The sequence below is a fragment of the Dendrobates tinctorius genome, unplaced genomic scaffold (assembly GCF_039654945.1).
Source record: "Dendrobates tinctorius isolate UK_male_01 unplaced genomic scaffold, ASM3965494v1 ptg000315l, whole genome shotgun sequence".
In the NCBI taxonomy this organism is placed as follows: domain Eukaryota; kingdom Metazoa; phylum Chordata; class Amphibia; order Anura; family Dendrobatidae; genus Dendrobates; species Dendrobates tinctorius.
Genome location: NW_027361982.1, coordinates 6,306,750 through 6,376,068, shown reverse-complemented (window position 1 = coordinate 6,376,068; position 69,319 = coordinate 6,306,750). Strand labels below are relative to the sequence as shown.

The 69,319-nt window shown below is 47.7% G+C and overlaps 1 protein-coding gene across 6 annotated transcripts; it reads right to left on the bottom strand.

The window, feature by feature from the left end:
• Positions 1-38,452: 38,452 nt before the first annotated feature.
• RXRB (retinoid X receptor beta) lies at positions 38,453-54,796 on the bottom strand. 6 transcript variants are annotated; one of them, XM_073561371.1, is made up of 11 exons: positions 54,602-54,796; positions 47,796-48,043; positions 46,371-46,445; positions 46,138-46,291; positions 44,348-44,527; positions 42,509-42,678; positions 42,151-42,280; positions 41,756-41,888; positions 41,587-41,678; positions 41,356-41,461; positions 38,453-40,470 (listed from the first exon to the last, which is right to left on the bottom strand). In XM_073561371.1, exons 1-11 carry the CDS (start codon positions 54,657-54,659, stop codon positions 40,323-40,325), a joined length of 1,494 nt encoding a protein of 497 aa, XP_073417472.1. In that variant the 5' UTR covers positions 54,660-54,796; the 3' UTR covers positions 38,453-40,322. The 6 variants fall into 6 exon arrangements, with proteins under 6 accessions (XP_073417472.1, XP_073417473.1, XP_073417474.1 ...); XM_073561372.1 differs by having other exon boundaries at positions 47,808-48,043; positions 54,602-54,795; XM_073561373.1 differs by having other exon boundaries at positions 42,509-42,660; positions 54,602-54,791.
• Between the last annotated feature and the right edge of the window lie 14,523 nt (positions 54,797-69,319).

Genomic DNA, 69,319 nt, shown 5'->3' with positions numbered 1-69,319 from the left:
TCCTAGTAGACGACTGCACTGATTTTGGACTTGATAAAACACAGTGGACCTACACCAGCAGATGACATGGCTCTCCAAACCATCACTGATTGTGGAAACTTCACACTAGACCTCCAGCAGCTGGGATTGTGGCCTCTCCACTCTTCCTCCAGACTCTGGGACCTTGATTTCCAAATGAAATGCAAAATTTACTTTCATCTGAATACAACACCTTGGACCACTGACAACAGTCCAGTTCTTTTTCTCCTAGACCCAGGTAAGACGCTTCTGGCGTTGTCTATTGGTCATGAGTGGCTTGACACAAGGAATGCAACACTTATAGCCCATGTCCTGGATATGTCTGTGTGTGGTGGCTCTTGAAGCAATGACTCCTGCAGCAGTCCACTCCTTGTGAATCTCCCCCAAATGTTTGAATGGCCTTTTCTTAACAATCCTTTCAAGGCTGCGGTTATCCCAGTTGCTTGTGCACCTTTTTCTACCACACTTTTTCATTCTACTCTCCATTAATATGCTTGGATACAGCACTGTGTGAACAGCCAGCTTCTTTAGCAATGAACTTTTGTGGCTTATCCTCCTTGTGGAGTGTGTCAGTGACCGCCTTCTGGACATCTGTCAAGTCAGCAGTCTTCCCCATGATTGTGGAGCTACTGAAACAGACTACAGGACCTTATTAAACACTTAGGAAGCCTTTGCAGGTGTTTTTTGTTAATTATTCTAATTTACTGAGATAATTACTTTTGGGTTTTCATTGGCTGTAAGCCATAATCATCAACATTAACAGAAATAAACACGTGAAATAGATCACTCTGTGTGTAATGACTTTATATACAGTTGTGGCCAAAAGTATTTTCACCCCTGCAATTCTGTCAGATAATACTCAGTTTCTTCCTGAAAATGATTGCAAACACAAATTCTTTGGTATTATTATCTTCATTTAATTTGTCTTAAATGAAAAAACACAAAAAGAATTGTCCTAAAGCCAAATTGGATATAATTCCACACCAAACATAAAAAAGAGGGTGGACAAAAGTATTGGCACTGTTTGAAAAATCATGTGAGGCTTCTCTAATTTGTGTAATTAACAGCACCTGTAACTTACCTGTGGCACCTAACAGGTGTTGGCAATAACTAAATCACACTTGCAGCCAGTTGACATGGATTAAAGTTGACTCAACCTCTGTCCTGTGTCCTTGTGTGTACCACATTGAGCATGGAGAAAATAAAGAAGACCAAAGAACTGTCTGAGGACTTGAGAAACCAAATTGTGAGGAAGCATGAGCAATCTCAAGGCTACAAGTCCATCTCCAAAGACCTGAATGTTCCTGTGTCTACCGTGCGCAGTGTCATCAAGAAGTTTAAAGCCCATGGCACTGTGGCTAACCTCCCTAGATGTGGACGGAAAAGAAAAATTGACAAGAGATTTCAACGCAAGATTGTGCGGATGTTGGATAAAGAACCTCGACTAACATCCAAACAAGTTCAAGCTCCCTGCAGTCCGAGGGTACAACAGTGTCAACCCGTACGATCCGTCGGCGTCTGAATGAAAAGGGACTGTATGGTAGGAGACTCAGGAAGACCCCACTTCTTACCCCGAGACATAAAAAAGCCAGGCTGGAGTTTGCCAAAACTTACCTGAAAAAGCCTAAAACATTTTGGAAGAATGTTCTCTGGTCAGATGAGACAAAAGTAGAGCTTTTTGGGCAAAGGCATCAACATAGAGTTTACAGGAGAAAAAAAGAGGCATTCAAAGAAAAGAACACGGTCCCTACAGTCAAACATGGCGGAGGTTCCCTGATGTTTTGGGTTGCTTTGCTGCCTCTGGCACTGGACTGCTTGACCGTGTGCATGGCATTATGAAGTCTGAAGACTACCAACAAATTTTGCAGCATAATGTAGGGCCCAGTGTGAGAAAGCTGAGCCTCCCTCAGAGGTCATGGGTCTGCCAGCAGGACAATGACCCAAAACACGCTTCAAAAAGCACTAGAAAATGGTTTGAGAGAAAGCACTGGAGACTTCTAAGGTGGCGAGTAATGAGTCCAGACCTGAATCCCATAGAACACCTGTGGAGAGATCTAAAAATGGCAGTTTGGAGAAGGCACCCTTCTAATATCAGGCACCTGGAGCAGTTTGCCAAAGAAGAATGGTCTAAAATTCCAGCAGAGCATTGTAAGAAACTCATTGATGGTTACCGGAAGCGGTTGGTCGCAGTTATTTTGGCTAAAGGTTGTGCAACCAAGTATTAAGGGGGTTTTACCTAACGTCATAACGTCAATGATTTTGTGACGTTATAGCGATATCGCTAGTGATATCGCTATGTGTGATACTTACCTCCGACCGGCTCCCCCGCTGGTTATCGCTGATCGCGCGAGAATGTCCGGCTCCATTTCTCGTCGTGCGCTTTCCTGCTGGGCTTCCTGCTGGCGCCGACGAGCGACACGTGGAGGCGGGCGGGAGGACGTCAGGATCGCTGTGTGTGAAAGGTAAGTATCGTCCGCTGTATCGCTGCTGCATCGCTGTGAGATCTGCCTGTGTGGTAGCTCACTAGCGATCATTTAGCGATGCACCAGCGATTCTGACCGGGTCATATCGCTGGTCGGATCGCTGGTGCATCGCTAAATGTAAAGGGGCCTTTAGGCTGACGGTGCCAATACTTTTGTCTGGCCCAATTTTGGAGTTTTGTGTGAAATGATCAATGTTTTGCTTTTTGCTTCATTCTCTTTTGTGTTTTTTCATTTAAGACAAATTAAATGAAGATAATAATACCAAAGAATTTGTGTTTGCAATCATTTTCAAGAAGAAACTGAGTATTATCTGACAGAATTGCAGGGGTGTCAATACTTTTGGCCACAACTGTAATATGAGTTTCACTTTTTGCATTTAAGAGCTGAAATAAATTAGCTTTTTGATGATATTCTAATTTTGCGAGAAGCACCTGTGTGTTGGTAAATCATTGCTTGCTGCCTTGCCTCCTGAATCGTCCACTGATTATTTCTCTTCTTCTCCTGTGTATATTGCTCTGTGCACACAACGCTGTTTATTTTTGCTGCAGTAGGATATGATGCAGCTGCGATCCCTTCGCTGGACACGACCACAGCAACAAAGCTGCTTATCCCAAGACGACAAGAATAAACATTGCCGTCTGATGAATCCGTGGCTTCAGGGACCAGAACAAGAGGATCCGGGGTGAATATAGCAATGTGCAGAGGAAGACCTGCAAAAGTAGCTTTTTGTATGGAAATATCAATCTTGGTGATTAATTATGGCGGACTCCTCTTCACTGACACAAGTTAAGACAGTGTGTGATTCCCAAGCCCCATGCACAATGTGTACTAGACGGATCCTGGTCCTTTCCAAGAGGAAGCGCGATATCAAGTATCAAAGACAACACTGAAAGTAATGATGTCCCTCCTGTCGTGAATCTTCATGTGTATCTATGGGCCACTGTGGGGTACACTACGTGCTTCTCAGCCTCCTCTGCTTATTTATGCTTGGGGCCATAGAAGGATGGACAGTTTCCAAAAATATTCCAAAATGTAGCATTAATATGGTGGAAATCCAACAGTCCTGATCATATCCGCATACTGCCTAACCGTGCCGGATCCTGTGGGACAGTCCTGGGTTTTATACCCTGTTTCACTGTTCTTGGAAGCCACATATCCCAAGGTCACACATTAGACCCGTCTCCTCCTGGGACCCCTGTGCTGGATTCCCATGTCAAACAGCACCAGGGCATGACATGTGCTAGCACACAACACCAAGACGGCAGTGGCGCTCGGAGGAGCAGAAAAATTCTACGACCACAATTCATGTGGGTTAGAAAACTCTTTGGGTGATCCGTTATCGTGTTATATTTATTTTCCAAATCTTACTGCCAATATTAGATAATACTTTGCTCAGATGGTGCATATGTTGCTCGGACAACCGATGTGATCAGCCACTAAATGCACACTCTTGTACGAGTGACCTCAGGACATGGCTGGTGCTTACTCTCCAGTTTTGTTTCCCAGAAATCTTATTATCTCAAGATAAAGGTTTTGTGTATGTAGAAACCATAGGGTAAGATATAGATTGGGATCTGGACATAAGGTAGTAACTGTAGTTAGCTGGGGACATAGGATAAGGTGCAGTTAAAGTTTGGGACTAGCCCACAATGGGATAGGGATAATGCTAGTATAAAGCAGACACTTCCTGATAATTGGTCAGATCGGAAAGTGCAGTAATGAGGTCAAGTTCAGTGCAGTGGGCTGTTAGTGCCAGCAGGGATCTATTGTTCATGGCATTACTAGAATCCCTTGAGGACATTCCTGCAATGTCCAGAGCTCAAGGCCCAGTACCAGTACTACAAAAGGCGCCTTATCCACTGGTGTACAGAGAACGATGGATGCAGAACGGCAAGAAAGGAAGGTAGCGGACTGGACAGGAAATCCCTGTGGAAATCCCTGTGGCAGAGAGGAATAGCCCAGATAGGGATAGTCCTGGAGGAACGGATAGTAATGCTGGAAATGTACTGTGCTAAGGAAACCAAGAATGAGAAGTGTTGTGCCTGGTACTGCGTGTACAATCTAATGAATTGTGCAGTAAACTTTTGTTAGCTAATGCGAACTACATGCGACTCTGGAAGATGGAGGCCTGGAAGCAGCAGAGGCCTGTGGCCTATGTAGGGGGTATGCAATATTACAGTTAAACCTTTGTCTTTCTTGTTCGTCCTGGTGCCATATATTATCAGTGTATGTATATTTGTTAGTATATAATAGTACTGCTACACGATCATGTGTATTACCATATCCATACAATGGTACTGCTACACTGTTAAGTGTATTACCGTTTCTTGCTAAATGTATATATGTGCATAATGTTATACTGTTGTAATGCTGCTATGTTTAATAGGGTAAGTGCAGTTATAGGATTGGCCACAAGATGGGGCTCATCATAGTTTTAGATAGAGTACTGTTTATAGGATAAAAGGAATAAAAAATCAGCATGTGAATAGTTAAACGGTAGGAGGGGCTGCTGTGTTGTAAGCAAGGAGAGATATTAGGTTTAGTCAGAAGGGCCTGGGCACCCGAACCGTCCACATGGGTTATAGGCCCAGGACGCCACACCAGGCCCGCAACGTTAAAGAAGCAGTGAAGCCCAGCCACCTGGGGATCCTTAGGACAGAAGCACAGTATTGAGTATCAGTGTTGCAGCAGTTTAGAAGAGAAGAAAGAAAGGCGTCCGGGAAGAGTACAAGATGTCCAAGATGTGGCAGGTCATTGCGTGGGCTGATGCCCTTCGATCCAGGGTGAAATGGACGAGGGGATCTGATGCGCCCCAGGGGCCGTGGGATACTCGGTACCAGGCCAGTCGTCTTGAAGGGATGTGTCACAGTGGCAGTGACCTGGTCCGTGGCCCCAGGCGGTCATGTAAAAGGGGAGTATTGGTTAGGGATAAAGTTTATGTAGTGATTCGTGATGCCAGTTGGAGTGTTCGACTGTAGTATAGCCGGCACTGCAGATGATCCCTGGGGGAGTAGATGGTGATGGCAGTGCAGATGTTTAACCCTCTCCAACCAGGGCTGATCCCCAGAGATTGTGATGGAAGTAGAAGGCACGGAGTAATAAGGCAGGAGACAAGGAAAGTCACTTTATCATTTACTGTAGTTCAGATGCAGTTCAGAGGAGATATTACAACTCTCACCAGGTTACAGTCTGCTCTGCAGAATGGGAGTTATCCTTCCCCCTGCTGTGACTCAGTGTAAGCTTCCTGCTATTCTAATCCCTTCAGAGACCAAGGCTTCCTGGAGTTTGGAACTTCTAGTATAGCCTCTACTCACTGTGTTTTCCTCCTCGGGCAACTTGCGGCTTGGATCCTGTGTGAAGCTCAAATTTCTTCTTTCACAGTCCTCACCGATCCTGGTTTGCGGCAGTCTACCCGGGGAAAACACTCCACTGTTGGTTGTATAAACTCACACAGTCTCTCAGCTTACCACCCTGCTCTGAAAGCATGGATGACCTAGGGGCTGATTCCCTGATTCTTATTAGCTTTACTCCTGGATGGAGCTCATTTCATCATGGCTGCCAGGAGCGTTCTTCTCCTTCTTCACTGAAACAACTCTCGACTCCTCCCCCTCCCAGTTAGGGTATGTCTGCAAAGCTCTAAGCTTCAGACAATTAAGGGAGTGAGGTAAATTGTATGTGTGTGTTTTGTGATCTCTAGCAGAGAAAGCATAACTCCCATTGCTTACAAAACACATGCAAAACAGTACATATTTAACCCTTTTGTGGCGGTAAAGATGTAGGGTGTCACAGATTCCCAAATACAGTGAGCCTGGACAAGGAGGATGCTGCGGTACCCCCAAAGGCACTATTACCCCGTAATGTACTGGAGGACATGACAAGTAGTGCAGGGAAAGATGAAGGAACATGTGATGTGCAACCTGTGGTTAATGTCTCTGCAAGAAGCATTGGGCAGTGTGCAGATTAGGCCAGTGGCTCCGCCATGCCGCCAGCCTAAACTGTCAATCATCAGGAGTGCCACGCCCCGGCAAACCGGAATAAGGGAGGCTGGGCAGAACAAATATGAGAGAATGCCTCTAATCTTCTTTGCTCGTCATACATTCAGGTTTTTTAGCATTTTTTTTCCCACTTCAGGCTTTGAAAAATCCCTGCTGGAAAAAAATGCATTGCATGTCACTTCAATGAAGCAACTTCTGATGAAATCTGTTCCGGACTCGGCACTGTCCAATTAAAAGGCTTCAAAAACTCTTAAAAAATGCTGATATCAATGAAAAACTCCCCAAAACCAGAACATGTCTTGAAGCGATTTCCGCACCTTGAAAAAACTCACTAACGATCTCTTTTCCTTCTCTCTTCGCCTTTTGCAGAGGAGCAGCTCAGCCTGTGCTCACAATTACGTGGATTTTGCCCCTGATTGCAGCTGTTACCTAGATGGAGGAATTCTTCATCTGTTATGGAAATATCCAAAATATTGGGGCTGCTGCAGATTTCAGGGGATGTCTCTAATCCAGAGATCCCCAACTCCAGTCTGAAAACATGATCTGTTGTTGCCTTGAGGACTGGAGTTGGGACTCTGCTCTAATCCATATGTGAGGCGACAGTCACACGAAAAGTGGATCAATGAAGACTGCCGGCACATGGATAGCTCCCACATACGGTGCCCGTTTTTCATACCTGCTTAGACGTGAATGGTCGAGTCTTATCTGCAAACACGGATTAGACTAGGACAAGTACTGAGTTTTTCACTGTCATGTGAATAAGACCCTATGTGAGGTCTCCGTCATATATATGGCGGCCTGAAGAGGGAAATCCATCTGAGGGTCGGATTCATAGTGAGTGAGTACCTGGTACCCCCGACTTATGGTACGAAGGGCAGCAGATAAAAGAGTGCAACTCTCAGCATACAGGCTGTCAGGGCATGCTGGTGGTTGTAGTCTTGCAACAGCTGGATAACCACACACTATCCTAACACTGATGCTTCCTGTGGATTATTGGTCTCTGCAGTTTCTGTCTGCTCTTATAACGCTGCTCTTCCCGGTAAAGATATCTATAAACCTTTAAAGGGTCATATTTAACAGTTCTCCTCTCATTAAAGGGATTTTATAAAACTAATGCTAAATAATTTTATAATGAAAAGCAAATAAAATAACTTTAATATCACTCTCAAGTCCTCTGCTTGCTGTCCATGAATAGAAACATTCTGTTTTACCTCCAAAGGCTGATTGCGCAGGATAAAGGCTATGCTCACACTATGGCCCCTGTACAGACAGACAAAGCTATCACCGGTTTTAGACATACAAAGTTCAAAATTTGGCGCCAAAGGTCACATGTTACAGGGAAAAGAAGTCAAAGTTCATCAGTATGAAAATGTGAAAAAATGTATAAAAATGTATAAAAATATATTGTTTGAAAGGCAATTGATTCTTTTAATTCTTTTCCGAGCAGAAAAAAACACAAATTCAAAGAAAAAGGAAGAAATGGAGAAAAAGGGGAACTTGTATCGAACCAAAAAAAAGAAGGGGGAGGTGGAGCAAGAAACCAGAGCTCAAACCACCACACCAAACGAGCAGGCTGTAAAGAAAAAAGAACGAAAAAAAGAAAAAAGCACGAAGACTTCCTTGTACAAAAATTTAATAAAAAACTTTTTTAAGCATGTATATTTTTTATGTATTTTTATGGATTTATATTTATATATATGTATATATTTTATACGCACATGTATTTATATATATTTTTTTATTGTTTTAAAAAGCAATATACAGAAATATTAATTTTACTTCTTTCTCTGTTTCGCAGATTCCTGGCGACTGGAGAGACCCTATCTTCACTACACTTCCAATACCGGATTGGAATCTCCACCTTGTCGGGAATTGTTGCGGACACCTGCCGAGCTTTGTGGAATGTTCTCTGTCCAGAATTTATGCCCCTGCCCACCATAGAAAAGTGGATGGAAATTGCTGACAAATTCTGGACAGTCTGCAATTTCCCCAACTGTTTGGGAGCTGTTGATGGTAAACATATCCGGATTATAAAACCCAAAAAGAACAGGCTCTGACTTCTAGAATTCCAAAAAGTACTTTTCTACAGTACTCATGGCCATTGCAGATGCTGGATGTATGTTTGTAGCAGTGGACATTGGGGCATTTGGCCGTGGGAGTGACTCCCAGGCTTTTAAAAACTCGGACATGGGCCGGAGGTTGTATGGCAACCAATTTAATTTCCCCATTCCACGGCCTCTTCCCCACACCGAAGCTCCGCCACAGCCCTTTGTAATGGTTGGGGATGAGGCTTTTCAAATGTGCGCAAACCTACTGAAACCATACTCCAGCCGTGACTTGGACCACACCAAAAAAAATTTTAATTACAGGCTGACCAGGGCCAGAAGAACTGTAGAGTGTGCTTTTGGGATTCTTGTCTCCAGATGGTGCAGTCTCAGCACAGCCGTTAATCTGAAACTGGAAACAGTGGATGAGGTGGTGAAGGCCTGTGTGGTTCTACATAATTTTGTAATGGCTAAAGAGCACCCGACCTTTGAACTCGATGATGCTGCTCCTAGCCCATTGCATGAATTCACTCAGCACCCTCTCAGGTCATCCGTTGAAGTTGGCCAAATGAGGGACCAATTTGCGGCCTACTTCATCTCAGATGTAGGACGGGTGGAATGGCAAGAGCAAATGGTGTAAAAATATTTTCTTGTGTGTATGGTAATAAAAAAAGTTGATAAAAAACCTATTTTGATACCTGTACCAAGTGCTCTGTGTCTTTTTACACTCCAATACAATAATCAACTGCCCAGGTATACCTGTGAATTCATGATGCTGTGTTTTGTGCATCATGAATTTACTAGCACTCCTGAATAGGTGACTATACATACACACAATTTGTATGATCTTTATCATCTCTACAGTTTGCAGCGACGGTGGATAATACAAATAATATTTGTGTCACATGACCTGAATTTAAAATTTGTGCGTTGGTTATGCAGTAGCATCCGTCATTCGTTATGACACCTGACCATGTGACTCTAAATATCATTTGTTGGATCAACACTGTGGTTTAAGTTTGAACTGAGACTGTAGAGATAATAAAGTTTATAAAACCTAGTGTCATGCTGAAGTGAGGACGCCAAAAGTAACGCATCCTGACTTCAGGATGTTATCACACCTGGGCAGTTAAATACACATATGAGTTAAACTACAGCATCGCTACAGTCTGCGTGAAATATATTCAGACTGAAGCGACGCTGCAGGTGAAAAACCATATGTGTATTCACCAGCCCAGTTTTGATATATAGTTGTGATACTAGGAATGGGTATTGTACATATGACCTGCATTTTACCCATCATTTCCTCAGTTTATTCAACACTCACTGAATAGAGGATGTCGTTAATTACAAGGTATATTTAGAATCCCCCGGGCTGGTCTCACAATAACTGAATTGAGGATGGTAGAAAACAGACCATCCTCAATTCAATTATTATGATACCTGCCAAGGTGACAATAGATACGCCTTGCACTCAACACCATCTTCTATTCAGTCTGTGCAATTTTAGCAAAGAGAATAGACTGGTGGTGAAAATATAAGTCATATATTTGTGTTTTTGACAACATATATCTCCTTGACAGACACAAGAAACATGTGTCAGTAGTGGAGTTATGAGTTGTTAAATACACAAAGTGTGCGGCGCAGTGTGTGTACGGCACAGTATGTGTAGGCGACGGAAAACACATTAATCAAACTTTATTATGGTAAACCAGAAATGAAAATTTATTTTTTTTAAATAAATATGAAAAAATAACTTTATTTTTTACCCCGTTTGGGGGAAGATGAGAGCAAGTTTGGGGTGTGCAGTGACGATGAACGGCTTACAGTGGATGAAGGTGTTCTAGGCGAAGGGGCCACAAAAGTTGTGGGGGAAGGGAGGTCGGTGATGGAAATGGAGGTAGACTCACTACTAGGAGAGGGGGGAGGTACAGTTAAAGTTCTGCAACCTTTTTTGTTTCTCCTGAGACTGTCCTGCCTGGACCTCCTTGTGCCCAATGACCGCCTTGATTCTTGGCTCCGGCTGGAACTTGGGGCAAATAAGGAATGGAGGTCCCCCATCTGCTGCTGCTGCTGTGGCTGCTGCTGCTGTGGGTTGTGCTGCTGCTCAGTGGTGGCGGCGGTGGATCGCCCACCCAGGGCTGTGGGGTACTCGGTACCTGGCCCGATGAGCTCCAATGGGAGATGTCACGGCAGCTGGGACCCGGCCCGTGGCCCTGGGCGCCCATTGTAAAAAGGGGAAAGTTTATAAGTGATTCGTGACGCCACCTGTGGTGTTCGGCAATGTAGATGTAAGCCGACGCTGCAGACAGATCCTCTGGGACAGAAGGTGTGGTGCAGCAGTGATGGTATAGCCCTCCACAGGCAGGGCTGTAGTCCCAGGGCAGTGTAGGTGAAGTGACACTTAGATGGTGTAGTGTCAGGCGCAAGGGATGCAGCAGTGCTGGGCAGGTTGGCGCAGGAATAAGTGGAGTAAACCAGGGCATGTAGTTCCAAAGCTTTACTCACAGTCTGTTGCAGGTACAGGTGCCCGCATCCGTGCCGTGTCCTCCGGGTCAGGAGCTCAGCCAACTTCCAGGCAAGATGAAGTACTCCTTTCCAACACTCCGCCAAGATATGTGCCTTTTCTGAACGTCTCTTCTTATAGCGCCTTTGAGTGAAGTACTCCTAGTACTGAGTTACACTGGAGTTCCTCCTGTCAGATGTTCCTATGAACTCTACTTGTACGGCAGACAGTTGTAGCCTGCTTCGGGGACTCCTTACTACTAAATCCCGGCTCACTAATATGTTGCTGTTGCGCCCCCAAGTCTTGTGTGGGAATAAAGTGGTCACTACTTCTATTCCTCCGGTGTCTGCTGCAGGACCATTAGTATCCGTACAACCTCGGGGACCGGACCCCGGCCTTGCGCTTAGAACTTGAAAAGGGTTCTCCTCTAACCCTGGTCCTTGTTCTCTTATTCTCCACACGTTCCGTGCTAATCCTTCTTCCCAATGGAGAATCAAGCTTCCTTTCTCTGCCTCTTTCCTGTGCCAGCAGACCCAGATCACTGTGGCCTGCTGCAGCACTTTCTTCTTCCATCCCTCTCCCGGGGATCTTCTCTGTCTCACACTCTGTCCGTCTATATCCTCATTCACTGACTGAACGAAAGACTGACTGACTGACTCAACTCTTCCAGCTCTTTTATGTGAACTAAACTTCACCCGCCCCCAGCACGTTTCGTGTTTCAAGCAGGGAGCCACCAATGGGTGCTTTGCTATACTCCAAGTAGGGAGCCGCCAAAGGTGCTTTGCTACACTACTTTGTGGTGTGGGGTGTAGGTGTTGGAGCGTGGTCAGGTGTCTCCATCTTACCTGGATAGTGGGGTACCACACCTCAGGAGGAGGTGCAGTACCTCTGTGGCGACTGAACCTTCAGGGGCGCCACAGTGGCAGTGCTCGTCCTTGCATGTGGACTGGTGGCGGCAGTGCTGGTCCATGTTTGCGGAGTGGTGGTGGCAGGGCAACTAAATGTAGGAGTGGTGGCGGCAGGGCTGTTCCATGCTTGAGGAGTGGTCACGGTGGCTGTGCTCCAAGCAGGCATGGGGATGGCGGTGGTGCTCCAGACAGGAGCAGCGCTTGCCATGGTGGTGGCGGTGAAGTGACCAGCTGCACTCCGACTTGTGGTGGTGTAATGTTGGCTGTCAAGGCTTTGAATAGAGGTGGCCGTGCAGTGATATGCAGCAGAAGTCGGTAGTTCGGTGTGGCGAGTCAGTGAAATGACACCACTGACTACTGCACGTACCGATTCTGCTGCATAGCCTGCAAGTAAGCAGTGTTGCAGGCCTGCAACACACTCAGCTATTGATCAGGACTAAGGTGTTCTGCCATGCCCCGTTCAATTTTACTAAAAAAAATGGTGCGCTGGTCTGTTGAGGTCGGCCTCCAGACGGTCAAGGTGCTGTTCGACAGAGTGGAAGCAGTGTTCCATGTGGTTAAAACCTCGTTCCATGAGTGAAAAACCGCTTTCCACTCTGACAGCGACTTGAGGCTGGCATGAAAGGCCTCGCTCAAGTGCATGAACTCGGGCAAGACAGGCCTGTCCGAGGCCCTCTGCCGCTGGCGGGTAGTGCCCGCATAACCAGTGGCAGAGACCTGGGATAGGGGAACACCTGATTGACCAGCTTCCTGGTCACCAGCTGTCCATGTTGCTGACGTGCAAGATGCTTCCTGGCTGTCGGATGGCTGGGACGGGTCCGAGGTCGTCCGATGAAGGACCACTCCAGGGACAGGTTGCAGGGTGCTGCCCCAGGTGCTGTGGAAATAAAAGAAAAACATCACTATCATGCATTTACAAGAAGCATCAGCTGTGGAATAGAAAAGCATAGATTTAAGAAAAAATAAAAATAAAATACATACGCTCTGGTGGCAAGGACCGGTCTTAGGAACTCCAAATTGCGATGGTACCGGTATTTGGTTCTGGTCCTTGCCACTGACCCACTGCGAACTTGTCCCTCAGCACGAACATCAGTGTTGAAGCGGTCCTTCATCGAGCGCCAACGTGTTCGGACTTTGCTCACTGTTGGAAAAACAAAGAAAATACATTTATGTGTATGATGCAAGATATATTCTCTCAGTAAATACAACAGTGCCATCAGGAAAAACAGTGAAAGCAGCACAATTCAGCAATACAATACCCAAAGCAGTCACTGTTGATCCTGATATTACTGTTGTGTTTACTGATAGATATATTCTATCAGTAAACACAACAGTGCCATCAGGAAAAACAGTGAAAGCAGCACAATTCAGCAATACAATACCCAAATCAGTCACTGTTGATTCTGATATTACTGTTGTGTTTACTGATAGATATATTCTATCAGTAAACACAACAGTGCCATCAGGAAAAACAGTAAAGGCAGCACAATTCAGCAATACAAAACCCAAACAGTCACTGTTGATCCAGATAGAATATATCTAGCTGGAAACACAACAGTGTCATGAAGGACAATAATCACTGCGGCATCACAGAGCAGGGAAATACTGCCTCTGTTAGGGGCACCTGTCAGTCTCCTTTTGTGAGATCAAGGGTTGAAAAATACCATGCCTGCCCAAACCGCTCTATCAGTTCATCCACCCGGGGCATGGGGTAGGTGTCAAATTTCGAAACTTCATTAAGATTTCTGAAGTCATTACAGAACCTTAGCATCCCATCAGGCTTAGGTATTATGACTATTGGGCTGGTCCACTCTCTTTGGGACTCTTCAATGACCCCTAACTGCAGCATAGTTTTCACCTACTCCGAGATGGCTTGTCGCCGAGCCTCAGGCATCCGATACGGCTTTAGTCGGATTTTGGCCTGAGGCTCCGTGACAATGTCATGTTGGATTATGAAGGTACGTCCAGGGAGCTCAGAGAAAACATCTGTATTTCGGCTAACAAACTCCCGGATCTCCTGAACCTGTTTAGGAGACAGAGTATCTTCTATCTTAACTACAGAGAAGGTAATGGAGCCTTCTCCACAGAAAATGCAGGCAGTGGACTGTCCCCACCAAGGTGGTCTCTATCTTTCCATGGTTTAAGCAAATTAACATGGTAAACATGCTCTGGCTTTCTCCATCCTGGTTGGTTTACCTTGTAGTCTACCGGCCCCACTTTCTTATTATATCGTAGGGCCCCTGCCACCTTGCAAGAAATTTGCTATCTACTGTAGGCACAAGTACCAACACCCTATCCCCAGGACTAAAGGTTCTTACCCGAGCCTCCCGGTTATAGACCAGACTCTGAGACCGTTGTGCTGCCTCCATATGTTCCCAGACCAGTGCTAGGACTGTCTCCATTCTTTCCTGCATTTTTGCAACCTGTTCTATCACACTCTTGTGAGGTTTTGTTTGGTTCTCCCAAGCCTCTTTGGCTATATCGAGTATGCCCCTGGATGTCTGTCATACAATAGTTCAGAGGGTGAGAAGCCTGTAGATGCCTGGGGCACCTCCCGCACTGCAAACAATAAATATGGCAGTAAGAGATCCCAGTCCTTCCCATCTTCGGAGACTGCTTTTTTTTAACATGCTCTTTAACATCTTATTGAACCTTTCTACCAGACCATCTGTTTGGGGGATGATAGACTGATGTGCGCAACTGTTTAACATTTAACAAGCTGCAGAGTTCTTTCATAATTGTTGACATAAAAGGGGTTCCCTGGTCTGTTAAAATCTCTTGAGGAATCCCCTCCCGAGAAAACATATCCATGAATTCTTTTGCCATGAGTTTAGCTGACGTGTGGCACAGCGGAATGGCCTCAGGATACTGAGTGGCATAATCTAGAGCTACCAAGATGTGTTGGTGTCCACTTGCTGACTTATTGACAGGACCGACCAGATCCATTGCTACTCTTTCAAAAGGTACCTCTATAATTGGTAGAGGGCGGCACCAAAGGACTCCGAAAGTGTGGCTGGGGACTGGTTACCTGGCACAGTGGACAGGAATTACAATACCGTTTAACTTCTTCATGGACACTTAGCCAGTAAAACCGCTGCAAAATTCGGTCTAGGTTTTTCTTTTGGCCCAAATGCCCACCAAGTACATGCGTATGCGCTAGGTCCATTACCAGCCTACGATGCGACACGTATTTTCTCGACTCGATACAACAGGTCTCGGTTCAGCTCAAAGCGTGGTAACACTGTGGCTGCCCCTTGTTGGAGTTCCCCATTAATAAACAGTACATTTCCCCTGGGTTGAGCTAAAGTAGGGCATCGGAGTTGCACCGTACCAAAATTGTCGCATGATACATTTAAGTCTGACAATTCCACATCTCCGGCCAAAACTTTTATGGGAGAATTTTCCCCCTCCTTCACCGAAGGGGAGGTTACCAGCCAGCACTTCTTCCTCTGGGCCACCAGGTTCATGCCCCACTTCTGGAGAATGTAATCTGGTTGCCCCCTGGTGCCGGCAGTGGTTCACTGGGTGGGACAACTGTTGGTCAAAGTACAGAAAATAAAGTAAAGTCTCTTCCAAGTATCAGTTCATAATGTAAATTAATCACAACCCCCACCTCATGGCACCGCCTCCCCGCTGGCGTGTTTATCACCACTAGGGTGGTAGGATAGTCTTTTAAGTCCTCATGTATGTACAACACCCCAATTTTCCATTGTCCGGCCTGGGTGCCTTCCACATCAACCTTACATAAATGTCCCTTACTGGGACCCTCCGAGGTGCCCGTTGCACAAATCTGTTCAGCATAATGGGATTGGCGGTACCCAAAGTTTGTGTCCATGGGCTCAGCCTGGTGGGGACAATCAACTCATATGGCCTGGCTCCTGGCACCAACAGCAGACTATGGGGCCCATTTCTTCCCTAGACAAGTCTTGAGCATTCTGTTTCACGTCACTTGACTTATCAGTGCAGCTGCGCGGAGTCCCCTGGCTGATCTGAGGTGAACTGTTGAGCGTGGGAAAAAATTCAGAAACTTTCCCATGCTCATTAGTTCATCTCCGGTCAGCCAGGGAGGCTGCGCAGAGATAAACTAATTCATTCTGGCAGTGGTTTAGAGCGGGCTGGTCGCATTAGCACCGGCAGGCCCGGATTGGTAATATAACCAACCGGGCATTTTCCCGCTGGGCCGCTGTCATGTGGGCCGCGGGCGGCAGCGCCCGATCATCTGGCCTGGCTGTTGCTCCTGCCGCCGACCCTCTGCGGGCACGGCGGTTATAGTTTCCAACCCTCCCGCACTGCAGGGAGATAAGTCGCCACGCACCCCCCCATGCACCCCATCCTCGCCGAAGCATGAGACCTCCCCCCCGCAGCCACTCACAGCGTCGCTTGCATGCTCTCTTCTCTGTTCACAGGACCTGTGATGAGGTCATGGGTTGCCCTCCATCCCAGGGCTGTGGGGTACTCGGTACTGAGCCGGTGTCAGGGGGAAAGTATCACGGCAGCTGTGACCCGGTCCGTGGCCCTGGGCGCCCAATGTCAATGGTGGTTTGTAGTTAATGGAATGGAATAGTTTGTGACGCCACCCGTGGTGTTTGGCAAGCAAGATGTTAAGCCAACGCTGCGTGCAGATCCTCTGGGGCTGATGGTGTGTTGCAGCATAGATGGTATAGCTCCCCACAGGTGAAGCTGTAACCCCAGGGCAGTGTACAGGCGCAGGTGGTGTAAAGGAGGATACCCAGATGTAGCGGTGCTGACGGTGTTGGCGCACAATGACTGGAAGACACCAGGGCTTGTAGTTCCAAAGCTTTACTCACAGTTCGTGGTACACACTGGTGCCTGCCTCTGCGCTGTGTCCTCCGGGGTAGAGACTCAATCAACTTCCCGGGCAAGTCAGGCTTCTCCCCTCCAACACTCCGCCAACATGTACCTTTCCTGAACGACTCCTCTATTGCGCCTTTTAGTGTGAAGAGCTCCAGTACCGTGGTGCTCTGAAGTTCCTCCTGTCAGATGTTCCTAACAACTCTACTTGTACGACAGACAGCTGTAGCCTGATCAGGGACCTCCTGGATCCCGGCTCTCTATCCGTGTTGCTGTTGTGTCCCAAGTCTTGGATGGGAGTAGTGCATTTACAGCCAACTACTCCACCGGTGTCTGCTGCAGAACCATAAGTGTCCATACAACCTCGGGGACCGGGCCCTGACCTTGCGCTGAGAACCTATAGGCAGGGTTACTCTTCCAACCCACAACTCCTCTCTGTTCTCCTACTCCTTTGTTCCGCGCTATTCCTCTCTTATGGAAGTTTAGGTTGCAGTTCTACGTCTTTCTCCTTCTGTTCCTTTCCCGTGCCAGCTGGCTCAGATCACTGAAGCAGCTGCAGCACTCCTTCCACTCTCTCTCTCGGACCCATCCTCAGTCTCTCCTGACTGACTGTCCTCCCGCCTGACCTCCCGTCAGACTGACCTGTAATTCTAAACCTTCCCAATCTTTTATATGAATCTCAACTCCACCCACCTCCCAGCACATCTCATGATACGAAGCAAGGAACCACCAGAGGTGCTCTGCTACACTCTAAGCATGAGCCGCAATGTGATCAAATGTGCTGAACTAGCCTGTGTGTGGGATGCAGGTGTTGGAGTGTGGAAAGGAGTTCCCAACCTACCGAGTTGGTGGGGCACTACACCTTAGGAGAAGGTGCAGTACCTCTGTGGCGACTGAGTCTCAGGGGTGCCACAGTCACATGAGGGGAGGAGTCACGGGTCACATGATCAGGAGCCTTTGTCCAGACCCCTGATCATGTGACCCCTGACTCCACCCCTCCTGTGACCTCATCACAGGTCCTGTGCGCTCAGCCTTGCCTCTTGGTGTCTGCAAGACTCTGCTGTGCTGTTGTCATGGTACTGGATGAGGTAAGTATGTGTGGGGTCAGGAGGGGTTTACAGGGTAGATGTAGCAGAGCTGTGTGTGTACGAGGTGTATGGAGTGGAGCCGTGTGTGTACGAGGTGTACGGAGCGGAGCCATGTGTACACGAGGTGTACGGAGCGGAGCCGTGTGTACGAGGTGTACGGAGTGGAGCCGTATGTGTGCGAAGTGGAGCCGCGCGTGTACGAGGTGTACGGAGTGGAGCCACGCGTGTACGAGGTGTACGGAGCGGAGCCGCGCGCGTACGAGGTGTACGGAGCGGAGCTGCGCGTGTACGAGGTGTACGGAGCGGAGCCGCGCGTGTACGAGTTGTACGGAGCAGAGCCGCGCGTGTACGAGGTGTACGGAGCGGAGCCACACGTGTACGAGGTGTACGGAGCGGAGCCGCGCGTGTACGAGGTGTACGAAGCGGAGCCGCGCGTGTACGAAGTGTACGGAGCGGAGCCGTGCGTGTACGAGGTGTACAGAGCGGAGCCGCGCGTGTACGAGGTGTACGGAGCGGAGCCGTGTGTGTACTTGGTGTATGGAGCGGAGCCACATGTGTATGGGGTATACGGAGCGGAGCCGTGTGTGTACGGAGTGGAGCCATATGTGTACGGGATGTATGGAGCGGAGCCAAGTGTGTACGAAGCATACAAAGCAGGCTTTTCCCACGGACACAGGAGTACATGGCGGAGCCCCGAAGAGCATTTTAAAACACACACATGACGTTCCACCTGAAGTGATGTGCTGGAAGCTGACCGGAAATGAGATAATTTCATGAGGAGATTGTGACGGAACCAGGAATGCTTCAGATCCATCATCGTGTCCTCTTCCGACAGCGCAGACAGCAGGATCGCCTTGGAATCGGGGATGCCGGCCATGTGAGCGGATCATGATATGTCCTGCACCGGGAGGCTCAGGTGGGCACTACAATGGGAGCCGGGCTGCTATAGTATCTTTATAGAATCTTTCTTTGTTTCTTTCTCTCTTTTTCTTTCTTTCTCTGTTCTTTCTTTCTCATTCTCTGTTCTGTCTTTCCCTCATTTTCTTTCTCTCTCTCTGTTCTTTCTTTCTCTAATCTTTCTTTTTTCTTTCTCTCTCTCTCTGTTCTTTCTTTCCCCTCTTTCTTTCTTTTTCTTTCCTCTCTTTCTTTCTCTCTGTTCTTTCTTTCTTTTCTTTCTTTCTTTCTTTCTCTCTGTTCTTTCTCTGTCTCTCTCTGTTCTTTCTTTCCCCTCTTTCTTTCTCTCTCGCTCTCCTTTCTTTCTCTCTCGCTCTCCTTTCTTTCTCTCTCTTTTTTCTTTTTTTCCTCTCTCTGTTTTCTCTCTTCCTTAGTGCCAGTCAGTGTGCCCATAATGCCAGCCACTGTGCCGTCAGTACCAGTCAGCGTGATCAGCAGTGCTAAATGGGTGCAATTAGGCGTGGACATGGGTGTGACTAGTTGCGAAATGGGTGTGGCCAGGTGTGGCCTAAAATTTGCAGCTGCGCGTGCCGCAGTCTTTGTCCCTCTTTCCCTTCTTCAAAAGTTCGGAGGTATGATAGGGGCAGCTATGACCAGGGGGTCTGGTTGCCCAATGGATAGCAGTTCTGCCAGGAATTCTGTCACTGTGCGTACAAAAGGGGACAGAGCTTTAGGAGGAGTACTGTACCTAAAAGCAATAAATAGGACTGAGCTGAAATCCTGGGCACAGCGGTGACTACATGTTATATAGTCGTGTTAATCTCCTCTCAATTCTTGTAACCTACAACTGTACAAAAATATTATATAGTCACCATGTGACTGGTGGGCCTGTGTAACTTCAAATGCCAGGGCTGAATTTTAGTCCCAGTCCGGCCCTGAGCACCGGTCCAGTTCTAAACAACTTAACCCTTTCTGTTGGATTGCGGCGGGGGACATGACTGACCAGCGGAGAGGTAAGGATATTTTTGCTTTTTTGTTTTATTTTGTTACAGGTCGATGGTTTATTTATGGATTAGCAGAGAAATAAATCTTGTCAAAAACTTGGTGTCTTTATTTCTTTAAAAGAATTTTGAATTAATGTCTGTGTGTTTTTTTTAACCCTTTTATAGTCTAGGGTTAATAATGGATCGGTGTCTTATTGACACCTCTCCATTATTAATTGGCTTAATGTCACCTTCCAATAGCAAGGTGACATTAACCCATTAATATTAACCCATTAGCCACTGCTACAGGGCAATGGGAATAGAGAGGCTAAGTGCCAGAAATGGTGCATCTTATAGATGTGCCTTTTCTGGAGTGTCTGGGGGCAAATTTTTGTAGCTGGGGGGGGGGGCAAAACAATGGTCCCTCTCAAGGCTATTAAAATATGCCCTCACTCACTGGCTTCCCTCTCTGGTTGCACTTTTACCGCGGGAGCCCACGCAATTTTTTTCAACGAATTAACCCCTTTAGTTAACACCTACATTTCCCAAATTTTACACACAAGCCCTAATCTAATTATTAATCAGAGACATATAAAAAAAATACATGAAATGGTCTACTGTATGTAAACCATGTGTCATTTCATGTCGTGTTTTGGAATAATTTTACAGAAGACGGCAATTGATTTAGCGGCTATTCTGCTATGTAGAACTCTATGAAATGTAAATATATATATATATGTCTCAATGACATGTGTGTATATGTATATATATATATATATATATATATATATATATATACACACAGTGCCTTGCGAAGGTATTCGGCCCCCTGGTACTTTTCAACCTTTTCCCACATATCATGCTTCAAATATAAAGATACCAAATGTAAATTTTTGGGGAAGAATCAACAACAAGTGGGACACAATTGTGAAGTTGAACGAAATGTATTGGTTATTTTAAATTTTTGTGGAAGTTCAAAAACTGAAAAGTGGGGCATGCAATATTATTCAGCCCCTTTAACTTACTACTTTGTTGTGCCACCTTTTGCTGCGATTACAGCTGTAAGTCGCTTGGGGTATGTCTCTATCAGTTTTCTACATCGAGAGACTGAAATTCATGCCCATTCTTCCTTGGCAAACAGCTCGAGCTCAGTGAGGTTTGATGGAGATCGTTTGTGAACAGCAGTGTTCAGCTCTTTCTACAGATTCTCGATTGGATTCAGGTCTATTCTATGGATTGTATTCTATGTGTCTATATCTATTCTTTCGTTTCTTTATTAAACATGTCACTGTGAATTTACTGTGTTGCAAAAACGAATTGCCGGCTTTTGGTAAAGGACACCAGGTGCGATTTTCTCGCAAGTCACACTTGTGGTCCGTTTGGAATCTGATTTTTTCTCGCACTCATAGATTGCATTGGCGAGTACGATCCGATAATCGGTGAAAATTCGCAGCATGCTGCGATTGTCTTGGCCCGAGGAAAATGGTCGAGGAAAAAATTGGATGATGGGAACTGCCCCATATATTAACATTGGGACGAGTGCAATGCGAATTTTTACCGCATTGCACACGTCCGTTTTTGTTGCCAGCGTGACTCCGGCCTTAGTCATTAAAAGGTATCAACCACTGAGGACTCTCGATTCTGAATATTTTTCTGGTTTACATGAACACTGAAGATCAGTGCTGCTATATAATAAGGCTGCACTTGGTGCACAGCTGACTAAACCCCATCAAATACCAGTTTGCGCCATATAACCCCAGTCACAAGATCCAAAAGATCACTTTACAAGTTTATTGAGGCTGCACTACTGTATGGTGAGTGTATAGGGCCATGGATAAAGGAGGTTGCGTACTAATATATAATAATATGTAGATTGTTTAGTGCATGATTGATTACAACAGATTAACAATTGGTGCAGAATATGACTTTTGTTCATTGCTCCAGTGTCCATCTACTTTACCAATTGCACCATTTTTTTGTTGTCACATCAGTTGAAAGGGTTTCTCTATGAAGTAAAGTAACTTTGCCTATACTCTTAGCTCAGACCCATTAGGGCATCAAACTTGTATTTATGTAAATCTGGTTAAAGGAAATGTGTCACCAGGTTTTTGCCATCTGAGTGTAGGATAATGTATGGACAGGGACCCTGATTCCAGCGATGTATCACTTGCTGGGCTGCTTAGTGTAGTTTTGATAATTTCCTGCTGATAAAACAGTAATTTTATCGTTAGAGGACTAGTAAACCTGCTGCCATGTAGTCCTCCATGTAACCTAGCCCCTCACCAGTGATTGGCATCTTTCTGTGTGCACTGTGCGTGAGCAGAAAGCTGAAATTCAGTGGTGTGAGCGGGGCTATACAGGGCTCAGCATTCAAGAGAACTGCTAGATCTGCAGCAAATAAAGAACTGACTTTCTCCAAATGACACCAAGCAGCCCAGTAAATCAGTGACACATTGCTGGAGTCAGGGTCTCTGCCCCTACATTATGCCGCTCTTAGATTAGGTGGCAACAAACTGATAGCAGATTCCCTTTAATACAGAAATGTAAGTATTACTTTATCAGTGATGCTTTTTTGCTATTATTTAAAGGGAATACATCTGTTGGATTTAAGTATCTAAACCAGGGGCCAGGCACTGTCCGATATGTTAATATGGTGCTATAACCATGCTCCAGACTAAAGTATAAGCATTACTGCAATGGAGAAAATTCACTTAATATTGCTGCACACTGCTCCCGCAGTCAGCTGGGCGGCGCTAGATGAACAGTCGCATCTGTTTGTTGCTAGTATGCCCTCAGCTTGTAATGACAGACAGGGCATCAATCACTGCTGAGTGCCCCTGGTTAATGTACTTAAAGGGGTCCTCCACTACTGGACAACTCCAGTTCGATCAATTTACAACCCCATATTAAATAGACAATAGTGCAGTGGTGCTGATCCAGCAATGTTGTTGCCGCTGTTCCCTGAAGGCGATGCGACATTGTTGCGTCATATGCGTATTGCAGCCAATAAGCGGCCGCTCATCAATATAGACGTCCTCTATGATGAAGTAGTAAAAAGCTGCGGCCAAACAGTGGCTGCGTCCGGCACAACAATGTCACGTCAACAGAAGCACCGACATTGCTGAAATTGCGCCGCTGCAGCAAGTGAATCAATGTCCAGTTTTTACGTAGTGTGGGATTCTGAATTGATTACACTTGGGTTCTCCATTGTTGGACAACCCCTCTAAGTAGTAATGTCAGTAGTAATTAGTACTAATCACCGGTTCCTGTTAACATTCTGCGCTGGCATTTCCATGATGCACTAACTACAGACACATGAGCTTCTCTGCCTAAAACTGTAGATAAAGGCGCAGAAGAATGTAATCTAGTCTAGGCCATTGACATTACAGGAACATTTATCTCCTCCAACTGAGACAAATGACACCAGGGGGCACGTAGTATAATTGGGGGCAGAGCCCAGATTACTTCAGGCCTCATCCCCTCCGGCCGTGCAAATCTGTGCAGGGCTCCTCTTCCCTACTGTCAGCATGACGGTAGTAGACCAAAGTCCAGGGGTCATACCGAAACGTTTTCTGGATATTATTTTTGGGAAGGAAGTGATATTTTGTTTGGTCTTTGTCCTTGGGATGGAGCGGTCTCGCACCACTCATCTGGGCATGTCCAGTGCAGAATCGTCAGCCGGTCGGGGCAACGGCTGAAGCTCCAAGTTTTGTTTAAGATGCAGAGAATTTTTCTTTATTTTATCCATCAACATCTCACCAATCATAACAAGTAGCTATAAGAGGCCTCACAGATCCTTATTGTATATTTGGTGTTGGAGGGGTTAATGACGGTTTGTAGAGTTGCCCATTCCAGTGTGGTAGGCTGCGTAATACGTACAGTGAAACCAGATGTCACTGAAATGTCATTCAGAAGGGAAAATAGGGACAAAAACAAAAGAAATCCTAAAATGCACAATCATCAATAAAGAAAATCTGTTATTGCCGAACATTCATGTAGGAAAGGATGTCTGATGGGACGGGGCAGTGTCAGTGTATGGACTTATACTTCCACCATACAGAGTAGCGTAAAAAAGAAATACCTAATCAATTGGTCAAATGATGATTGGAAGAAACAAGTTTTTGTTTTCTGAAGAAACCCATCCTGTATCTTTCTATAGAAATATAACTGCACCTCCTCCATCTCGGCATCCTCCGCTGAAGGACACAACCTCAATGTACATCTTTATGGGAACATTTTACCTTTAAAAGGAATTTGGGGTTTAGAGAAATACTAACGAGGCATTAAAGAACTGAAATGTTCCTTCTCTGTCCTCCGAATCTTCCATGTCTAAACTCAGGTGAGAACTCACGTTAGTAATTGGTTAAGGCCTTCAATAAATGTTCTCCTTAACCAAGGTAACGTATGAAAGTGTGATCAACAAATCTTACACCAATGTATGGAGAAAATCACCGGCACAATTTGGTAAGAACAAGAGGCTCAGTGGTTACAGCCACGTACAGTGGTACAAGCTTTATGGTTGCAGTTTCTGAAGATTTGTAGGAGTTGAGACACGGATAAAGTTGAAAACTTTGGTGAAGCAGAAATCCATTGGCTCCCTGCTCCGTCACTTAGTCAGGTAGGTGGATTAAGAAAGGAAAGGAGTCGAGCTCAACGAACAGGTTCTTCTTTATTCAGATAAAATTCATGCAAAGGACAGCCGGTAAGATGATGGCGGATGAATTGGTGCTAAGAGAGTGCTGGCATCGATGCATTTCTTATCTGAATGAAGAGGCACCCATTCATTGAGCTGGACTCCTTTCCTTTCTATTTGCATTTCTGGGCCGTGGCAGAGCCAGTATCGAACGGGTCGGGAGAATACCAAAGGTGAGCTGGAATAGTTATTACATTATTTGTAGGTTGTATAAAGCCTATGGCCTAGCAGAGGTCCTAAACGCTAGAGGACATCAGGAGATGTGATGCTACTTCATGGCGCCATCTTTGCTGGATGATCAACAGCACATCGGAAGACAGAGGAGGTCGCTGTTTGTAGTGGGAGAGGAGTAACGTGAGTATAAGGGTTTTATGTACTGGCACAAACAGGGCTTGGGGAAGTGTGGGGGCCAAAATTATGGACATCACTGTCTGGAGGCATAAATAGGGAACATGACTGTATTGGGCAACAGTAGGGGCGCTCTTACTGTGTAATGACATCAACGGGGAACTATTACTGTATGAAGGCATCAAAGGGTCACTATTACTGTGTAGGGCACTAGGGGGCATCATTACTGTCTGAGAAACATTGGATGATTATAGCACTATGTGCTTTATGTAGAGGTGGAGGGAAGTGGGTAAGGGGTTGAAGAGCCAAAGATGTCTGTATTATACTCTATACAGACGAGTTATCTATGGAGAAAGTTGTCATGATGGTCTGGGCCAAAAAGAGAAGAAAGGGAAAAGTGACAAATTACAATCAGAGCGAAGATCACCTGTGAGCCACTGGATTCATTTGTTGATTATACACATATATTATTTATAGAGCATCTGTGTCCAACTTATATCTACCACTATATGGTGTTATCACTTTATGGTGTAATCTCAGTTTTGTTAATATATATATTTTTTTTTAATCAAAATCATTTTTATTGTGACAATCACAATTTTCCTGCAATACATATTACATTCTTGTATTACATAACACTGTAAATCCATCCATTTTCAAGACATTGCTATAATCATACCTGTATTATATCGTAGTATAACCTTAAAATTTGATTGTTAATCAAGTAACAAAACTTTCCCTCCCCCCCTCCCCCAATTAAACTCTTTCCCAAAACCCCCCCTCCTCCCCTTGTCTGGTATGTCTTCCTTTCCTATGTGTTTGTTTCTGCAAAATTCATTAATACATTCAGTCTTCAGATTATATAATTCCTATGCCCTTCTATATCCTACTCTTAACATAAATGTATTAAATATCACCAGCGAGAGCCTCTGAAACAATCCGGGTACATTTGATCCATTTTCCCCAAATTTCTTAACAGCACCTTTCTTAATATATATCTTTTTCTCCAATAGAATGGTGTTATTCAAGTCTCTAATTATCTGTGCAATCCCAGGCGGACTGCACGAGAGCCATTGCCTGGTAATACACTTTCTTGTATGATACAGTATTTTGCCTATTCCCAATTGAATAGATGCGTTAATGCCAAAATCCCCCAGATATCCCAGGATACATGTTTTTGGTTTCATGTCCAAATTTACATTAAACACCTCTCCGACCAATTTATCCACCTCCTCCGATAGCCCTCCAAGCTTGGGGCATGACCAAAACATATGTAATAGGTCTGCTTCTTCTCTACTAGGGTTTTGTTAATATTCAGTATGACTGTATTGGTCATTGCGTAGTGGTAATATGTAGTAAAGGTATGTTGGTTTATCACTTTTATAGCGATATTATTTGCAATATTGGTCTTGGTATAGTAGGTTTTGATAGCCACAATGATGGAGTTCTTCATACATCGGGGCAGATTTATCAATGCCGTCTAATTCTTAGATAATACACAGCTATACTAGACAGTCTTATAATGCCCCAGATTTATTGTAGTGTTTCATGCTGTTTGATAATAAGTTTACACTACCTTTTATGTTGTTTACTTTGTGCCACAAAATAGCGCACCAAAATCTTAAAAGACAAAAAAAAAAAAACCTGATGTAGAGGGCTGTCTGATAATAAATGAGTGTCTGGAGTTAGTGGAAGCACATTAAAGGGGTTGTCTATGATGGGTGATAACATGCCGATTGGTGAGGGGGAGCCCACCTCCTGGGAGCGCCTCTATTGACAAATCTGGGAACTTTAATTCCCGTTACAAGATGGCGTGGCAGGTTTGACGTTCCACCACCATTCCATTCATTACCTATTAGGCTGAAAAAACACAAGCACAGTGCTTGGCTGCCACATAGAAAAATATTCAGGATTGAGAGTCCTCAGTAGTTGATACCATCTTTTCAGTTAGCCATTAAAAGGTAACACATTGCAAGCTTTCCAGACTACTCAGGTCTCTTCATCAGGCTAGACTAATACAAAATCTGAAGTCACATATTTATGCACAATACAGCCTAGAAAAAATGCAATAGATACAATAGATAAGACAAGTGACGTGAAGCAGAACTATCAATATGGGAGAGGGAGAAACATAAATATAAACATTGGACCAGTTCATAGATAAGGAGTCCGGATGTTTTATGGTCCTCTGATTGGGGTCTAGTTCTGTGTTGTGATGCCCCCACACGGTTTTAAAAGGAAATTCCTTAATTGATGTAAAAAGACATAAATCCATGCGACACATTCATTCCAGCACTGAGAGTGTCAAAGGTCGTCATAAATTTGTACTCCCAAACTCGTCTCTCTCTCTGAGAATTGAAATTACCTTTCAATACCAGTAATTTCATATCCACGCTGCTGTGATCAGGGATACAGAAATGTTTTGCCACAGGTAGATCCATTCTTTTTTCTCTTATTGTGTGACGATGAGCATTCATCCTTGTTCTAAGCTTTTGCCCTGTCTCCCCCACATACAGACCCCCAGTTGGACATTTAGTACAAATAATTAAGTACACCACATTAGATGTAATGCAGCTGAAAGTACCTGCGATCTTGTAGTCCTGATGTGAGTTGGGGATCTTTATCTTGTCCGTGGTCATTATAAATGGACAGGTTTTACATTTTTTCTGGTTGCAAGGAAAGGTTCCTGCAGCTGTTGGAGAGGAAAGGGGGCTTCTGACAATGATGCTTCTTAAATTTGGGGGCTGCCTAAAACACAGCAGTGGGGGGTCTGGAAAAATGGATTTCAATCGGGCATCTTTTTGTAGTAAAGGTTGTAATTTCCGTGCAGCTCCCCTTAGCACCTCCAGATTTGGGTTGTAGGTGACTACTAGAGGCACTCGGTTATTTTCTTCTTTAGCTTTGTAATTTAGCAGGTGATTCCAACCTTGGATAGAGACAAACACCTTGGTCGCCTCAAAAAGACCTTTTTGAATCAGGGTTACCATCCAAGAACAATTGAAAACCAAATTACAAGAGCCACCAGATTGTCAAGGAATCACCTGCTAAATTACAAAGCTAAAGAAGAAAATAACCGAGTGCCTCTAGTAGTCACCTACAACCCAAATCTGGAGGTGCTAAGGGGAGCTGCACGGAAATTACAACCTTTACTACAAAAAGATGCCCGATTGAAATCCATTTTTCCAGACCCCCCACTGCTGTGTTTTAGGCAGCCCCCAAATTTAAGAAGCATCATTGTCAGAAGCTCCCTGTCCTCTCCAACAGCTGCAGGAACCTTTCCTTGCAACCAGAAAAAATGTAAAACCTGTCCATTTATAATGACCACGGACAAGATAAAGATCCCCAACTCACATCAGGACTACAAGATCGCAGGTACTTTCAGCTGCATTACATCTAATGTGGTGTACTTAATTATTTGTACTAAATGTCCAACTGGGGGTCTGTATGTGGGGGAGACAGGGCAAAAGCTTAGAACAAGGATGAATGCTCATCGTCACACAATAAGAGAAAAAAGAATGGATCTACCTGTGGCAAAACATTTCTGTATCCCTGATCACAGCAGCGTGGATATGAAATTACTGGTATTGAAAGGTAACTTCAATTCTCAGAGAGAGAGACGAGTTTGGGAGTACAAATTTATGACGACCTTTGACACTCTCAGTGCTGGAATGAATGTGTCGCATGGATTTATGTCTTTTTACATCAATTAAGGAATTTCCTTTTAAAACCGTGTGGGGGCATCACAACACAGAACTAGACCCCAATCAGAGGACCATAAAACATCCGGACTCCTTATCTATGAACTGGTCCAATGTTTATATTTATGTTTCTCCCTCTCCCATATTGATAGTTCTGCTTCACGTCACTTGTCTTATCTATTGTATCTATTGCATTTTTTCTAGGCTGTATTGTGCATAAATATGTGACTTCAGATTTTGTATTAGTCTAGCCTGATGAAGAGACCTGAGTAGTCTGGAAAGCTTGCAATGTGTTACCATCTTTTCAGTTAGCCATTAAAAGGTATCAACTACTGAGGACTCTCAATCCTGAATATCTTTCTATCTACTGGCTAACACGGTACAAAGATATACATCTTTCCTGTATCAAAATGGCTGCCACATAGGGAATGAATGGAGCGGTGGTCGCAAATGTGCACTGTCCCCCATTCTAATGGGATTGAAACAGCCCCATTTTGGCCGGTCGGGGCTGGTCCCAGCACTCGGACCTCCGCCAGTCTGTTAGTTATCATCTATACTATGGATTGGGCGTAATTTGTTTTAACTGGTCAACCCTTTTAACTCCAGCCTGGTGGATTATCTGGCATAGTCATTACGTAAACCTTACAGTAGGCTCAATAGTCCGCCACCAGCTCCCACTGCAGCTATCACCCAACGAACCCATAGGGCAATTTTCTATTAGCGCGGCGTTCTCCCCGTTGGATCATCACTAGGATTTTTATACATTTGGATTCAAAATAAATTATTTTATTGAAAGTATCTGAGGACACATAGGCCTCATTTATCCCAAAACTGTCAGTGTTGCAACCAATCAGAGCTCAGGTTTTATTTCTCACGCTGGAAAAATGAAAGCCACTCCCTGATTGGTTGCTATGGGCACCTTCGATAAATGAGGCCTGCAGCACCAGACTATATTTCACACACAAAAATCAACATTTTTAACATTTACTTTTGGTTTTTAAATAATAACACATGTACGACCATCACAATAAGCCAGGAAATGTAATTATAAGGTCGTCAGTCATACAGGAATCATTGTTATACCGGACCAACAATTCTAATTTCAGAGGAAATGATCAAAGGAATAAATAATAAAGCCTCATTATGGGAAGTCTAAGAGCTCCCTGTAGTCTAATATTACAGCCCGCGCTCGGAGTGTTTATTTTTGTGACTGTTCCGGAAATATACGTCTCTAAAAGACTCTTGTTCCTCCCTTCAATTCATGAAAGGACGAGTGTTAAATATCTGAGAGGAACGTACAGACACCGCTCTGTGGCTCCTCACACAACTGGAGCTATATGCACATACGTTCTTCTAAAAATAAGGAGAGGAGGCATCACGGGACCCCGACACGTGGAGACCTGGACCCTAAATATAAAGACCCCTTTACAATAAAACATTGAACATGTAGACACAGACAACGCTGGTTTCGTATAGGATCGGGGCGCAGCAAACGTCGGGATTTTATATTTGTAGCTTGAGACGATTCTGAAGGGAACGGAGAAGAACTAGGATTTATCGAGGGACTGTTAAGTAGACGAAATTGATGACGAAAAGGAATCGGGGAGGAGAAGACCTGATCTCAGACACAAGGGGTTACAGAGGCAGCGAGAGAGTGAGGGGAAAGAGGCGACCCAAGAGGCTGCAAAATATTTAGGATTCTTAATCACGTAGTGCACACACAGGCCTCTTTTTAAATATTGACCTGCCCCATCTTTCTGCTTCCCCCTGAACCTGCCTCCCACCATCCCGGGACCAGATCTGACAAGTCCTCGAAGCTTCCACCCACCGGCTCATACGTCTCCTCCAGTAATCAAAGCCCCAAAAAAGCAAAAATCTATACATCAGGTCATAAAATATAGCAAATAAAAACTAATTATGGGAATCAAGAATTATTAGAAAAACAACTTAATTTAGGGAAACTTCTCTTTTTTTGTGGATAAAGAACCAGAATTTTTCTCTATCAATTCTTGGAAAAATTTAACTATAGTGCTGCAGATTTTCCAAAGCTCTGCTGTAAAATACCAAGAAAAGCTAAATCCTCAGCAGTGGAATTCTGCGATTGTTGCCAGGGTGAGAAGGGGGAATAATATTTATGATCTTTAAACTGACGGGTCCTAGTCCTAAATGGGGATTAATCGTATAGCTCGCCGCCCATTCACATGGAAGGATTGGAATTTTTGTAATCAGTATTTTTTCCAGTGAAAGCTTTACGTGTGCGGTTCTGACATGGCGCTCTCGGGATGCGGGGTGACGTTGCAGTGAAGATGGCGAGGGCTCGGCTTGGTCGCAGGCACACGGACAGTCGTTGGGAGATTCTGCTCAGCACGGCAGCAGGGTCTTGAAGGGGTAGTGGGAGCAGGAGGTGAGAGCCATGTTCTCGCTCTCTTTCCTTCCTCGCTCTAGCACAAAGAACAAGGAGCTATTGACAGAACCAGAAAAAAAAAAAAATTAAAATCCAGGGTTTTTTTTTTTTCTGGGACTGGTGTAATATAAAAAGCAGAAGGACAGAGAGGGAATTCAGAACTCGCCCTGTGCCCGGCGCTGGCTGTTTAGGTAAAACTTCAGAGCTGGAATAACAGCGAGTCCGCATGAACACATTTCTTTCATATTTAAGTTGTTATTGAAAGTTTTTTTTTTTCCCAAGTAACCTTATTAGTAAAACGATTTAAAAGGGAGGGAAAGCGAAAAAAAAAAAGAAGGCATCCTCAGGAGCGGACACGGGACTCTTGGGAGGAGGAAACAGGAAAAGCAGGAACGAGAACGATGGCGGAATAAAGGGCGGCGGAGAGGGGGATATAGAGTAACGTGACAGAAAGGGGGAAAAGGAGCGGTACTGGAGACGCACAAGACTAGGCAGAGGCAGAGACTATTGTGAGAGAAGGGGGTGTACTGTGCCAACAGAAAAAGGGGCAGTGAAGGGAATATTAGGGGATGGGACGAGGCAAAGGGATAAAATTGGGAACCAATGCTGCCGCACACAAGGGGCGAGATGGTGCCTGTAAGTCATAAAGCATTAACCCTTTACAGTAGGCCACATATAGCTGTACGCAGGACCAGAGAGAATCACTGAGCCGGATGGACCAACAGCGATCCAGATAATCGAGCCTCGATAGGAAAGACAGGAGCCACTTATACACTGATCTAAAATTCCACATACACCTTACCATACATTACAACCAGGACGCAAGAGCTGTAGGTGCAGATCCCCTCCATTAGTCCGCAGGTTAACATTTTATAGCCTTTATTTGAACTGCAAAAAATACAAAATGAATCTCAACTACAAGATACAGGGACAGGTTGTCACGTTTGCAAGGATCCTGATCCGGGTGCAGCCATCATCAGACTTACCATAGTCATCTTATCTCAGGTTGCATCACAGCGCCAAAATCCTCTTGGTGTGAACATCCCTATACTCCGACATGTATAGAAAAGAAGAGCCATCAGGCAGACATCGAACAACAGGGACTGCACCGTGAGATTCACTGCCCTGAATCAGGAAAATAAAACCAGACTGAGGGCCCATGGCCTGGAGCAAGATATTTGCCACTGTGTGATGTCCCAAAGTCATTCAGAAATGAACACCTCTTGGTGCATCTTGGTCTGTCTGTGCAGCAGAAGTTGGGCCAATTTCTGGCGTTATAGTAGACCTGTTGGGCAGTGTTGCTTATATCTCTGTTTACTGGGTTCGGGAGGGACAATTAAGAAAAAGTTGCTAAATGTTCTTTTGTTCCAGCACTTTCCTGGGATACATGCGCTAATGCATCCATCTTCATGTCAATTACCGGCAAGTTCAATCAAAGTGATGACCTTGCTCCTCTTATTAATCGGGAAGATAGATCAGGCAGCAATCAAACTGTTGGTTCTTGAAGTTTAAGATTAGCAGCCAAGATCAAGTGCAAGGATCTAAATGACTTTGATGATAGCAAATTGTGACATCTAGACGATTTCGTCAGGTAGTGTTGGGTATTTATGGTATGCAGTCACCTACCAAAAGCGAGCCATGGAAGGAAAACCGGAGAACGGGCACAGACGCCGAGGACTCACTAATACACATGGAGTAAAGGCTCGGCCACCTGGATCCCACAAAAGAGCAACTGTAGCACAAATTGCTAAAGCGCTACTGCTGGCCATGATTGCATCAGAACATGCAGAGCAGCGCAGCTGATGTGCAGTCCTCACTATCAGTGGTTTAAAGGGAACCTGTCACTTGCCTCATGCCTGCCCACAGCATCAATCAGGCCCAACGAGCCAGGCCGCCCCATAATAACCAGATATGTTCTGCCACACAGGACTAGTCTCATACTGCTCAGAGATTATACCTAGCTCCCATTCATGTCACCCATGATTTGATCAGCATCAATCTAGTGGCAGGTTCACTTTAAAGCACTAATATTTTGGACTGCACATGCAGCGCATGCTCCCACACATTGGAGTGTTTCAGAGACACTACAGTTTGATGAGCTGGCCGGAGGAAATGGAGAGACTAGTCCAGAATGGTAAAACATATGTGGCTACAATCATGTGCTGATTAATGCTGCATGTGGCATTCTTTCTTTAATGACAGGTTTATGATATAGCGGGGCACAAGAGTGGGAACAGCCTTCATTATATTGAAAATTATCCCACTAATGTGTTCAATATATAAAAACACATCTCCATATTATCCAGAGTGAACCTGTGCAGCGCCTGGCTGAGATCATGGTGCCCTCTAGTGGTCACAGCGGTACATTACTATTTTATGGAATTAACGCACACAGGGCTTTAGGCTATGTGGACACGCTGCGGATTCACCAGTGGATTTTACCTTGCGGATCCGCAGGTAAATTGACCTGCGGTTTTACCTGCGGATTGGCCAGCGGTTTGACACCTGGACAATGGAATAGGTAGTAAACCGCTGCGGAATCAGCAGAAAGAATTGACATTAATTCTTTCTGCAGATTGAAAACCGCAGCTTTTCCGCAGTGAAAAAACTGCAGCATGTGCACAGCGGAGTGTAAATCACAGACTTACATGGCACTGTACACTGTCTGCAGATAAGCAGCGTGTGCACACACCCTTATAGGCAATTGGCAGACTATCAGATGCACCAAACATTAGGGATGTTTAGGGATAGTTAGTAATTGGCACTAGTAGAGGCATGAGTGTGAACCTAAGGCCAGAGTCACACTAAATGTATATATTAAAGAAAAACCTGGTCCGATTCTCACTGCCAAGTCACACAAGTGTAATGAGTGTCATGCAAATACAATCAATTTTTCACACCTAGCATCCAATTTACATCCAAATGCAATGAGATTTTAACATGAGCTTTTTACGTAAAGAAATTCTCTGTCATTTACACACCGTTTTCAATGGAAATATGCTCAAGCCTAGATAGAATAAAAGCAAGCAACTAACTAATCTGTCAAATACAGTAATCTCACAGCATGACAGGTTAGAATAGATATATACACAGAATACAAGATCTATTGATGTCAGTGATATATATCATAGGTAGATAGAAAAGCCAGCAATTCATCTGCTGTGTACTGTAAAATCACAGCAGGAGCTGACAGGATAGCAGAGATGATTACATACAGTATACACAGGATATATAGATGTCAGTGACAAATACAATTAGCACAGTGTGTGCAGCCAAGATTATTATTCTATTATAAAGTTTATTAGTTGGCTCCTGTGTAATTTTTTGAACCAACAGAGGGAAAGCCAACAGCTGGGGGCCAATATTTATAGCCTGGAAAGGGGAGAATACCCATGAGCTTCCCAGGTTAATCAATATCAGCTTGCAACTGTATACTTAGCCTTTACTGGATAATAAATTGGGAGACCCTTAACAAATCATAGGGTTGCCCATAATTAATAGCCAGCAAGGGCCAATAGACACCCCCATAGACTCATTGTAAGAAAACAGAAAAACAGACAACCAAAAAAAAAAGTCCTTTAAGTGAAAGGTGAAATAAAAGATTTAATAAATCTTACACTATACTTATAACCTCACCAATTTCACCAACGCCATTGTCTTCTGCAAAAAGACAGAAGAAAAAAAAAAAAAAAAAAACATTCCTCACCTTTTCACAAAGATTATAATCTGTTTGTCCCACAACAGGTCTAGCTCTGCTACATCTAGATGGCAGGCTGCATGATGCGACTATACAGCCTGTCATCCAGCAGAGACACTGCGCAGCGTACAATCAGTGTCTCCCTGTGAACTCTTAGGCTGCGGTTTTACCTGCGGATTGCTCTGCGGTTTTTCATCTCCTCAATGGAGGAGATGGTAATCCGCAGAAAGAATTGACATGTCAATTCTTTCTGCAGATTGAAAACCGCAGATAATCCGCGCAGAAAATTCCGCACCATCTGCACTGCGGTTTTTGATTCCCATAGGGAATCATGGTACTGTACACCGCAGCAAAAACTGCTGCGGGTCCGCAGCGGCCAAAACCGCTGCAGAACCGCAGCGTGTGCACACAGCCTTATTCCCTGTCTGAGGGCATCACAACTGTGAGAAAGTTCTCCTGCCTGTGGTGCCGTCTGACAGGTACTGCGAATTCACAACCCATGAACTCACTTCACCTATGTGACATCAGAAAGATGGAGAGTTCATAGGTCCTGGGAGTTCGCAGCCAGTCTGCTGGTACCACGGAGCAGGTGAACTTTCTTACGCTCGCAGTGCTGTCAGACAGCTTTTCTTCTATGAAAGAATATGTCACTGACATCTATTCTAACCTGTCAGTGTGATTTTACTGTATGCTGGCTTTTAAAAAGGACACTGGTACAAAAAAAAAAAAAAAAAAAAACACAGACAGCACTTGCATGGTTCAAGTGCTATGTGATTTTTATTTTTTCTCACCATCATTGGCGAGTCTCTGTGATAATCACAACATGCTGCAATTTTACACACGTCGAATATGCCTGAGTGAAAAACCAATAATGTGAGCTGCCCCATAGATTAACACGGGCCGAGTGCCATGTGATGTTTGCTCACATTGCACTTGGCCGTATTCCACGGTAGTGTGACCCCAGCCTTACTTTTGCTATGTGCAGTGTATACACTCACCCCCAGATTGCCTTGCACTTCCTACACATACAGAAGTTAACAGTGTACCTTACCTCCAGGGACATCAGCAGAGAACCAATAAAGGCCCTTTTACATTTAGCGATGCACCAGCGATCCGACCCGGTCAGGATCGCTGGTGCATCGCTAAATGATCGCTAGTGAGCTGTCACACAGGCAGATCTCACCAGCGATGCAGCGCACGATACTTGCCTTTCACACACAGCGATCCTGACGTCCTCCCGCCCGCCTCCACGCGTCGCTCGTCGCCCCAGCAGGAAGCTGACGACGAGAAATGGAGCCGCGCGATCAGCGATGGACAGCGGGGGAGCGGGTCGTTGGTAAGTATCACACATAGCGATATCGCTAGCAATATCGCTATAACGTCAAAACCGGTGACGTTATAGCGATATTGCTAGCGATATCGCTTAGTGTAAAACCCCTTAACTCACTAGCATTGTACAGGGCTGTAGGACCAGCCCCAGTTATCAGTAAGGATATATTCATGAGCAGCTGATATCTCTGCAATGTCCCATTCATCTGATTACAGTTGGCAAAAATTCACATGCTTCCACCAAATAACCCCATGCAGAAGATTGGGCAAATCTCTGTATCAAATCTGTCACCATGCAGCTGTTAACACCCTGTAACGGTAAGAGGCGCTCTAAGACTAATGGAAGAAGCTGGGTTACTCACTAGTGCCCCACTGGGCAGTACAGGCCTGCCAATAAGGCTGTGAAGTGAAAAATCTTATGGAAATATTTGGCTCTGGAGAACATGTGATACAACTCTAAGTAACTAGGTTGCTGAGGAATCAGAAAGTAAATTGACAGTTACACTTTATTTCATGAATCATACACAAGAAGTCAGTAGGAATTGTCATCTGCCAGGTAGCAGCTCTGGCTCCTCCATAGATCTTTATAAGCACCAACTGTCATCTCCAATCTCATATGTAACAATGTCTTGCCTATAGACAAACTAATTTCTCAACTCATGGGTAACATTTAACAGAATGTGTTTGCTATTTTTTTCTTTAAAACTATTTAAGAGGAAACACTGACATAATTCACAATCAAATATTTCCACAAGGCTTTGAAGCAGTAACTTGTGATATGGCCTTGCACTTTCCAGAACAGTCCATTCATGTCCTGTTAGAGTATTCTACTCCAACATCTTTGGCAGTCAGACTCATGCAGGGGGTAGTATGAATACTTGCCTGTCATGGCATTCAGCATGGGGGCCCCCTATTGTTGTGATCACTGGAGGCCCCAGCAGCCAGACTGCACTTAGTGATGAGCACCTGCACTCATTACTCAGGTTTGCCTATGGTGCTTGGGGGATGAACAGAATATTGCAGGTGCTTAGATAATAGGTGTGAGACCTGAGGCTGCATGTTTCAGGGCTCTTGGACAACTGTAACACATAAGGGGATCGCCTGATAAACCCTGTGGCAGTCTAAGGGAAGGTGCACCTGTCAGTAAATGCTACAGGTTAGACACTGCATACTTGCACAGCGTCCAAATGTTACAGCATAGTGGATGGGATTGAGAAATCTCATGACCACTATGTGTGCACAGACACCCGTGGCTTCCCTGCAGAGACAGACATGCCGGGAGTCTCTCCAGACCACGGCATGTTTATTTATCTTGCAGAGACACGAGCCTTCACGAGATTGTACGGTGAAACTATCTATTGGACGTAGCGAATCCACACGGTTCAATAAACACACAAGGAGTCACCTGTATTCAATAGCCGGCAGCGGACATGTGTTGCATGCAAAGCACCACCAATTCCTGAACGTGTGCACATATCCTAACAGCCGTGAAACCTGCAACAGTGGGGACTTGAACAGATCACCGAGCACCTGCTTTACACAGTGCATACCCGAGCAGCAGCATAGGCAAGCTCGAGTAACAAAGTACTTGCTCTCCTCACTTACTGGATAGGTGACTGACAAGTTCAAATTACAACAAAACCTTTAAGCCTTGTACCCACGTTGCAGAAATGCTGCGGAAATTTACACAACTCCCGCCGTGTGTAAAACGCATGCGAATTTGCATGCATTTTCCCGGTGAAAAACAGGCGTTTTGCAAACATTTCTCGCTTGCGGAATACTTGCGCATGCCAAGCATCGCTTGGAAATGTGATTGACAGGTTGGTCGCACTTGACTAGTGTGACCAATTATTTACTATTGATGCTGCCTATGCAGCATCAGTAGTAAGATAGGATGATTAAAAAAAAAAAAATTAAAAAATAAAAAATAAAGAATGAAACTCACCTTCCGACGGCCACTGGAGCCTTCCCACCTGTCCGCCACGCTCCCGGCATCTTCCGGTCCCAGTAATGCTTTCTGCGAAGGACCCGAGATGACGTCACGCTCGCGAGAGCACGACGTCACTCACGCAAAGCATTACTGGTACCAGAAGATGCCGGGAGCGTGGAAGGCTACGGTGGCCGTCGGAAGGCGAGTATATCACCATTTTTTATTCTTATTCTATTTTTTACAGGGATATGGTACCCAGGGCCTAGAGGACAGTCTCCTCTCCTCCAGACACTGGGTACCATCCACACATGGAGCGCTCACTTTACACATGGTGGGCATAGCCACGTGTAAAGTGAGCATTTCAATGCAATCCTATGTCTGCAAATAGAATGAGCATGCTGTGTATTTTTCCGCTATGCGATTCCACAGCATTAGCACGGCATTGCGGAATCCCATAAGATTGCATGGATGCGTTTTTGCGGTGATTCTGCAGCAGAAAAGCACCACAAAAACCGAAAACCCACATCATGAGCACACAGCCTTAAAAAACAGCCAATAACTACTGTTCCTGTAACCTGTTGTATAGTTGCATATTCCAAGACATTAAAATGAAGCAATGAGTAGAGCTAAATTCTCTTTAATATTCATTCCAAGCAACAGGAATAATAAATGAGCGCAGAGTAGGGGGTGGGGCTACCACTGGGAGGCGTCTTACCTACCTTACAATCCCTCCCATGAGGAGCTGCCTCCTAGAAAGTGTATATAACAAAGTGTGGGGTTTGAGTGTAACATTTCTCTTCGCATCTGCAGACAACAGCAGGATTGGTTTAAGACAATAACTTTGTTACCAGAAATCTTCCAGCAAGTAAGAAAGGGAAAAAAAAAAAAAAAAAAAAGCAAATTTCAGGAGCTTTAAACTGAGAAGTAAAACTGGGAGAAATGAGGGGGGGGGGGGGGGACAAAAAAACAAACCAAAAAAAAAAAAAACACCCAAACAATGAGGGAGGTCTAGCAGCAAAAAAGTTTTTGAAAACACAGATGGAATTGGAGGTGCAGACACACACCAAGCCTTTAAAACCAGGCACCAATAGTTTGTGGGACATGTTAGAAGGGAGTTGTCATCATAAAGTGACTGTTCAAACCAAACACACTGATGGCCAAACATGGCAGTGCACCTACTCAACAACTGATGTCCCATCTATCTCTGCCCTCCTCAATGACATATCTGGCTTTACAGGAGTGGGAGAACAGTCGAGGACCAGTAGGTGGTAGAGTTCATTGAACAGGATTGCTTGAACAGTCATTTTGTACCGACATGCTGCCTTTAATCACCATGTGGTGCCAACTCACAAGTCAACCAATCCATGGAAACATAGAAGGGAAATAAAGCTAAAATTCCAAAGGCCCATTCTGTAATAAGTTGAGAACAAGTTGGGTACAAGAAAAAAAAAAAAAAATTCTGAAGCTGGGCATCTTCTCAACCACTTCTTTAAAAACAAAGTTCTAAAATCATGTGCAATATAATAATCATCCTTCCAAATAAAATCATTGATCATACAAGAACTGGTTTTGCCACGCAGGGCAGACACAATATAGGATCCCTCCTCAGGAAGAGATCAAGGTGCAAAGCCCCTGTTGTATTGCTCCAGGTGCCCCAAGAAAAAGCAGACTAGTCATTAATACCCCACCCCAAGAGTGTGAATGAATAATCCCACAAGAAACAGTAATGCAGAGGTCCCCTTCACCTGCACAGTCACCCCTCTACCCATAATCAGATCGAGTGTCCAAAATCATCAAGATGGAGGGATAAGAGGATCCATCCTGAATCGTCCGCTGATTAATCGGGACTCATTACATGTTAGAGAGAACCCCCAAGACCCCCGCCCAAACTTCCATAATTAATTCCAGTCTTCCTGTAAGCGGCCTACTAAATGAAGATCAGTCAGGAACGATGATGACTGCGACCTGGGCTCCGTTATAGAGTTCCCATCTCTCAGAAGAGATACTGGTGAGGTCACGGGGTGGGGTCCCTCTCTTCCGAGAAATCCATTCTTAGCATAGTTATCAGGAGCATAATCAGGGATATTGCATAGGAGTGTCACAGAAAAGAAAAATCCTGTACATCATACATGGAGCTCGTTCACGATTAGTGGAAGCCTCAGCAGCAGTCATTAGGATGCAGATCACTTTCTGGAGGTACCTGTACCTCTATGGGTAATAACCTGGAGGGGATTAAGTCTAATTTGGCGCTCTCATTAGCTCTCCCTACAAAATTAGTTGCATTTAATCCAAACCTTCTGATTTTGATGCCATCCATGAGAAAATGTGGAGGACTAACTGGAGGGGGAGAGGGGAAGAGTCTGACCAGTTCAGGCAGTCGCTCGGGGTAGGTTTTGAGGTGCCTATAACATCTCCAGACGGAAGCGATCTATTAGAATATGTATACTAGCCGTCCCAGGATGGAGCAGCAGGTGGTCGCTACAGTCCGTCTTCAAGACAGCTGGTGGGGTGCCTCGAGCATCTCCATCAAGAAGGTGTCTATTGGGGTGTCGCCAATGAGTTTGAAAAAGAAGAGGTGTTCAAGACACTTGAGTCCAATGGAGCGCAGGGCCGGGAGGCGGAGGAGCAGTTTTGCAAACCTTAAATAAAAAGGCAGAGGATAAGATAAGATGTTGTACAACACATCATAAAGCAAAGTGCTGGAAACTAGAATTCACTTATGAGAAACGTGTGCCATTGGCTGCAGATACGGTTCAACAGGTCACAATGCCCAAAATGGAGTAACTGAGTGGATCACCATACACAAGGCAGCACATTGCTGACATCTAATGCTTAATATGGAGGATTTCTCCCCATTAATGATGAGAAAGTGTGTTATTCGAGCATGCCCAAGATACTCAGATAATATGTTAGAGTCCCTGCTACTGTCTAACAGGCATTCCCCATGTATTGCAGCTGTCTTACAGGTGGCAAGACATGCAGCTGCGGGGACCAACGTATTTAAGCACACCCAAGATACTCTGATAACACATTACCTGAGCATACTTTATCATCACTTCTCTCCACCCTCCTCGGCCAAGTGTTAGGAACGGTTTACAGTGAAATTTCACCAGTCGTAACATGACTACGTTGTCCAGGGGCTCAGTGACAGCGTGTCCATGACACCTAGCCATAACCTGGGGGAGTGAGATGCCTAGACAGTAGAATTTGGATAGCGAATATTTAGATCACTGTACCCAATCTCATGGCTTCAAGGGATTTTCCCCACTTAAAGCAAGTATCAGCTAAACAAAGTATTGGCCGGTCTACAGTGCATGCTGGTAATACTCGACACCACTGCCTTACTTTTAATGGTCACTACTGGTATTGATGTGCCCAGAATACATAGCCCCCTATTGGCTCGTCTGGATGGAGTAGAGGGAGGGTTTTTTCCTATGACATTAGGTGTAATTAGGAGACTGCACAAAGGATTTCCTCTATAGAAGAAAACCATTAATAGTGGGTCAGTCGGCTGCAGCCCTCACCTTCCCTGCTGGTCTGGATACTTCTGCTTGCAGTAAGACTCCAGAGATGCATAGACTTTCTCTCTGAGAACCTCCACATCTGCCGGGTTGGACAGTCCTTTGGCATCTAAACAAAAATAGAGATACATAAAAGATTATTAACGCCGTCACATAGCTGAACTCACAGGCTCATGTTCACATCTGAGGAACCAAGTCCTGGAAAATAAAGCTAACATTCAAAGAAAATCTTACCTGGGTTAAACAATATGATTGCTCGCAGACAGCCTAGCTCGGTCTTATCCATACGCATGTCTCTCATCTTCGATACAAGTTCAGTGAGAACTCTGCAAAATACAGAGGACACGTCAGCTGCTCACATTATACAGAATCCCTAGAGAAAAGTGCAAGTGTTCTCCATTACCTGTCAAATATGGCTCCCACCCCCGCACTGTGCGCACTGTTGCGGTGGACATGCAGCCCGGTGGCCAGCAAGATGCCGTCCTTCACAGAAATGGAGCGGTGGGAGAAAGAAGCGATGAGGAGCTCATTCCATCCTAAAGGGAGACAGATTAACCTTCCTCAATCAGTACCACATCTCTTGTATTAAAGTCAGAGCACATTTTTCAGACAGCATTGAGGACGGTCACCAGGGTGAGATCTCTGGCACCTCTACTTGGCCATCAGCATTGCCCTCATTACCTATTACAACTAATATACATGATCACTCAGCAGCTACAAGTGGTAATGAAATCTGGAGAAAGGTGGCGAGGGGAAAGTAGTAGTTACACCACAAGTCCTGGATCTGGCGGCTCTTACCAGCTCTAAGCAGTATAACCTGATCGTCCAATAGCAGCTCAGAGAAGTGCGGGATCCTCTTGGCCCATTCAACGAGAGTAAAAAGTTGTTTATCAGCAGCTTGGCAGATGTTAGTCACCGGATCACTGGGCTAAGGGCAGAGATAAGAGGTGAGGACAAGACCCTCGTGATCTATAACCACTACAGACAGGAAGAGTCTTGGACTTTATTTTACAGAGTCTTATTTTGCAGAAGGAAAAAATAAACAACCCACTTCATTTTAGAATCAGAGGTATCAGCTATTAACCAGAATTATGGTAAAATTTATCACACCCACAGACAGTGCCGCACACGTCCCTGTCCCCAGTGCAGTACTCACAGATCCACCCCCTTCAAGGCTCTGATCACTTTTCTGCTCCACAGCCAGTTCAGCCTCTAGGATTTTCTCCACCGGCATATCCTCGTTTATTGCGCCGCTAAACTCGGCCTCTCCTTCTCGCTCCCGGCCTCGCTGACGCTCCTCTTGAACAGCTGATGGCACACAAAGGCCTTAGGTAATTTTTATGGATATTGGACTTTTGCAGACACATCTCAATCTTACCTTTATAGCCTAAATACAAAGTTACCCCAGAAGTAAGCACCAGCATGATATCCAAGTATGCTTGCACTATAAGCCCTACTCCAAAAATAAGGCCAAGTTACTGCCATGGTCAACATCAGGGGAAAGAGGGGCGTCACACTGCAAACACATACGCATTTCTGCAAGAAGAGCACCGCACTTGTAAGAGTCAATTTTTTATTTTAGTGGCGTGTGCCTTTTAATGACTTTGGTGCATTTTACGCCAGTGGCCGCATTCATTAAGACTGGCCTGCACAACTCTTAACCCTTTCACACCACAGCCCTTTTTTGGCTCCCTTTCCTCCCAAAGGATTAACTTTTTCATTTTTATATCAATATGGCCATGTGATGGCTTGTTTTTTTTGCAGGACAAGCTGTACTTTTGAACACCACCATTGGTTTTACCATATAGTGTAATGGAGAACGGGAAAAAAAAATTCCAAGTGCGGTGAAATTGCAAAAAAGCGCAGTTTCACAACAATTTTTGGACTTTTTTTTAACCAACTTCACCAAATGCTAAAACTGACCTGCCATTATGATTCTCCAGGTCATTACGAGTTTGTAAACACCAAACACATCTAGGCTTTATGTAAAATGGATAAACAAACCACCCCCCCCCCCCCACAATCTGAGTCATCCTCCGAGACCTGTAGCACCTCTATTTTTTGTGATCTGGGGCAGAGCGAGGGTTATTTTGTGTGCCAAGCTATCGTTTTTTTATTGATACCATTGTGGTGTAGATATAATCTTTTGATTGCCCATTATTGCATTTTAATGCAATGTTGCCATGACCCCCCAAAAAAGTGGCAATTCTGACATTACTTTTTCCACTAAGTTTACCAATCAGATTATTTTTATATGTTGATTATGAGATTATGAACGCAGCGATACCAGATGTGTATTTTAATGTTTTATTTTTAATGTGGGGGGGGGGGGGGGGGGGTGCGATTTGATCTTTTATTTTTTTATATTTAAAGGGAATCTGTCACCTTTTTAGAGATATCATATAATGATATCATTCAATTGTGTGTCACATAATGATTCTCTTAGTACTTTTGCTTCCCCCTGACCCCACACCTTTCATGCATAAATACATCTGAAGCGATATAAAAAAGGTATTTATGCATCAAAGGTACGGGGTCAGGGGGAAGCAAAAGTACTAGGAGAATCCTTACGTGACACACAACTGAATGATATCATTATATGATATCTCTAAAAAGGGGTGACAGATTCCCTTTAAAAAAAAAATTATTTTTTCACTTGCTTCAATAGTCTCCATGGTAGACTAGAGGGTTCAGTTGTCCTATTGCCTTCTCCTACACAGGCGATGATCAGTTCACCTGTGTGCAGCATGCATAGCAAGTGAGCATTTCTGCTAACCACCAGGCGGCGCTCATAGCAATCCAGCAATGATTAACACAGGGGTCTGCTGCAGACCACAGGTTGTCATGCCAATCCACTCATGTGACACAGTTTTTGGAAAAACAGTAGTTTAAAAAACAAAACACTATCATCCTAAATTAAAAAAAAAAGTGTAAGATGCCTGGACCCAATGTAGTTGTCACAATCAAAGTGACTGATATCTGTGCGACCTCTTACCCTCCCTCTTCATGCCAGTGGCCAGACACTTCTGGTAGCGACAGTACTGGCAGCGATTCCTCTGCCTCTTGTCCACGATACAGTCTTTGCTGTCCCTACAGGTGTAGGTCAAGTCCTTGCGGATCGTGCGTTTGAAGAAACCCTTGCAGCCCTCACAGCTGTACACGCCATAGTGTTTCCCTGGAAGACAAGAGGGTGACCAGTGTGAAGACCACCACCTCTGAGGCTTCACCATTAGGGGACCAGGTTACGCCAGAATGAAAAGTTCTGATCAGTTTAAAGGGAACCTGTCAGCTCGTTTTTCCACTAAAAGAAGCGGCCACTGCCTTTCAGGGCTTATCTACAGCATTCTATAATGCTGAAGATAAGCCCCAGATCCGACCTGAAAGTTAAGAAACAAGTTTTACTATACTCACCTGGGGGGCGGTTGGGGTCCGATGGGTGTCACAGGCCCGAGTACAGTGCCTCCCATCTTCTTTCGACAACGCCTTGCTTCATCGCTCCGAGGCCATAGCGCTCTTGCGCAGGCGTACTGATTTGGCCTATTGAGGGCAGAGCAAAGTACTGCAGTGCAAAGGGGCTGGGCCTATGACCTTTCCCGGCACCTACGCACTGCAGTACTTTGCTCTGCCCTCAACAGGGCAAATCAGTACGCCTGCGCAAGAGCGCTATGGCCCCGGAGCGATGAAGCAAGCAGCAAACCAGTGTCGAAAGAAGATGGGAGGCGCTGGACCTGCGACACCCATTAGACCAGACCGCCCCCTGGGTGAGTATAAGAAAACGTGTTTTTCTTTTAAGATTTGTTTCTCAACCTTTGTCTAAAATGTATAAAGTGAGAAAAGTATACCGTTACCCACAGGTTTCCTCTGTCCGTGTTGGTGCACTTACATTTGTGCAGCCACCTGACCCAGTGCCACAGGCATCACAATCCATAATACCAAGCATTATGATGTCAAATTATCAGAAAGACTTTGGCACAGCAGCGTGGAGCTGAAACAATTAGGGGGCGCCTCACCCTCAGAAGCACCAGATTATAGTGCAGGCTTCTCCAGAGCCTCATGAATGGTGAGAAATGTTCCCATATGATTCCAATGCAGCCACACGCAGGACTACAACTCTCAGCAGGCTCTCACCATAAAGACTTTTTTTTTTTTTACAATGAGGCTGCCATCCAATAACTTGACATCCCTGCCCATTCCTCCTCCTCCCCCCAGGGAGGCTACAACCCTCCAGTTAATGAGCGACGCCCGGCGTCTTTGGCAGCCTCTGGAGGAGATGATTGGCAGCGTTTGCTGGGAGCTATGGCAGGATTACAACAGCAGCTACAGTAACTGGAAAGCCACGTGCATGCAGGACTGTATACAGAGTTCACACTGCACTAGGCCACCAGGAACGCCCTAAACAAAGCACGCATGTGAACGTATAAAGCTGACAACTCCAATCTGCACTGACTCTACAGCCGAGGGCCACACTCTGCCAAACAGCCTTTTGTCCAATCCGATGATCTAGCACCATGGAATAGACAAGTCAGTTAGTTGGCATGGTGCTGCCACTAATGTATGGTAAGGGGCCATACATAGCAGGACCTTTGGTAACATCACTGTGTGCATGAAGCCCAGTTGTCTGCAGGACATTAGTCTGATGCAGTAACAACATGGTCTGCTTTACACTATATGGGATATATGTAATGAGTGACAGCACTCTGACCCTAAACCAGAGACGGGTCAGAGGAGAGAACAATTCAGCGATGTCTGTGCCCAAACCTAAGGGCATCAATAAGCATCCCTTACCGGAGGAGCGGTCTCCACAGATGGCACATAGTCTCTTCCCACTTGCTGCTCCTCCGTTGGGATGGCCGGCCATGACTCTCACTCCCAGGGGAGGTTTCACATCTTCAGAGGAGCCGACAGAGTGCAGACCCGAGAGATTCACGGTGGAGTTTATCTGTAGGGATTGATAGATTTATTTGATACACATGTGACAGCTGGGCCAATGTGCATGTCCACCCCGAGCAATATTTCACCTTATGATGGTAGGCTGCAACTCTGGATTCCAAGGCAGAATTCACATTTCTGCAGGCTTCAGAGCTGAAATCTTCCTAAAAATGCAAGTCAGACTTGACAGTACAGCTTCTGTTATATAGACTACAGTTGTACGCTAATGTTAGCGCGCCTTAAAAGTCAGATGACTGCAACGTGAGAAGCTATTACACTAGGACCAACGTTACTCATTGACGCCGTGCAGATGTCAATACTTCTCAGCTTATTTGACCTGGGGTAGGGGGTCCATGCAGCTGGACCATCAAGAGTGGCTTTTAATTTTTATGGCTATGATCAGGTGGGTAACCAAGTGATTACTAGCTGTCGAGAAAAAAAAAAATCCCACCACTTCTGGATGAGAATGGGACAGATTTTTATACACAAGTGTGAGTGAACCATTAACTGATAAAAAAAAAAAAAAAAAAAAAAGAAAAACAAAACTAATACCCAAAATATTTGTAGGATGGGGGGGGGGGGGGGGTGTTAAGGTGTTGCAGGAGTGGTACAACTCCAGTAATGTGAGATTACCCTTTACGGACCTGTCGGAATGTGTGGTAGACCATTTCCACCAATAACTAGCAGAATAGTGAGCACGGCTATGGAGTTTAACAGGATAGAAGTAAAACTCTAAATGTAATAAATATTGTGTACACAGGCTGGCTGCAAGATGATGTTTAGAAAGACATCTTTACCCCTTCTATACTTAGTCATTGATGAGCCTTTCCATTAGTCTCTGATGTCAGTAGTTCTGTCTCTTGCGCATTATGGTTGCTTTCTGTACAGATCCTCAGGTCTGTAGACACATGAGGAAACCTTTATAATAATATACCTGTGACTTGACACAGTGCCGATTGGGAGGAAATGCCCATCACATGCCCTGATTACTACTGCGGGCATCTCCGGTCTCAGTGGCAAAGCAAACCAACCTAATACCATGAAGGACATCAGAGCAGCGATCACAAGACTGAAGTCACCTGCACCCAGAAAACCTTCCAGGAATTGAGCACATGCATCAGTACTACACCACCTTTCTCCCAATACATTAGGCCCTGGGACTACTATATGAGAGCCCTCTGGGAGGAAACGTCATCCACTGACAGCAATTTGGAAAAGGAGGGGGGGGGGAAGAGTTGAGTAGAACATCATTCACTAATCCCCTATGTGAAATCTTCTCAGCATTAGACTTAGTGATGGTCTCACTAGGGAGGGAAAATAAGGTGGTCAGACCCATCTGGCTTTAGGGTGGTGTGAGGGCCGGCTACCGGCACACACTGTCTAGATAGCCAGCCCGCAGGCAAAGCTGTACAGAATTAAATGCTCTCCATTCTTGAGAAAAGACGAGCAGTTGTAGCCACATAAGAACTTAACCTATGTAATAATGTAATCTTATAAGGAGGAATGATACATACATAGTGACTTACCTGGGGGCTGCTGACCGGCCCATATCCTATAGACGGGGTGCCAGGAATTCCTGGGGAGCCCACAGCACAGTTAATGACAGGAAAAGGGGAGCCGAGACTTCCCAGAGGAGAGTTCACTGAGGAGGTCATAGCCGATCCGATCATGGAAGGGTGTAAGGGAGCGCCAGGAGGAGGGGTGTCACTCAAGGGGCACCCCAGAGGCGGACTCAGGGATGAGGTGTCTGGGCTGTGACAAACTGGAAATAAAGGAAATCCAGTAAATGAAAGATGAACAGCAGTCCCCATCCAGGAGACCCCGCAGCGCTCATTACATGGTCTCACACCTGTCAGGGACAATACATTGTTACAGACTTGGAGAAACACTTCCAGTCATCGAGAGCAAGCAGAGATCATACAGAGAAGTCAGAGGGAAAGTTTTACTCATGGCATAAATATACATATTAGTCTCATCTCTCGGCGCTCATCTTCTACTGTTCTATTCTTTCTTCACCTTTTCAGAGGTGGTGATTAACAGGTGGCGGGTCTACAGGGGGATGGGGACGGCTGCCAGCCGACAATTACTAGGAACTACTCCAGAAGTTGATGGACATGGCAGATTGGTCTGCTCACAGCAGCTTTCAAATTTTAGGCCACGTTCACATGTTCAGTATTTTAGATCAGTATTTGTAAGCCAAAGACAGGGAGTGTTGACGTGTTACTATTACACTTTCCTCTGATAGGTCCCCTCCTGATTTCGGCTTTTAAATACTGACAGTGAACTTGGCTCAAGACTACACATTTATTGAAGAGCAATGGAATCACTGTGCAGAGGTGACAGCAGCGCTAATCAACACACGCCATGTAAATCTGCAGACTACATGAGAAAGTTGCAAAAATTCTCATTTAATGAGGATTGAGCTCCATATACAGTAAAAAGACCCCCGGGGGGTGGTCACAAACAGGGGGTTAAAAAGGAGAATCTGCAATATTGATGGGGAAGTGGAGATTGCAGGAGCGGCGGGGACCATAGAGACTGCTATGATAGTAGAACCATCCCCACTGTCCAGCAACTCTCAGAAATACCAGAAAACTTCCTTAAAGGTTTTCCCATAAGAAACACTTAAAAAGGATTCCCCAGTAATAAGTTGATCTGTGGGGTCCAGCATTGACATGGGGATTGAGGTACCCTGCTCCCCCGTACAATGGAGTGTGGCGCAGGAGCGCCCGTGCACCTCATTCTGTCATCAGTGTGGGTCCCAGTGGAGCGGTGACCACCTGTTAGCCCCTTTATTGGTAGTTGTGCTACAGAAGTGGTTTGTCCATCATAGCTACTACCCTCATAGTTCCCGGCAGCCCGCACTCACCCCTGCCGTCGCCCATTATCCCGGAAGCCCGCACTCACCCCTGCCGTCCCCCATTAACCCGGAAGCCCGCACTCACCCCCGCCGTCCCCCCATTATCCCGGAAGCCCGCACTCACCCCCGCCGTCCCCCCATTATCCCGGAAGCCCGCACTCACCCCCGCCGTCCCCCATTATCCCGGAAGCCCGCACTCACCCCTACCGTCCCCCATTATCCCGGAAGCCCGCACTCACCCCCACCGTCCCCCATTATCCCGGAAGCCCGCACTCACCCCCACCGTCCCCCATTATCCCGGAAGCCCGCACTCACCCCCGCTGTCCCCCATTATCCCAGAAGCCTGCACTCACCCACACTGCCCCCCCCCCCACACACACATTATCCCAGCAGCCCACACTCACCCCCGCTGTCCCCCCATTATCCCGGAAGCCTGCACTCACCCCCACTGCCCCCCCCCCCACACATTATCCCAGCAGCCCACACTCACCCCCGCTGTCCCCCATTATCCCGGAAGCCCGCACTCACCCCCGCTGTCCCCCATTATCCCAGAAGCCTGAACTCACCCACACTGCCCCCCCCCCCCCCCCCACACACACACACACATTATCCCAGCAGCCCACACTCACCCCCGCTGTCCCCCATTATCCCGGAAGCCTGCACTCACCCCCACTGCCCCCCCCCCCACATTATCCCAGCAGCCCACACTCACCCCCGCTGTCCCCCATTATCCCGGAAGCCCGCACTCACCCCCGCTGTCCCCCCATTATCCCAGAAGCCTGAACTCACCCCCACTGACCCCCCCCCCCCACATTATCCCAGCAGCCCACACTCACCCCCGCCGTCCCCCATTATCCCGGAAGCCCGCACTCACCCCTGCCGTCCCCCATTATCCCGGAAGCCCGCACTCAACCCCGCCGTCCCCCATTATCCCAGAAGCCTGCACTCAACCCCGCTGTCCCCCATTATCCCAGAAGCCTGCACTCACCCCCATTGTCCCCCCCCCCCACATTATCCCAGCAGCCCACACTCACCCCCGCTGTCCCCCATTATCCCGGAAGCCCGTACTCACCCCTACCGTCCCCCATTATCCCGGAAGCCCGCACTCACCCCCGCTGTCCCCCATTATCCCAGAAGCCTGCACTCACCCCCACTGGCCCCCCCCCCACATTATCCCAGCAGCCCACACTCACCCCCGCTGTCCCCCATATACTGGCAGCTCGCACTCGCCCCTGCTGTCCTCCATTATCCCGGCAGCCTGCACTCACCCTCGCTGTCCCCCATTATCCCAGAAGCCTGCACTCACCCCCACTGTCTCCCCCCCCCCCCCCCCCCCATTATCCCAGCAGTCCACACTCACCCCTGCTGTCCCCCATATACTGGCAGCTCGCACTCGCCCCTGCCCTGCACTCACCCTCGCTGTCCCCCATTATCCCAGAAGCCTGCACTCACCCCCACTGTCCCCCATTATCCCAGAAGCCTGCACTCACCCCCACTGTCTCCCCCCCCCCCCCATTATCCCAGCAGCCCACACTCACCCCTGCTGTCCCCCATATACTGGCAGCTCGCACTCACCCCTGCTGTCCCCCATTATCCCGGCAGCCTGCACTCACCCTCGCTGTCCCCCATTATCCCAGAAGCCTGCACTCACCCCCACTGTCTCCCCCCCCCCCCCATTATCCCGGCAGCCTGCACTCACCCTCGCTGTCCCCCATTATCCCGGCAGCCTGCACTCACCCTCGCTGTCCCCCATTATCCCGGCAGCCTGCACTCACCCTCGCTGTCCCCCATTATCCCGGCAGCCTGCACTCACCCTCGCTGTCCCCCATTATCCCGGCAGCCTGCACTCACCCTCGCTGTCCCCCATTATCCCGGCAGCCTGCACTCACCCTCGCTGTCTCCCCCCCCCCCCCCCCCCCCCCCCATTATTCCAGCAGCCCACACTCACCCCTGCTGTCCCCCATATACTGGCAGCTCGCACTCGCCCCCGCTGTCCCCCATTATCCCGGCAGCCTGCACTCACCCCTGCTGTCCCCCATATCCTGGCAGCTCGCACTCACCCCTACTGTCCCCCGTCCCCCATATCCTGCCAGCTTTCACTCACCCCTGCTGTCCCCATAATCCTGGCAGCTCACACTCACCCCTGCTGTCCCCATAATCCTGGCAGCTCACACTCACCCCTGCTGTCCCCCATAATCCTGGCAGCTCACACTCACCCCTGCTGTCCCCCATAATCCTGGCAGCTCACACTCACCCCTGCTGTCCCCCATAATCCTGGCAGCTCACACTCACCCCTGCTGTCCCCCATAATCCTGGCAGCTCACACTCACCCCTGCTGTCCCCCATAATCCTGGCAGCTCGCACTCACCCCTGCTGTCCCCCATAACCCTGGCAGCTCGCACTCACCCCTGCTGTCCCCCATAACCCTGGCAGCTCGCACTCACCCCTGCTGTCCCCCATATCCCGGCAGCCCGCACTCACCCCTGCGGTCCCCCCCATTATCCGGGCAGCCCGCACTCACCCCTGCGGTCCCCCCATTATCCCGGCAGCCCGCACTCACCCCTGCGGTCGCCCATTATCCCGGCAGCCCGCACTCACCCCTGCTGTCCCCCATCCCGTCCAGGCCGCGCTCACTCTCCGCCGTCCTCGCCGCTCACACACAGGACATTATGCTAATGACCTGCATATTAATGAGGCGCCGCCGCCAGTGACGCAGTTTCCGGGGTCTCCTGCGGTCACCCCGCACCGGACCCGCAGCCACCAACTCTCCCAGCGGCCCCCGCGGCCCCAGACTAATGAGGAAACGGAAATGCCGCCATCTTTGAACACCCCAAGTCAGGCGCTTCCTTTAAGGGGCGTAGCCCTCAGTCATTTAGTCAATAAGAGACAACTGTACAAAGGAAAAGCATAGTTCAAGAAGAGAAAGCTGAATGAGGACGAGCAACAACTGTGATACCTGTCTGCGCCCCGGAGGCGACGGGTGTAGCAAGATGGAGTGTACGGATGGAAAATGACCTGATGTGACCTCACGAGAAAGGGTGTGGCAAGATGGCGGCTGGAAGGTGATCAGAGGCCAGAGAACGTCTGGGAGCACGAAGATGGCGGGACTTCCGGTCTCCTTATATGGAGCGCCTCATTTATATTTTGTTACAATGTATAAATAAGTTTACGTCATGTGACCTGTCTGATGGGGCGGGGCCTGCAATCAATGTAGGGGACAGGTCACCTGGTAACACCCAGAATGGAGGCTCTGACCGTGACCCGCCCCCGCAAACAGTGGCATAGTATGTGCAGCAATAATGAGAGCTAGGGCCTGGAACAGCAGACTGGGCTAATGTCACTGCATGTGTGGTGCCATCCTCCAGAGCTGCACTCACTATTCTGCTGGTGCAGTCACTGTGTACATACATTACTGATCCTGAGTTACATCTTGTATTATACCCCAGAGCTGCACTCACTATTCTGCTGGTGCAGTCACTGTGTACATACATTACATGACTGATCCTGAGTTACATCCTGTATTATACCTCAGTGCTGCACTCACTATTCTGCTGGTGCAGTCACTGTGTACATACATTACTGATCCTGAGTTACATCCTGTATTATATCCCAGAGCTGCACTCACTATTCTGCTGGTGGAGTCACTGTGTACATACGTTACATTACTGATCCTGCGTTACATCCTGTATTATACCTCAGAGCTGCACTCACTATTCTGCTGGTGCAGCCACTGTGTACATACATTACATTACTGATCCTGAGTTACATCCTGTATTATACTCCAGAGCTGCACTCACTATTCTGCTGGTGCAGTCACTGTGTACATACATTACTGATCCTGAGTTACATCCTGTATTATATCCCAGAGCTGCACTCACTATTCTGCTGGTGGAGTCACTGTGTACATACGTTACATTACTGATCCTGCGTTACATCCTGTATTATACCTCAGAGCTGCACTCACTATTCTGCTGGTGCAGTCACTGAGTACATACATTACATTACTGATCCTGCGTTACATCCTGTATTATACTCCAGAGCTGCACTCGCTATATACATACATTACATTACTGATCCTGAGTTACATCCTGTATTATACTCCAGAGCTGCACTCACTATTCTGCTGCTGCAGCCACTGTGTACATACATTACTGATCCTGAGTTACATCTTGTATTATTCCCCAGAGCTGCACTCACTGTTCTGCTGGTGCAGTCACTGTGTACATACATTACTGATCCTGAGTTACATCCTGTATTATATCCCAGAGCTGCACTCACTGTTCTGCTGGTGGAGTCACTGTGTACATACGTTACATTACTGATCCTGCGTTACATCCTGTATTATACCTCAGAGCTGCACTCACTATTCTGCTGGTGCAGTCACTGAGTACATACATTACATTACTGATCCTGCGTTACATCCTGTATTATACTCCAGAGCTGCACTCGCTATATACATACATTACATTACTGATCCTGAGTTACATCCTGTATTATACTCCAGAGCTGCACTCACTATTCTGCTGCTGCAGCCACTGTGTACATACATTACTGATCCTGAGTCACATCCGGTATTATACCCCAGCGCTGCACTCACTATTCTGCTGGTGCAGTCATTGTGTGCATACATTACATTACTGATCCTGAGTTACATCCTGTATTATACTCCAGAGCTGCACTCACTATTCTGCTGCTGCAGCCACTGTGTACATACATTACTGATCCTGAGTTATATCCTGTATTATTCCCCAGAGCTGCACTCACTGTTCTGCTGGTGCAGTCACTGTGTACATACATTACTAATCCTGAGTCACATCCGGTATTATACCCCAGCGCTGCACTCACTATTCTGCTGGTGCAGTCATTGTGTGCATACATTACATTATTGATCCTGAGTTACATCCGGTATTATACCCCAGCACTGCACTCACTATTCTGCTGGTGCAGTCACTGTGTACATACATTACTGATCCTGAGTTACATCCTGTATTATTCCCCAGAGCTGCAATCACTATTCTGCTGGTGCTGTCACTGTGTACATAATTACATTACTGATCCTGAGTTACATCCTGTATTATACCCCAGCGCTGCACTCACTATTCTGCTGGTGCAGTCATTGTGTGCATACATTACATTACTGATCCTGAGTTACATCCGGTATTATACCCCAGCACTGCACTCACTATTCTGCTGGTGCAGTCACTGTGTACATACATTACTGATCCTGAGTTACATCCTGTATTATTCCCCAGAGCTGCACTCACTATTCTGCTGGTGCAGTCACTGTGTACATACATTACATTACTGATCCTGAGTTATATCCTGTATTATACCCCAGAGCTGCACTCACTGTTCTGCTGGTGCCGTCACTGTGTACATACATTACATTACTGATCCTGAGGTACATCCTGTATTATACTCCAGAGCTGCACTCACTATTCTCATAGACAAGTTGCTCACCGATCATGTCGACGTCTTGAACCTCTCGGGGCCGATAATTGCACCATGGTCCATGCATAATATAAGGGATAACGGTCCAGCTCACACGTTAAGTTAAAATCCAGCACTTTATTTTGCTGTCGTTACACTTAGGCCTCTGCACTCAGGGAACCGAACCAAAAATCCCCCCCCCAGCTCCATCTAAAATACCGAATTGCAAAGCTGGCACTCCCGCCTCTCATCTTGATTGGTAGCTGTAGGTGTCAGTAATGAGTTAATTAACCCTGAAGTTAGAAAAAGGTTAACCCTATGTGTGATCGCTGAAAAGAAATAAACCCTTTTTCTTGTTAATGATAAGATACTAATAATACAATTTAAAACCAAATATTAACCGCTTTATTGAGTCCCCAATAGATCGGAGACCGCTCACTCACTTGAGTGACATTTCTGTTGGATGTCACATGCTCAACTTTTCCGTCGTGCTCCGTTCTTGTGGTCGCGCTCTGTCTAACAGCTGGAGACCTGCAGCCGCGGAGACTCGGACATATTATTAGAGCACACTGGAGACATTGGGATAACAGCTGCTCGAGCATGCTCAGATAACACCTTATCCATGATAACCCCTTATCCCAGCACAGTCAATCATCACTATTAGTAAGGCCATTGCCGTCGTCCGTAGAGCGCTGCACGGTGCCGTGTAGGGGACACGGCCCTAATATAAATCATACATTCAGGCTGCGTTCTCACGGTGCAAACCCAGTGGCTTCATAATCTTGGCGTAGTTTTTAAAAATCCAGTTAAAAATAAGAACGCAACCTGCCTTCAACATGTGAACGATGCCGTACTGCCCAAACACATTGCTGCATTTGTCAGAAATTGTTCTTTATTCAGAATAGGTGCTAGGTGCGCTATGGGCGTGTCCAAGCAGCTCATCCCGTCTTACTGGCTTTTTTTCATCCATCTCTGGATTCTTTAAGGCCATGTGCACACGATGCAGATTTGCAGCGTTTCCGCAGCGGATTTTACCGCGCAGAAACGTTGCAAATCCGCATTGTGATGTACAGTACCTTTAAAATGAATGAAAAAAAAAAAACGCTGTGCAGACGCTGCGGATTTTTCCGCGCGGTTTTCCTGCGGTACAAAATCAGCAGCATGTTACTTCTTTTGTGCGGTTTTCTATCTCCCCTGTTACCAAATCCGCAGGGGGAAAACCGCAATGGAAAACCGCACAAAAACCGCATGAAAACCGCGTGAAAAATGGAAGAAATCCGCAGGAAAAATGCAGGTCATTTGACCTGCGGTTTTCTTCCATTCTGCACGGAAAAATCCGCAGGGCTCAAAACTCCGTCTGCACTCAGCCTTAAGACGCAGCTATCAATCAAGGAAGAGGAGGGCGGGGATAGATGCAAAGAAAGTAGGCATCCCTGTCTCGTGTGCACACAGCATCATGCTGCCGCCCACTAGTGGCTGCTCCTGGGTGCAGTTAGCAGGCGCCGCAGACAGGAGAGAGGAGTACAGTACATGTAGTACAGGTGGAGAGCAGTACAGGACATGTAGCACAGATAGAGAGCAGTACAGGACATGTAGTACGGGTAGGGAGCAGTACAGGACATATAGTGCAGGTAGAGAACAGTACAGTACATGTAGTACAGGTTGAGAGTAGTACAGTACATGTAGTACAGGTAGAGAGCAGTACAGGACATGTAGTACAGGTGAGCAGTACAGTACATGTAGTACAGGTAGAGAGCAGGACAGGACATGTAGTACAGGTAGAGAGCAGGACAGGACATGTAGTACAGGTGGAGAGCAGTACAGTACATGTAGTACAGGTAGAGAGGAGTACAGGACATGTACAGGTAGAGAGCAGTACAGTACATGTAGTACAGGTAGAGAGCAGGACAGGACATGTAGTACAGGTGGAGAGTAGTACAGTACATGTAGTACAGGTGGAGAGCAGTGCAGGACATGTAGTACAGGTAGAGAGCAGTACAGTACATGTAGTACAGGTAGAGAGCAGGACAGGACATGTAGTACAGGTGGAGAGTAGTACAGTACATGTAGTACAGGTGGAGAGCAGGACAGGACATGTAGTACAGGTAGAGAGCAGTACAGTACATGTAGTGCAGGTGGAGAGCAGTACAGTACATGTAGTACAGGTAGAGAGCAGTACAGTACATGTAGTGCAGGTGGAGAGTAGTACAGTACATGTAGTACAGGTAGAGAACAGTACAGTACATGTAGTACAGGTAGAGAGCAGTACAGGACATGTACAGGTGGAGAGTAGTACAGTACATGTAGTACAGGTAGAGAGCAGTACAGGACATGTAGTACAGGTAAAGAGCAGTACAGTACATGTAGTGCAGGTGGAGAGCAGTACAGAAGCAGTACAGGACATGTAGTACAGGTGGAGAGTAGTACAGTACATGTAGTACAGGTAGAGAGCAGTACAGGACATGTAGTACAGGTAGAGAGCAGTACAGTACATGCAGTGCAGGTGGAGAGCAGTACAGTACATGTAGTACAGGTAGAGAGCAGTACAGTACATGTGCAGGTGGAGAGTAGTACAGTACATGTAGTACAGGTAGAGAGCAGGACAGGACATGTAGTACAGGTAGAGAGCAGGACAGGACATGTAGTACAGGTAGAGAGCAGGACAGGACATGTAGTACAGGTAGAGAGCAGTACAGTTCATGTAGTACAGGTAGAGAGCAGTACAGTACATGTAGTACAGGTAGAGAGCAGGACAGGACATGTAGTACAGGTAGAGAGCAGTACAGTACATGTAGTACAGGTAGAGAGCAGGACAGGACATGTAGTACAGGCAGAGCACAGTACAGTACATGTAGTACAGGTGGAGAGTAGTACAGGACATGTAGTGCAGGTGGAGAGTAGTACAGTACATGTAGTACAGGTGGAGAGCAGTACAGTACATGTAGTACAGGTGGAGAGCAGTACAGGACATGTAGTACAGGTGGAGAGCAGTACAGGACATGTAGTTCAGGTAGAGAGCAGTACAGGACATGTAGTACAGGTAGAGAGCAGTACAGGACATGTAGTGCAGGTGGAGAGTAGTACAGTACATGTAGTACAGGTGGAGAGCAGTACAGGACATGTAGTACAGGTAGAGAGCAGTACAGTACATGTAGTACAGGTGGAGAGCAGTACAGTACATGTATAGAATCATAGAATTGTAGAGTTGGAAGGGACCTCCTGGGCCATCTGGTCCAACCCCCTGCTCAAAGCAGGATTCGCTAAATCATCCCAGACAGATATCTGTCCAGCCTCTGTTTGAAGACTTCCATTGAAGTAGAACTCACCACTTCTCGTGGCAGCCTGTTCCACTCAGAAAGTTTTTTCTAATATCTAATCTGTGTCTCCTCCCATTCAGTTTCATCCCATTGCTTCTAGTCTTTCCTTGTGCAAATGAGAATAAAGGTGATGCTTCTACAATGTGACAGCCCTTTAGATATTTGTAGACAGCTATTAAGTCTCCTCTCGGTCTTCTCTTTTGCAAGCTAAACATTCCCAAATCCTGCAACCTTTCCTCATAAGACAGGGTTTGCAGACCGGTCACCATTCTGGTCGCTCTTTTCTCAACTTGCTCCAGTTTGCTGACGTCTTTTTTAAAATGTGGCGCCGAGAACTGGACACAATATTCCAGATGAGGTCTGACCAAAGAGGAGTAGAGGGCAATAATGACTTCACGTGATCTAGACTGTATGCTTCTGTTAATACATCCTAGAATTGCATTTGCCTTTTTTGCTGCTGCATCACACTGTTGACTCATATTCAGTCTGTGATCTATTAGTATACCCTAGTCTTTTTCGCATATGCTGTTGCTTAGCCCTATTCCTCCCATTCTGTATATGCTTTTTTCATTTTTATTGCCCAGATGTAGTACTTTGCATTTTTCCCTGTTAAAAACCATTCTGTCAGTTGCTGCCCACTGCTCCAGTTTATTTATATCTTTTTGAATCTTCTCTCTTCTCTAGTATTAGCTATCCCTCCTAGCTTTGTGTCATCAGCAAATTTAATCAGTTTACCTGCAATTCCGTCATCTAAATTGTTGATAAAGATGTTGAACAATACAGGGCCCAGGACAGAGCCCTGTGGTACCCCACTTGAGACATTCTTCCAACTGGATGTGCAGCCATTTACGACCACTCTTTGGGTCCGATCACTAAGCCAGTTATGAATCCACCTAACAGTTGCCTTGTCCATTCCATACCTAGTCATTTTTACAATAAGGATTGTGTGAGATACTTTGTCAAATGCTTTGGTGAAGTCAAGATATACTATATCTACAGCATTTCCCTGATGCACCCAGTCAGTGATTCTGTCATAGAAGGAAATGAAGTTAGTCTGACATGACTTATTAGTTACCAACCCATGCTGACTCTGTTTAGTCACTTCATTCTTATCCAGGTACTTACATACATGTTGTTTAATAATTTGTTCAAAGATCTTTCCTGGTATAGTAGGACAGGTGGAGAGCAGTACAGTACATATAGTACAGGTAGAGAGCAGTACAGTACATGTAGTACAGGTGGAGAGTAGTACAGTATGTGTAGTACAGGTAGAGAGCAGTATAGGACATGTAGTACAGGTAGAGAGCAGTACAGTACATGTAGTACAGGTAAAGAGCAGTACAGGACATGTAGTACAGGTAGAGAGCAGTACCGTACATGTAGTATAGGTAGAGAGCAGTACAGTACATGTAGAACAGGTAGAGAGCAGGACAGGACATGTAGTACAGGTAGAGAGCAGGACAGGACATGTAGTACAGGCAGAGCACAGTACAGTACATGTAGTACAGGTAGAGAGCAGTACAGTACATGTAGTATAGCCAGAGACCAGTACAGTACATGTAGTACAGGTAGAGAGCAGGACAGGACATGTAGTACAGGCAGAGCACAGTACAGTACATGTAGTACAGGTAGAGAGCAGTACAGTACATGTAGTATAGCCAGAGACCAGTACAGTACATGTAGTACAGGTAGAGAGCAGGACAGGACATGTAGTACAGGTAGAGAGCAGTACAGTATATGTAAAACAGGTAGAGAGCAGTGCAGTACATATGGTCCAGGTAGAGATCAGTACAGTACATACACTGCAGACAGGGAGTAGTGTAGCACATGTAGTAGAGGAAGAAAGCAGTACAGTATACGTAGTGCAGGTGGAGAGCAGTGCAGTACATATAGTACAGGTAGAGTGTAGTAAAGTACATATAGTGCTGACAGAGTGCAGTACAGTACATATAGTCCAGGTAGATAGCAATACAGTACATATAGTGCTGATAGAGTGCAGTACAGTACATATAGTGCAGGTAGAGAGCAATACAGTACATATAGTGCTGATAGAGTACAGTACATGTAGTACAGGTGGAGAGCAGTACAGTACATATAGTGCTGGTAGAGTGGGGTACAGTACATATAGTGCTGGTAGAGAGCAGCACAGTACATATAGTGCAGGTAGAGAGCAGTACAGTACATATAGTGCAGGTAGAGAGCAGTACAGTACATATAGTGCTGATAGAGTGCAGTACAGTACATATAGCGCAGGTAGAGAGTACAGTACATATAGTGCAGGTAGAGAGCAGTACAGTACATATAGTGCAGGTAGAGAGCAGTACAGTACATATAGTGCTGATAGAGTGCAGTACAGTACATATAGTGCAGGTAGAGAGTACAGTACATATAGTGCTGATAGAGTGCAGTACAGTACATATAGTGCAGGTAGAGAGCAATACAGTACATATAGTGCTGATAGAGTACAGTACATGTAGTACAGGTGGAGAGCAGTACAGTACATATAGTGCTGGTAGAGTGGGGTACAGTACATATAGTGCTGGTAGAGAGCAGCACAGTACATATAGTGCAGGTAGAGAGCAGTACAGTACATATAGTGCAGGTAGAGAGCAGTACAGTACATATAGTGCTGATAGAGTGCAGTACAGTACATATAGCGCAGGTAGAGAGTACAGTACATATAGTGCAGGTAGAGAGCAGTACAGTACATATAGTGCAGGTAGAGAGCAGTACAGTACATATAGTGCAGGTAGAGAGTACAGTACATATAGTGCTGATAGAGTGCAGTACAGTACATATAGTGCTGATAGAGTGCAGTACAGTACATATAGTGCAGGTAGAGAGTACAGTACATATAGTGCAGGTAGAGAGCAGTACAGTACATGTAGTGCTGATAGAGTGGGGTACAGTACATATAGTGCAGGTAGAGAGCAGTACAGTACATATAGTGCTGATAGAGTGCAGTACAGTACATATAGTGCAGGTAGAGAGCAGTACAGTACATATAGTGCTGATAGAGTGCAGTACAGTACATATAGTGCAGGTAGAGAGCAGTACAGTACATATAGTGCTGATAGAGTGCAGTACAGTACATATAGTGCAGGTAGAGAGTACAGTACATATAGTGCAGGTAGAGAGTACAGTACATATAGTGCTGGTAGAGAGCAGAGCAGTACATGTAGTACATATTTTGTAAAGGGAAACCACTAGACAGCCCATCGGCCTCTGCGCTGCAGTCCGGATTTCCTTCATGCTGGTAGATAAATGTCGCTTCATTTCTTATTCTCTAATAAAGCAGACAGCGGTAATATTGTCATTTTCCCAGACATCTCTGAGAACATAAAGCATCGGCCATCTCACATTCCATACCAGGAGGTGCGGTGCCAATAAAACAAGGTGTGCCGCGGCTCCCGCTGCTCGTGTCCATCATTACAGCACGGCACAGACATCTGCCGAGAGCCGCCACATCGTTTGGTAGTTACTTGTAGTTCAGATGACGGCATGAAGACCCGACCTTCTCCGCGCCGCTCGCGCACAGTAATCGCTCGCACTGCATTTGTAGACTAATGTGATGCCTGATTAGCAGATAATCCGGATTATTGGACATTTCACACATTGTCTTCTTTTTATTGCATTTATGTGCCAATAGCAGAACACAGAGCAGACGACCGAGCGGTGACCACAAAGATATCTGCGTCCGCTGTAACCATACAGAATATCCCCCATCACTGCGCTATATGGGGCGCAGCGCCGGGTAACAGACGGGTGGTCTGCAGCTGGCGGACGGGCGCGAGACTTCATCTGCACTTGGAAGTTACTTTTCTTTTGTTGAGTGGTTTTGGTTGTGGCCTTTTTGCACCAAATTCTACACATTGGAGCATGAGGTTCATGAATTTTGCACAAAATAAACGCTGCTCTTTATTTTTGTCTTGTCCTTTTTTGTTCCTCTTTAGCTCGTTCCATTAAAATATCGCATGTAAATTTGTGCAAGAAATTTTGCAAGTTTTTAAAACGTTGTCATTGATGAATCGACTGCAAACATCCAGACAAGAGGACACAGGACACGGCCCCGGAGAGCAGATCACAAGCAAACGGCCCTGGAGAGCCGATCACCAGCACACGGCCCCGGAGAGCAGATCGCAAGCACACGGCCCGGAGAGCAGATCACCAGCACGCGACCCCGGAGAGCAGATCGCAAGTACACGGCCCCGGATAGCAGATCACCAGCACACGGCCCCGGAGAGCAGATCACCAGCACGCGACCCCGGAGAGCAGATCACCAGCACGCGACCCCGGAGAGCAGATCGCAAGTACACGGCCCGGAGAGAAGATCACCAGCACGCGACCCCGGAGAGCAGATCGCAAGTACACGGCCCCGGATAGCAGATCACCAGCACACGGCCCCGGAGAGCAGATCGCAAGCACACGGCCCCGGATAGCAGATCACCAGCACACGGCCCCGGAGAGCAGATCACAAGCAAACGGCCCTGGAGAGCCGATCACCAGCACACGGCCCCGGAGAGCAGATCACAAGCAAACGGCCCTGGAGAGCCGATCACCAGCACACGGCCCCGGAGAGCAGATCGCAAGCACACGGCCCGGAGAGCAGATCACCAGCACGCGACCCCGGAGAGCAGATCGCAAGTACACGGCCCCGGATAGCAGATCACCAGCACACGGCCCCGGAGAGCAGATCACCAGCACGCGACCCCGGAGAGCAGATCACCAGCACGCGACCGCGGAGAGCAGATCGCAAGTACACGGCCCGGAGAGCAGATCACCAGCACGCGACCCCGGAGAGCAGATCGCAAGTACACGGCCCCGGATAGCAGATCACCAGCACACGGCCCCGGAGAGCAGATCGCAAGCACACGGCCCCAGATAGCAGATCACCAGCACACGGCCACGGAGAGCAGATCGCAAGTACATGACCCCGGAGAGCAGATCGCAAGTACACGGCCCCGGAGAGCAGATCGCAAGTACACGGCCCCAGAGAGCCGATCACCAGCACACGGCCCCGGAGAGCAGATCGCAAGTACACGGCCCCGGATAGCAGATCGCAAGCACACGGCCCCGGAGAGCAGATCGCAAGTACACGACCCCGGAGAGCAGATCGCAAGTACACGACCCCGGAGAGCAGATCGCAAGTACACGGCCCCGGAGAGCAGATCGCAAGCACACGGCCCGGAGAGCAGATCACCAGGACGCGACCCCGGAGAGCAGATCGCAAGCACACGGCCCCGGATAGCAGATCGCAAGCATACGGCCCCGGAGAGCAGATCACCAGCACACGGCCCTGGAGAGCAGATCGCAAGCACACGGCCCGGAGAGCAGATCACCAGCACGCGACCCCGGAGAGCAGATCGCAAGCACACGGCCCCGGATAGCAGATCACCAGCACACGGCCCCGGAGAGCAGATCGCAAGTACACGGCCCCGGATAGCAGATCACCAGCACACGGCCCCGGAGAGCAGATCGCAAGTACACGGCCCCAGAGAGCCGATCACCAGCACACGGCCCCGGAGAGCCGATCACCAGCACACGGCCCCGGAGAGCCGATCACCAGCACACGGCCCCGGAGAGCAGATCACCAGCACGCGACCCCGGAGAGCAGATCACCAGCACGCGGCCCCGGAGAGCCGATCGCAAGTACACGGCCCGGAGAGCAGATCACCAGCACGCGACCCCGGAGAGCAGATCGCAAGTACACGGCCCCGGATAGCAGATCACCAGCACGCGGCCCCGGAGAGCAGATCACAAGCACGCAGCCCCGGAGAGCCAATCACCAGCACACGGCCCCGGATAGCAGATCGCAAGCACGCAGCCCCGGAGAGCAGATCACCAGCACACGGCCCCGGAGAGCCGATCACCAGCACACGGCCCCGGAGAGCAGATCACCAGCACACGGCCCCGGAGAGCAGATCGCAAGCACGCGACCCCGGAGAGCAGATCACCAGCACACGGCCCCGGAGAGCAGATCGCAAGCACATGGCCCTGGAGAGCCGATCACCAGCACACGGCCCCGGAGAGCAGATCGCAAGCACACGGCCCGGAGAGCAGATCACCAGCACACGGCCCGGAGAGCAGATCACCAGCACACGACCCCGGAGAGCAGATCGCAAGCACACGGCCCCGGATAGCAGATCACCAGCACACGGCCCCGGAGAGCAGATCGCAAGCACATGGCCCCGGATAGCAGAGCACCAGCACACAGCCCCGGAGAGCAGATCGCAAGTACACGGCCCCGGATAGCAGATCACCAGCACACGGCCCCGGAGAGCAGATCGCAAGTACACGGCCCCAGAGAGCCGATCACCAGCACACAGCCCCGGAGAGCCGATCACCAGCACACGGCCCCGGAGAGCCGATCACCAGCACACGGCCCCGGAGAGCAGATCACCAGCACGCGGCCCCGGAGAGCAGATCGCAAGCACGCAGCCCCGGAGAGCCAATCACCAGCACACGGCCCCGGATAGCAGATCGCAAGCACGCGACCCCGGAGAGCCGATCACCAGCACGCGACCCCGGAGAGCAGATCGCAAGTACACGACCCCGGAGAGCAGATCGCAAGTACACGGCCCCGGAGAGCAGATCGCAAGCACACGGCCCGGAGAGCAGATCACCAGGACGCGACCCCGGAGAGCAGATCGCAAGCACACGGCCCCGGATAGCAGATCGCAAGCATACGGCCCCGGAGAGCAGATCACCAGCACACGGCCCTGGAGAGCAGATCGCAAGCACACGGCCCGGAGAGCAGATCACCAGCACGCGACCCCGGAGAGCAGATCGCAAGCACACGGCCCCGGATAGCAGATCACCAGCACACGGCCCCGGAGAGCAGATCGCAAGTACACGGCCCCGGATAGCAGATCACCAGCACACGGCCCCGGAGAGCAGATCGCAAGTACACGGCCCCAGAGAGCCGATCACCAGCACACGGCCCCGGAGAGCCGATCACCAGCACACGGCCCCGGAGAGCAGATCACCAGCACGCGACCCCGGAGAGCAGATCACCAGCACGCGGCCCCGGAGAGCCGATCGCAAGTACACGGCCCGGAGAGCAGATCACCAGCACGCGACCCCGGAGAGCAGATCGCAAGTACACGGCCCCGGATAGCAGATCACCAGCACGCGGCCCCGGAGAGCAGATCACAAGCACGCAGCCCCGGAGAGCCGATCACCAGCACACGGCCCCGGATAGCAGATCGCAAGCACGCAGCCCCGGAGAGCAGATCACCAGCACACGGCCCCGGAGAGCCGATCACCAGCACACGGCCCCGGAGAGCAGATCACCAGCACACGGCCCCGGAGAGCAGATCGCAAGCACGCGACCCCGGAGAGCAGATCACCAGCACACGGCCCCGGAGAGCAGATCGCAAGCACATGGCCCTGGAGAGCCGATCACCAGCACACGGCCCCGGAGAGCAGATCGCAAGCACACGGCCCGGAGAGCAGATCACCAGCACACGGCCCGGAGAGCAGATCACCAGCACACGACCCCGGAGAGCAGATCGCAAGCACACGGCCCCGGATAGCAGATCACCAGCACACGGCCCCGGAGAGCAGATCGCAAGCACATGGCCCCGGATAGCAGAGCACCAGCACACAGCCCCGGAGAGCAGATCGCAAGTACACGGCCCCGGATAGCAGATCACCAGCACACGGCCCCGGAGAGCAGATCGCAAGTACACGGCCCCAGAGAGCCGATCACCAGCACACAGCCCCGGAGAGCCGATCACCAGCACACGGCCCCGGAGAGCCGATCACCAGCACACGGCCCCGGAGAGCAGATCACCAGCACGCGGCCCCGGAGAGCAGATCGCAAGCACGCAGCCCCGGAGAGCCGATCACCAGCACACGGCCCCGGATAGCAGATCGCAAGCACGCGACCCCGGAGAGCCGATCACCAGCACGCGACCCCGGAGAGCAGATCGCAAGCACGCGGCCCCGGAGAGCAGATCACCAGCACGCGACCCCGGAGAGCCGATCACCAGCACGCGACCCCGGAGAGCAGATCGCAAGCACACGGCCCCGGAGAGCAGATCGCAAGCACACGGCCCCGGAGAGCAGATCGCAAGCACGCGGCCCCGGAGAGCAGATCGCAAGCACACGGCCCGGAGAGCCGATCACCAGCACACGGCCCCGGAGAGCAGATCGCAAGCACACGGCCCGGAGAGCCGATCACCAGCACACGGCCCCGGAGAGCAGATCGCAAGCAAACGGCCCGGAGAGCCGATCACCAGCACACGGCCCCGGATAGCAGATCGCAAGCACACGGCCCGGAGAGCCGGTCACCAGCACACGGCCCCGGAGAGCAGATCGCAAGCACACGGCCCCGGAGAGCAGATCGCAAGCACACGGCCCCGGAGAGCAGATCACCAGCACGCGACCCCGGAGAGCAGATCACCAGCACACGGCCCTGGATAGCAGATCGCAAGCACATGGCCCCGGAGAGCAGATCGCAAGCACACGGCCCCGGATAGCAGATCGTAAGCACACGGCCCGGAGAGCTGATCACCAGCACGCGCCTCCGGAGAGCAGATGGCAAGCACGCGGCCCCGGAGAGCAGATCACCAGCACGCGACCCCGGAGAGCAGATCACCAGCACGCGACCCCGGAGAGCCGATCACCAGCACACGGCCCCGGAGAGCAGATCGCAAGCACGCGGCCGCGGAGAGCAGATCGCAAGCACGCGGCCGCGGAGAGCAGATCACCAGCACGCGACCCCGGAGAGATCACCAGCACGTGACCCCGGAGAGCAGATCACCAGCACGTGACCCTGGAGAGTAAATCACCAGCATGCGACCCCGGAGAGCAGATCACCAGCACGTGACCCCGGAGAGCAGATCACCAGCACGCGGCCCCGGAGGGCATATCGCAAGCACACAAGTACACGGCACCGGAGAGCAGATCGCAAGCACATGGCCCCGGAGAGCCGATCACCAGCACGTGACCCCGGAGAGCAGATCACCAGCACGCGGTGCCGGAGAGCAGATCACAAGCACACGTCCCAGGAGAGATCACCAGCACGTGACCCCGGAGAGCAGATCACCAGCACGCGGTGCCGGAGAGCAGATCACAAGCACACGTCCCAGGAGAGCCGATCACCAGCACGTGACCCCGGAGAGCTGATCACAAGCACACGGTGCCGGAGAGCAGATCACAAGCACACGTCCCAGGAGAGCAGATCACAAGTACACGGTCCAGGGGAGCAGATTACAAGCACACGGTCCAGGGGAGCAGATTACAAGCACACAACCCAGGAGAGCAGATCACAAGCACACGTCCCAGGAGAGCAGATCACAAGCACACAACCCCGGAGAGCAGATTACAAGCACACGGTCCAGGGGAGCAGATTACAAGCACACAACCCAGGAGAGCAGATCACAAGCACATGGTCCAGAGGAGCAGATCACAAGCACACGGTCCAGGGGAGCAGATCACAAGCACACGGCCCTGGGGAGCAGATCACAAGCACACGGCCCTGGGGAGCAGATCACAAGCACATGGCCCTGGGGAGCAGATCTCAAGCACACAACCCCGGAGAGCAGATCACAAGCGCACGGTCCAGGGGAGCAGATTACAAGCACACAACCCTGGAGAGCAGATCACAAGCACACAACCCCGGAGAGCAGATCACAAGCGCACGGTCCAGGGGAGCAGATTACAAGCACACAACCCCGGAGAGCAGATCACAAGCACACAACCCCGGAGAGCAGATCACAAGCGCACGGTCCAGGGGAGCAGATTACAAGCACACAACCCCGGAGAGCAGATCACAAGCACACAACCCCGGAGAGCAGATTACAAGCACACGGTCCAGGGGAGCAGATCACAAGCACACGACGCAGGAGAGCAGATCACAAGCACACGACGCAGGAGAGCAGATCACAAGCACACGACGCAGGAGAGCAGATCACAAGCACACGACGCAGGAGAGCAGATCACAAGCACACGACGCAGGAGAGCAGATCACAAGCACACGGCCCATTGCACCATCTGGTTCCTCAGAGACAAGACCTCGCTGTTCTGTCCCACAGCAAAGAGGATTTGGGGATCTATAGGGGATCCAGTGATTGTGTATTCTCCTGATATACTCGCTGATCATAGAGAACATTGGATGTGTGTATATACTGTATATGTCTGCAAGCTGCCTGGGCATGCTGGGAGTTGTAGTGTCACCACGCACATCTGTGCAGTGCAGATTTCTTAGTACCACAGGGATCACGAGATCTGACGGGCGCAGAGCAGGTTCTGGGGCAGAGGTAAGATGACTCAGTCATAAATCAGAAACGAGAAGGAAGAGTTCTGCTTGGTTAGAAAAACGAGTTTGGCAACAAGGATCTCGTGTCGCTGAGAAAATCGCCGCATTTCAGGAAGTTACAATGAGAAGAATGTCCGAATCTAGGGCCGACAGAAAACCTGCCCTTCTGTACCCACATGCAGGCGGCGCGGGCTCCACGCACAGTGTTAGGCCACAATGTTTTCTCTTTGGAGGGTAATTTAGGATTATTAATAACGGCTGAGCGGCTTGGCAGAAAGTACCGCGCTGCAGCACCATTCACCCGTCTGTGGAGCACCATTCACACCTGCATGTGCAGCACCGTTAATACCGGCAGAACTGGATCACAGCACGTAATCGCCATGGACGAACTAGAGCAAAAAGAGTGGCGGCAGCTCACCCTGACCTCTGCTACAGGCTGACATCGCTTCTACCTCCACATCTCGGGCGCCCCCATCACCTCTTCACACTGAAAAGACATACTGATATGGAATTTAGATTGTGAGCCCCGATGGGGACAGAGACGATGGTGTCTGAAGCGTTATGGGAATTATTGGTGTGTTATAAAGAAGTTAAATACACTGAACAAAAATATAAACACAATACTTTTTTTTTTTTTGCTCCCATTTTTCATGATCTGAACTCAAAGATCTAAGACTTTTTCTATGTGCACAAAAGGCCTTTATTGTTCACAAATTTGTGTAAATCTGTGTTAGCGAGCTCTTCTCTTCTGCCGAGACAATCCATCCCCCTCATAGGGGTGACATATCCAGATGTGGATTAGACACATGATTATTACACAGGCGTCTCAGAGTGCCACAAAAAGACCACGCTTAGGCCTCTTTCACACATCAGGTTTTCGCCGTCAGGCGCAATCCGGCGCTTTTGACAGAAACCGGATCCGGCGAAATGCAATGCCGGATCCGGTTTCCCCCCCATTGACTTGCATTTGCGCCGGATCGCGCCGGATGGCCATGCGATTCATCCGGTTTTCGCCGGATCCGGCAATGTGTCGCGATCCGGCATCTGGAAAAAACGGCTACTGTAACGTTTTTTGTCTCCGGCGAAAAAGCCGGACACGCCGGATCCGGCACGTCCGGCTTTTTCACAGAATGAAAGCCTATGAGCGCCGCAATGCGCCTGATCCGG

Bases quoted from the DNA above. Each gene is read 5' to 3' on its own strand.
- RXRB (XM_073561371.1), bottom strand. From the start codon at position 54,659: ATGCATGGACCATGGTGCAATTATCGGCCCCGAGAGGTTCAAGACGTC. The intron at 48,044-54,601 runs GTGAGCAACTTG...CTTTATTTCCAG, and splicing joins TCAAGACGTCGACATGATCG to TTTGTCACAGCCCAGACACC. The intron at 42,679-44,347 runs GTAAGAGGTCGC...AAATTACCTAAG, and splicing joins CACTGGCATGAAGAGGGAGG to GCCTTTGTGTGCCATCAGCT.